At 48.8% G+C, this 66,020-nt stretch overlaps 4 protein-coding genes across 9 annotated transcripts; 1 reads left to right on the top strand and 3 right to left on the bottom strand.

Moving 5' to 3' along the window:
• Positions 1 to 17,093: 17,093 nt before the first annotated feature.
• On the bottom strand, positions 17,094 to 22,340 carry LOC122375354 (meiosis-specific nuclear structural protein 1-like). The gene is made up of 6 exons (XM_043354695.1): positions 22,058 to 22,340; positions 20,121 to 20,219; positions 19,586 to 19,692; positions 18,990 to 19,113; positions 18,406 to 18,516; positions 17,094 to 17,216 (listed from the first exon to the last, which is right to left on the bottom strand). Exons 1-6 carry the CDS (start codon positions 22,166 to 22,168, stop codon positions 17,094 to 17,096), a joined length of 675 nt encoding a protein of 224 aa, XP_043210630.1. The 5' UTR covers positions 22,169 to 22,340.
• A 767-nt stretch (positions 22,341 to 23,107) lies between these two features.
• On the top strand, positions 23,108 to 37,143 carry LOC122375355 (ADP-ribosylation factor-like protein 5B). 2 transcript variants are annotated; one of them, XM_043354697.1, is made up of 5 exons: positions 23,108 to 23,471; positions 24,066 to 24,274; positions 27,702 to 27,827; positions 34,469 to 34,578; positions 35,512 to 37,143. In XM_043354697.1, exons 1-5 carry the CDS (start codon positions 23,426 to 23,428, stop codon positions 35,558 to 35,560), a joined length of 540 nt encoding a protein of 179 aa, XP_043210632.1. In that variant the 5' UTR covers positions 23,108 to 23,425; the 3' UTR covers positions 35,561 to 37,143. The 2 variants fall into 2 exon arrangements, with proteins under 2 accessions (XP_043210632.1, XP_043210631.1); XM_043354696.1 differs by lacking the exon at positions 23,108 to 23,471 and adding an exon at positions 23,685 to 23,736.
• Positions 37,144 to 41,783: 4,640 nt separating this feature from the next.
• On the bottom strand, positions 41,784 to 49,171 carry LOC122375359 (omega-amidase NIT2-like). Of its 5 annotated transcripts, none has more exons than XM_043354710.1 (7): positions 49,010 to 49,171; positions 45,100 to 45,246; positions 44,365 to 44,549; positions 43,718 to 43,886; positions 43,266 to 43,360; positions 42,569 to 42,707; positions 41,784 to 42,229 (listed from the first exon to the last, which is right to left on the bottom strand). In XM_043354710.1, the coding sequence occupies exons 1-7, from the start codon at positions 49,023 to 49,025 to the stop codon at positions 42,141 to 42,143; spliced, it is 840 nt and encodes a 279-aa protein (XP_043210645.1). In that variant the 5' UTR covers positions 49,026 to 49,171; the 3' UTR covers positions 41,784 to 42,140. The 5 variants fall into 5 exon arrangements, with proteins under 5 accessions (XP_043210645.1, XP_043210646.1, XP_043210643.1 ...); XM_043354711.1 differs by lacking the exon at positions 49,010 to 49,171 and adding an exon at positions 45,782 to 46,006; XM_043354708.1 differs by lacking the exon at positions 49,010 to 49,171 and adding an exon at positions 45,903 to 45,945.
• Positions 49,172 to 53,777: 4,606 nt separating this feature from the next.
• On the bottom strand, positions 53,778 to 57,792 carry LOC122375356 (phosphate carrier protein, mitochondrial-like). The gene is made up of 6 exons (XM_043354699.1): positions 57,709 to 57,792; positions 56,268 to 56,408; positions 55,707 to 55,876; positions 55,271 to 55,507; positions 54,599 to 54,777; positions 53,778 to 54,393 (listed from the first exon to the last, which is right to left on the bottom strand). The coding sequence occupies exons 2-6, from the start codon at positions 56,401 to 56,403 to the stop codon at positions 54,042 to 54,044; spliced, it is 1,074 nt and encodes a 357-aa protein (XP_043210634.1). The 5' UTR covers positions 56,404 to 56,408; positions 57,709 to 57,792; the 3' UTR covers positions 53,778 to 54,041.
• Between the last annotated feature and the right edge of the window lie 8,228 nt (positions 57,793 to 66,020).

Genomic DNA, 66,020 nt, shown 5'->3' with positions numbered 1-66,020 from the left:
AGAAGCAAGGAGACTAAATTTCGTCATCGGGCAGGCGAAATCAGCCAAACATTGCGATTACGCAAATTTACTCTTTGGAATTCATATAAAAAATTTATGAGCACGCATTTGTTTCAAAAATGCACACTATCAGTTTTTTATTTTCCGTGACCGGTTGAAAAATATCATAACAAGTCGGTACTACAATCGATGAGTAATGGAAAAGTAACATGGGAAGCATGCAATTTCAATTTCATTCCCGGCTTGTCACGAACGATGACTGTCGATTTTATGCAACAGTAATGGGATAAAAAAAAAACGCCAAGAACTACCAGTGGGGCGGATTCGATTTTGGCGGGGGGGGGGGGGGCAAGATCCCAGTCGAGATGATGTCATAGGCGGATCCGAAAGGCTTTTCGACGCTGTAGGGGACATACCCCCCCCCAAAAAAAAAAACAGTGTCCAAAATCCAAAAACTCCTCGGATTTCGATTCCTTACGGACCTACTGAACAGTATAAAAAAATCATAAAAATGTTATATAGGAAAAAAGTACGGTTTTGTCTATTTCGGGCGATGCAGGGGCCGGGGGGGGGAGTAACTATTTGCTTTAAATGCCCGCTCCCTGGATCCGCCAGTGGACGATGTAACGCATTTCGTATTGCTGTATTAGAAAAAAAAGCTCCCAATGGGAAAAATTGTGCCATAACCCGATCGCATATCAGATGTTGAAGACGGTGCCAAACCTTTTGAAGTAGGCGAGCGACTCTTCAATGAGGTAACTCGTTACCATTTCTCTGTTCATTTTACGTTGGATTTCCGTTTAACTTCCTTTAAAAAGTATTTCTGAGACAGATATCAACTGAAACTAGCTCACAGCGGGAGGAGGCCGCTAAAACATTCAGAGACAGTCGGTCGCATCTAAACTATTGGGACAGCGATCCGCCAGAAACCCTCCCCAAGGCAGTAGTTCGCCAACTAAGCTCACCGAGACGGGCTGTCTCGATGGGTTTATACAGTAAGCCTACAGCAAGGCTTAACTAAGGCCCAAACGCTCGTCAATGAGCTGGGAACTGAGGGCTGAGGTGAGGGAGCGCGGCGGCGGGCTGGGTGAAGGAACGGTGGACTGGAACGAGAATCCAGAAGCTCTGGGTGGGGCGTTCTTTATTAGGGCTTTAGGGTGCGCTGACTGCGGTAAGGTCCAAATTATCACACCAAATTTGCCATGACATCTACCGGTTCAGGCACTCGAGAAGCAGCGGCCAGTGATATCCGCAAAGACGAAGCATTTCCAACCCAGCTTCAGCCTGGTGTCAGGGCGCCTCAGGTGGCTTTAATTACAGTTGCACATATCAAACGACCTCAGTGCAGCAAGTCTGTGGCCGAAACCATTCGGAACAGACTTCATCGAAAAGTGAGACAAGGTTAGTGCTATCGTTAAGTGCCATTATAGACTTGGGCCCCGTTGGCTTGACCCACTGGAAGGTGGTAGTTATCGGACGCTGCGGGGCATACTCATTTTTTTCCAAAATGCCTTAGATTTTGCTTTCGTGTTCATGGGCGGCGGAACGGGGAGGGCACCGGGGACCGTGCACCCTCCTTTTGATTTTGGCATTTTAACGTTAGCCCTATGGGCGTTGCATGGAAAGAATGGGACCAAAAGTCGGCAGTGCCCCCCCCCCCCTTAATTGAAGGTGTTCCGCCGCTACTGTTCGTGTTTGATGCTCTTTATACGTATTCTATAGCCAGCCTTACGACAGAGGGGGGCCCACTAATGATTAGTGCCCTAACCCTCAAAAGTTTCCAACATTAATTTTTACTTTTTTTAATGGTGAAAACTGAAATAAAGCGGATATTGAACTGTGAACATCCAGTTTTTACACCTGGCCCCACACAAGCCTCCGAATGCCCAAAGCAGATCTCTGATGACTGGCCTTTGGGTGTCATACCATACCGTGCATTGGTCAATTGGTCAATGTGTACGACCTCGGCGTTTGCCATTTTATGCGCTGGAAACTGTTGCGCTCGAAAAAAAATCAGGGGAGTGGCTTATTATGAGCGCTCATCAGTCCTAACTACCCGCAAGCGAATGGCTAGCCCTTCGTCTCCGCTCGCTTGCGATTTGGCATTTATGTAGGTACAAAATAGCGGCAAACGACCACTGAAGGTATGAGTTGCGTCTCTCGCACACTTAAATATATATAAATCGAATCTGAAAGACAAAAAAATTATATAAAGCGGAAATGGTTAGCATTTACGCATATTCAAAAGGCACCGTTGGACAAACTGTAGGAGCGCAAAGCTGCAATATGGTTATGAAAATTACCACATGCAATAGAAAATATGCAATAGGTTATGAAAGTTTTCCTCATGTTTAGGGCACAAGTTATGGAGGGGCAAGAATATACGTTTGCCCCTCCAAAGTTCTTAGGGGACGGTGCCTCCTCTGCCACCCCGTATCCGTCGCCCCTGTAAGCGGTCACTGAAGGCCTGGGCTGCCGCTGCGTCACGTTGACGCTTATAATGCCTCCAAAACTAGGTTGAAGAGAGGAAAACTTCAGTTGAACGCGAACGTTTGCCATATGACATCTGGTTGGCAACGTATGATAAAGTATATGGGCATCTGGTTACATCTTCAGATGATCGAACAGAATAATCAGCTATGTGGTTTCTTGTCTAAACTTTGTCACAAATTATGGGGGGGCAAAAAGATACTTTTGCCCCCCCACGAGCTTGCCAGGGGAGGGGGCAGCTGCCCCCCCCTGCCCCCCCCCCGAATCCGCCGCCCCTGAGAACTACAGAATCTCCTTACACCCAGTGTACATATAAAATACCTAGCTTTAGGGGGAAAACTCAGGATATCATCGATAAAACAAATGACCCGTTGCGAAAGAAAAGGGTCTGGGACGGATCACCACCTGTTTTAACTGACCACTAATAAGCGAACGGAATTAATACGAGGTCCTAGTTCATAAGAATGGGATCAAATGTAACCATAGAGAATAATTCTGCCTTCAGATACCAAATAAGCAGGGTTGTGCTCGACTAAAAAAAAAAAATGCCGACTCGACTCATCATTCACTTCAGAAAGCCTGATTCAACTCTGACTCAAACAAGGGGCTGATTTTTTCCCTGACTCGACTCATGACTCAGCGGCTCAATTAAAATATGAGTCGACTCAAACTTGACTCAAATTTTTTTGTTGAGTCAAGTGAGTTGACTCAAAATTGACTCAGATAAAAAAGTTGTTGAGCGGAGGCGGGGGTGAAAAAAAATCCCGCAGCAGAGCCAGGGCGAAGTTGTTAAGCGGGAGGGGGGGGATGAAAGCTTGTTTCTAGAAAGTTGAGTAGCTGACTCATGTTCCTAAATGTTTGACTCAAACTCAATGTCAAAAGTATTTTACTGACTCAACTCTGACTCAAATCAACGCCTAATATTTTTGTCCGACTCAACTGACTCACTCAACAGCTCAACATTGTATCCGACCCGACTCAAATCTGACTCATTTGAGTCAAAGTTGAGTCAAATTTCTGACTCGACTCATGAGTCAAGCACAACCTGCAAATAAGTGGATACACTTATTGACCGAAGAATTCCGCGGACATGGCCACCTACTTATGCAAACGATTGAAGCAAACTTTTTAATACATAACAGTCATAAGTATTGGCGATATCGTGCAATGAATTGACATCAGGATGTTATCTGAGCATGCGATCACTATTAAAAATCGATAACATACTTGTAATATCATGTTCACTCGGAAATACACTTCACCACGAGGCATGGTTCACGTTCTCTTAACGCACCTCACCAATAGCTGAAGTTGAATGGAATATACAAAGCTCGTTAAATAGTCAATAAACAACCGGGAATTGGCTGTGAAGGACCAGTGACAATGGAGACAGTTTTATTCGCCAATGGCGGCGTCATCTGGCTTGCGTGTCAGCTTGTGGCCGGTCTACCATGAGCCAATGACGTCACAAGTCCGTAACCTCGAACGAGGACAGCGCACGGCATCTTTTGAATGCCGTCACCAAATTTATGTCCAATAGCAAATCGATTTCGTGGATTTTCCGACTCAGGCCACGGTAGAATGGATGATTTACTGCTGTTGCTATGCCGCCCAAAGTCAATGCAAGAACAGAACGAAACTTCAATGGGCCCGGAATACCAGCCCGGGTGCAAACAAAACATTGCGTGGGGCAACACAGACTCGCACAGACCTTGTCAACGCTCGGTTACCAGTGATAATTTAAATCAAAAGTAAAACGTATCGCAGATTGATGGCGAAACGGTCCAGATCAATTTTCAATTCGTACTTTGCTCGATACGCCAATCACAATCACAAACTGTGAATGAAAACCCCCAAAATAAGCACCTGCGTCTACTCTCCATTCCGGCCACAATGAAATACAGAGCGAAAACTATGACCTATGCATTATGCACGGGGTTCACAGCGAATGAATATCGACGGCTCACGGATGTTTTGAACCGAACCGACAATGACGTCACAAACGTGTTTGAGGCCACTTTCCATGTCGGCTCGAGGCGGCTTGGATTCAAAACAAATCTGAGCTGTTAGCGGACGAGAAAAGTCGTGTTGGTAGCATTGTCGGTCATGCGAGGCGTGGCGGTCCCCGCAGAGTGATGATACCGGTCCAGGCGCCACACGAGGTGTAGCTTACTGTTCTAATACCAGGTCCAAGGTGAAGTGAGCACAGGAATAGAAAGCGGACACGTCGCACAGACATTTAAAAAGCTTCAGTGATAAGCTGGCGGCTAGTATTTAGTATTTACAGGAAACGACGTTAAAATAGGTGAGCCTCTATGACAAAACAACAATGCCTAATTTCATTTGGAAATTTTATTATATTTAGTAATCACAACTTTTTAACATTACTATATTGTATTCTAGTAATGCGACACGCAAACCCTTACCAACAACACACCGACTCATTGTTTATGTCATGCACCTGTAGCCGCCGCCTGGGGGCGGGGTTACGTAATGGTGACCCGGACATAGCCATAGACGGCATCGCACGAGGAGCCTGTGCAGTGAGCGGAGGCAGCCGCCGGACGACAGACCAACTGCGCCGAATCGGACAGAAACACTCGCCGGCCGATAGTGGGGTCCGCAATGCCGGAACTGACCGTGACATTACGATCTGGCCGCCCAGGCCACTGAGAATATGGAACAAGGTTGTGGAGGTGTCGGGTTGGTGACATGGGCTTAGAGACCTATCGGGGAGGGAGGGGGGAGGGTGTTAAAACTGGGATCGTGATAGCGAGGCACGCTGTTGTGAGACAACACAGTCCTCATTAATTGCTAAAGCGGATAAGTTTCTCCGTGCTCTAGCAATAGATTAATTGTTCCATCAGGTGATGAAAAGAAAATATATGGAATTCCTACAGATATGATAATAGTAATACAACAATAGAGATGATCAGCATCAGATTCTGTCACATTTAGCAAATTTATTGTCTGATAAGCTCAATGCGAGCAACGTTAAAAGTTTGACCAGCTTTAAGGAAGCTTTTCTAAATAAAGAACTGGAGACAAAAAAAAACTAGAAACCCATGGTCTATGTTCCAACAAATTTTTAGAATCAGCACGACTTAGCAGATAAATGCAAGAAAAGTTATCAAGCCGTTTCTCACAGCGCAAATCAACACCTAACCGAGCGATCGCATCTGATCTCTGGTACGTCTATGTATGTAGATCGGCTGACACCATGTAGCGAGAGCCCAACGACCTGAAACAGTCACCTACCACTTGTGACCAGTCAGCGCGCCACTCGAGGCACACACTATGAATGGTGTATGCTAAATAGCCGAGCTGAGCCATGCATTTCATCTCGGTCATTCCCCGAAGAGGAGGCTCCTTTTGAGGAAACGACATGCTCCTCTTGCCATTCCATTTCACAAACATGCATAAGCTCCGTGAACTCATCCGGGTGAGGGAACTAACAGGTGTGTTTAATCCGACCTTGCGGGTGGAGAAAGGTCACGCACGCCGGCTCCGGCACCCCATCCCTCGACTGGCCACCGCAGGCCCACCACAGGCCGACCGCCTGCCGTTCCTGGTGGCCACAGTCGGGCCCTGTTGACGATTGGCCTGCTCCGTTTCGCGCGCCACATGCCACACAAACGGGGCATTTTTCGCCGCGAATCCGGCTGCCCAGTGGTGTCTGCAGGTCCGAACGGCGATGGTGGCCGCGTCACGTGGGAGCAAGTCCGGGAAAACGCAGCACTTCACCGACCGGTGAGCACGTGAAGACAGGAACAGCGGGTCGAGCCGCTTCTGCGCCCGTCGGCAGCCCGGATGTAAATAGTTTCGTCGACCGAGCAGCTCATTACCGGCGTTCAGCGCCCTTCAAGGCTGGCAATGGACACGTGGTGCAGCTAAAAACTAGAGTTTATCCGTCTCGATTAGTGGCTGCAGACATGTTCCCAGGGATAATTGCACTGAACGTGTGAATCGGTTACAATTTTGAAGAGTTACAATGCCACTAGAGGTCATCCCGGGGTTCCAGGACGGTGGACAATCGTTGCGTGTTGCGAGATTTTTGCAAATAGCACCAATATGCACCTAATTTACACAATGCTTTATCAACACCATGCAAATGACATCACCTGCCAAAAATGCAAAATCGTAAAAAGCAGTAACAGTTACAAATGATGAGACGACCTATTAAATGAACCGAATAGCGCAGGAAAATGGGAATGCAAAAGTGGCTCGGTTCAATAATGATTCTGGTGAGTGCCTTTCACATACGAATGAAGAAAAGCAAGGAAAGTGATAAGTCACAGGCATTCATGAATAGATACGTTGCTATTTTCCTTCTGTTCAAAAGTTCATCGAACTCATGATAAGACACCTAGCAATATTTCATAAATCTAAGTTTATTGCAATTTATGATTAGCTTGAGTCCATGAACTATGCCAAAAAGGGTGCATACAAGGTCTTTCTAAACGTTTTTATAAATGTGACATCAGCTCGCTAGCGGCAGAACGGAAACATGAGACTAACATACATCTTCTAAACCAGACAACATAGAAACTACTTAAATACCTAATAACAGTAGCCGCTAAAACAAGATCACGCATCAACCAGAAAGCCAGGATCAAGACCAACAAGCCAAGTAGTTCAAAGACGGCCAAAAGCCAAAAGGCAGGAGTGGAATTGCCCGCATTAAGCCAAACCTTCTACACTAGCTAAAAGCTAATCGTCTTTTCCTTCTTTGAGACAGGTCACTGCACGCGCGTCTAAAGCTTTAACGAGCATCATGCATAAGCCTCATGCATACCTAAGGCTCCGCATTTTGAACACCGCGTCGTCCAAGCAATCTAGTTAGTCACGAGATTGCTCGTATTTTCGTGTCCGGTCCATCATTTTGCATTCGGATCCAAATCGCTACCGGAACTCCGATGACATTGGCACCAGTCCTGTAGCGTAACCGATGACATCACGGGTCAAAGACTGCCGCGTCGTCGCCTACCTTGTTGATCTCACCATCGCAGTCCGACTCAAGTCTCCGTCTCGGTCAGATCGGAGCTCGTTAGTCACAAAACCAAACCCGGTCCGACGCTAGTGGTACACGCGCAAAACGGTTATCCCGCATCACCGATGAATAATGCAAAACGGAATGACCGAGGAACTGATCATGGCAACCCAAACCCAAACGGCTTCCGCCTCACATCTGTGGGGATTTTCTATCTGTAAAAACCAACACAACAAACCATGTGTGACTGCTCGAGGAAAACTGTCGGTTCATAAACAACCACAGCATCCAAAGCCACCAAAGTTGATGTCATTTTCATGTCCCCTCTGCATCATCCACTGACCGAAGCCAGCTGCCCCGCTTTAAAGATCCGCCGGTCGTCGCGACAGCCGCCACCAAAATAGCCATTCTGGGGCCGTCCGGCAGGTTTCGGCGGTGCGCCGCGTCTCGTCTCGCCGCACTGGGCCACCGGTCGTCGGTCGGCTGAGATCAGCCGGTAGCGCTGATCCCAGTGCCGGATGCAGTGCTGATGCCATCAGCGGCGACCGCAGCGGTCCGCCAGAGCCGACCGCAGCGTGTCGCCTCAGCTGGCATCAGGAGACAGCACGCACCGCCAGGCCGCCGCCCAAGGCCGCGCACGCGCCGCCGTGGGTGCAGTGATATCAGCAATTTATCGGATAAAACGAGGATACTCACACAAGTCCGTGATATTGCGTGGTTTATACAAGCCAATATTGAGCTGATGCTTTCATCACGGACAAAAGAGCCGTATAGTAGCTAATTGGGAGTTCTTTCTGGAGTCGAGTAAATCAGCAGCGCAAAGTGGCTCCGATTAGCACGTCCAGCCATATTAATGTTCGCGAAGACCAATCCGGATGTGGTTTTCGGCAAGGCCGACGACAAATTGCGCCGTTAACAGCGGTTACCAATGTCAACGCTTTGGCTGTCCTCTGGCTACTCACATAAACAAATGAAGCTCCTTAAAGGGCAGGTAAAAACCACAACAGGGACAAACTACTCCATTGTTTTCTATATGTAATGAATCTTGCCGAAGAATCGTCGCATGAATGCATAAAGAACCGTATTTCGCTACCGGATCTATTTACACAAACGGTATAATGACTACCCGTTAGCAACTTTTTAGAATGACCGAAAGAAAGTAATTCCAACAGAAACCTTGCATGTGATGAGCCGCACCGAATGTCAGGCGCAAAATACAGGATGCATGCGATCAAGTAGAACATTCATAAAAATGACAATCGTGAAAATACGTTCACTAGCCTTCGCGCTTGGGTGTGGAGCTTTGCCATTGCGGTCAAACCGCAACATACCGATACAACCCCAAACGCGGATGGAGCCTGCGTGTGTCCACTGGTGGATGCGGACCTACAAACCACACTACTTCCTATACATCGCCGCCTCCAAACGGTCCCTTCCCGGGGGTTAGCGGGCCGGAGCGGTCCTGTCAGGTTGCGTGCCCTTTAGGCAAGGTTGATAACACAGACGGTAGCTACTTATGTGATCGGATCCATACAAAGCAAAACACCAAGGTAAAAGGAAAATCTATCGCCGTCGCATCCTTATCTGTGCCTGGTTGCCTTGGTCACTACCGAGCAAATGACATACGGTAGACTGCAGACAGCAGATACTGATGAGCTCCCAATTAGAAATCCTTCATCAAATGAAACGATAGCGCATTGCCTCGTACTTGAGCAGGAAACTCAGCAAACCATAGCGAGATACGAATGTCAGGCTTATTAGAACCGAAGTCATTCAGATCCTATCTTTCTACAAATGTATCCATCACCTTTTCCCATGCTGGATAATGGATAATCCATTTGATCATCAAAGTAGATGTGCCAGACAAAAATACCCATAGAGTACAAGGAGCATGACAATGTGCATTTAGCTATACAAATCTCATCAATACTGCATACATCCAGGCCATTCCAGATGGGATCTTAGCTTACTATAACACAAATCCGATTAATGGAATGAAATAAAGTAATTCAAAACCTATAGAGCTTTAAATATACAGTATAATTTATGCACACCTGGCACCGTAGTCACAATCTCCGTCTAACACCCGTCTAAATCGTCCACGACTCCACACCTCAGCAACTTTAAAAATCAGCGCACCATGTTCGGTTGGTTGAGCATGCTTAACCAGCCGCAAAATTTGTTGAGCGTGTAACAAATAAAGCCCGTGTCATGCCAAGCGCCAACGTCACGGTGTAAGTCCCACATCCTGATCGGCAATCGAGATGCATTCCAATTTCTATAACGGAATAACTACTCAGACTTGTTTCAATCACACCACGACGATGAAAATCATACCACTCAACGACCACTAGCCCACCAACATAACTGTGCAATTTTTGAATTCCTCCAGCCTGTCCATTTTTCCATTAATCACCGCAAACATCGCTCAGCAATCCAGCAAACACGTGTTACTCGCCCGCAACGGGCCGAACCGGGCGCGCCTCCTAAACATAGCCCTGCCACTGGCAGCGACTCGGGTAACGGACTATTCGTTATGCCCGGCGCCGGGTTATGTCTGACTGATGCTTCGCTGACTTTAGTCATCGTCAGCTGCACATTGGCGCTGAACACTGACGGCACGAGACTCGCGCGCCGCGACACTCAGCCGCCTCACGGAACTCGTCCTTTTTGTGGCCGGGTGTCGGGATTGGGCCGGCCGAGAGGGTGTCCGGTATACCCGGGCAGGATTACACACTCGCCGGGCAGTGGGACGCCGATTACAGCTCGGACGTCCGAGGCCAGCCAGAGCCAGCACTGTTAGGAGCTCAGCGGGAGGAGCTCAGCTGGAGGAGCTCGGCTGGAGGGGCTGGGCTGGAGGAGCTCCGCTGGACCGAGCCGTCTCTCTCAATCCGCCGAGCGGCGAGCGGTACCGCCGGCCGGCCGACCACGAAAGCTCCCGCCCGCCCGCCGCCGCCGCCGCCGCCGCCGAAAGTCGTCCGTCGCCAGTCACCCGCGCCGATGACGTCACCGGTCTACGGTGACGTCACCGGCTCAGCCGCACACTCGGGCTGTCGGCGCGGCGCTGGGCGCTTCATTCACGCTGCTTCGGCCGGGGCGCGCGCAGCTCGACCGGGGCACTCCTGGCCAGTGCGCGCTCTTTGCCGAACGGTCCTTCGACAACCAGTGGGTGCCGGTGATCTGCCATCACCACGAATAACCAAACGTGGTGTGAAAACTACGATACTCAAATAGCAGGAGACTCATCAGGAATCGTCTGTGACGACTGTACCTACTGCTCCTTCGAGAGCTTATCTAAGCCTGCCAGCCGTGAGGAGAAACTTTGTGCTCACTGCCGCTGTTGACGGCTGTCGTAGCCGTCCACCGATGACCTCAGCTCGGCCTCGAGGGGCCCGCGTGGCCCTCACGCTGGCTCTGTGGATGTGTGCGGTGTCGCTGGCCCTCTCCGCGCCCTACGGCCAGACCACTGGCGGAGTTTTCGACCAGCCGAGCGCCGGCGCGACGGCAGCAGATTCGCTGAGCGAGCAGATCTCCGCCTGCCGGCGCCGCGGTAACCTGTTCGCCTACTACCAGCCGCTGAGCCGGTGTATGGCACTGCTGGACGAAGAAGCGTCGCCGTGCCCGGAGCCCGGTGCCGTGCTGGTGCTAAACGCCACCACACACGAGGCCAGCTGCCTGCGACTGCCGTGTGCCGAGAGTCAGGTGCTGCTCGCCGACGGTCGGTGTCATGAGAAATGGACCGTGTGCTCCGGCCGAGAGAACATGGAGCTCGTGCTGCTGGAGACGGGGCTGGGCGCGTGCGACTGCCGCGACGGCCACGTGTTCTGGCCCACCGACGGCCGCTGCCACGCCGTGTACTCGCGCGGCCCGTGCGCGCTCGGCGAGCACCTGGTCTGGGTGGACGGCACCGCGCGCTGTGAGGCCACCCCGTGTGGTGAGGGACACGTGCCGTGGCACGGCCAGTGCGTGCCAAACACCGGTCACGGCTGTCTGGACTCGAAGCACGGTCACCTGAGGCTGAACGCGGCCACGCTCAAGTACCAGTGCACGCTGCGCTGTCCGGACGCCATGGTTGAGGTGGGACTCGACTGCTACAAGTTGTACTCTCGCGGTCCGTGTGCAGTTGGGGAGTATGTGGAGCCGGTGCGTGGCACGCGCTACGGCCGCTGCGCGCCCAACCCGTGTGATAAGGACGGTCTGCTGCCCTGGGCCGGTAAGTGCTGGCAGCGGGGTCAGGCGTGTGGCGTAGAGGACGACGATGATTGGGAGGAGACGCCCACGATGGCCTCGCGCACCACGCGCGCGCCGCCCTCGCTCGCCATGGCCTACAGTGACATCTACACAGGTGCCGCTGCCGACAGTGCGGCACCGAAACGTGCTCCAGGCACGACGGCCGGAGCGGTGGCGTCTCAGTCCGTGGAGCGGGTGTCCATCTCCGCCACGGTCACCGTGTCAGGCAGCACACCGCCCCCGGCGTCTACAACGTCCTCGTCATCGTCGACGGTGACGACGACGACGGTGCTGCCGACGCCGGAGAGCACGACGCGCTCGTCACTGCCGCTCCACCTGCAGTATCTGCTCGGCAACGCGCCGGACCTGGACCAGTTGCCGTTCATGCGCCACCGCCGTCCGCCGCCGCCGCCGGTCCACCTGCCTCCTCCGCCAGTGACGCGGCCGCGCGCTCCGTCCGCCTCGGTTAGCGAGGCGCTGCTGGCGCGCCGCTCGCTGGTGCCGCCACCGCCCCCGTCCGCCTCCAGCGGCCTGCTGGAGCTGCTCAGCCTGCCGGCGTTCCACGGCCAGGCCTCGGAGCCGAGTGTGTCCAGCCTGCCGGCGCCCATGCTGCCGGAGGTTCAGTACACCTACGACGGCAAGATGATCCGCAACCCGCTCTACCGCGACCGGAGGAGGCGGAGGGCCGTCTCGGCGGCCGCTCCGACCCCCGAGCCGGCGCCGTCGGCCGCGCCCACCGCCGCGCTCGGCGCCGGCGCGCGGATCATGGTCCACCCCGACACACGCCAGGTGACCTGCACGGCGAACGTGCTGCTGGCGCCGCCGCATAGCTACGCCCACTTCAAGTGCCGGCCCGGCTCACGGCGTGACGCGCTCGGCGAGTGTCACCACGGCGGCAGTACGTACGGAGAGCTGCACCCACGCCGCTGTCCGCACGGCATGCGCCACAACCGGCTCACGGGCCAGTGTCGGCCGGCGGCGTGAGGGGCCGCACCGGGAGGACTGATCAACCAGCGTCCGTGAGCGGACCACAAGCGGGTGGGATCCGGTCAGTGAACCGTATTTAACTGCGCGCGTCCTATTTAATAGCTATGTCTGTTGTTGTGCGTGTGTATTTCGTGTATCTACCTGAATCTCGCGTGTCTCATGCGAGTTTAGTATGCGTGTATCATGCGAATGTCTCTCCGCGCACGTGGAGCGTCCGGTGTGCGTCCTCTAACGAGGGCCGCCGGCGCACAGCGCGATTACCATAGTCACTCAGACCACAGCTGGTGTATAGCTACGCTGCCGTGCTCGGTGCTGGCGGCACCCGTGTATGTCGTGATGTGCGCGACAGAGCGTGAGTTACGCGCTGGTGCGTGACTGACTTCTGAGGCCTGGCAGTTAGCCGGCCGCTATTCAGGGAGACTGCGTCGACACTCACGCGATGACCCATTCGGGCCGCGTAGAGTCCGGCGCTCTCATAGTGTCATGTTTCACAAATACAATGATATTCGACGTTACGCGGCGTTTTCTGCCATCAATTCGGGATGAGATCGGTACAGACGAGACACTAGATGGACCCTCTGCCAATTACGGAACACGTGTGTCACGTGACGCGCCGATCGGCCACGGCTCTCGCCACAAATCCATCACGTGACACTGACCGGCGCCATCAATACGGCTTCACGTCCGCCGTGAGGAGACATTCTGCACGTGCTCTGGAGCCAGCCAAGGCCGGCCGACCGGCCCGGGGGCAGAGACGCCCGCTCCTTCGGCGGGGACAGGGCGGACACACCCATCTCATAGACAGCCCCGCACCGAATCACAGAACCACTCCGAGCATTTCCAGCAAGTCCCTCCTACCTCTGGTGCCGGCCAGGGCATCTCAGTGTCAGGCGGCGCCAGTCCAGGGGCCCGTCAGGCCGATACATACCCACCGGCCCGGCGTTTTCAGAGTTTGTTTGTTATTTGAATTTTACGACGGCCCGAATGGCCGCGTCCTGGGCCATCAGGGGCGGCCGCGCCGGCCCAGAGATAGAGTGGCCGAGGCGCCGCGCCTTATACAGGAAGACAGTAGCGAAATCGGGGAGCGATCGCTGCATTTTGAGAGCTGCACGAATGAATATCAGTCGTGTGACGCTCCAAGAACCGACGATGTCCAGTGATGACTGGAGAATGACTCATGGGACGGTGTCCTCCGATGGAGACATGTGAATTATGAAATGTTATTAGGTATGGCCGACTAGGGGCGCGGGGTCTAAGGAGCCTGATAGGCGCCAAACAACGTAATAGTGGACCAGGAAAACTTCCTTAACAGGATTCATATGACGAACTTAGGTCGTAATATTGTAATTTTAAACAGCCTGCGAAATGTCGCCTTTGACGGCTTGGAAGATGATACCTGCGTCATTAGAGCTGTATAACATTTGCCTGCAATACAGGCTCGTGATATGCGACTTGATGTTGTTACACGTTGCCTTATTTTCCAAAAAGCTCGGGCTGTTCAGGCAACGAATCACTTTATAACATCTTCACACGGCACTGTCACTGCGTTGGATGGCGCGTATAAGCCGCATCACATCAGTCAGTCAATCCGCCCGAGAGGTGTCATCTCCACCCAAACCCACCACCCAAGCCGACACGACGTGTCCCTATAACGGGGGAGCGTCTGTCGCACTGTCTGGCCGTGTGGGTAGCGCCGTCTGCCCACAGCAGATGGCAACACACGATAACCATGGGCTGCTAATCCCCGAGACCGCTTTGTTCGCGGTATAAAAAGCCGGGCGACAAAGGAATTTCCTGACCGATGGCATCCTCCTTCCATTCTCGAAAGGATTGATCCGCTCGTGTAGGTGTGATCCTAAACGCAGCAGCTTTGTTCTGCCCACTTCAGAGGTACGATTTCGGTCTTGTGTGGTATCAGCTATATCTCATGCTAATTAGATGTTCATTATCGAACGGGCACAGCTGTTCCCATTACATATGCATTCAGATAGATATTTAACTTTTCCATGCCACAATTGCTGTGAATGTGAGCGTCTGATGGCTCGTTCGATATTGAATGTAAAACAATATCACTGATCTCCGCCAAATCGGTCTGAAGCATGCGACCAGGCATAGACGCGACACCTGCACCCGAATGTACAGCGCCACCTGCACAGAATTTCCAGCACCAACAGCCATAGGTCTCGTTGACGCTCATTACTATATTTCGCCTGTCTCGGGAGTTCAGGCATGTGATTAATGATTCATAAACTTAACTATAGAGGAATTAGAAGGTTGAAAACATGTGCAAAAAGGTAAAGAAAAGTTATTTTCGAATGGAATCAAACTCTCGATGGGATTTTAACACCTCGAGTAATTACGAGTCAAACACGTACCTTTTCATTTTATTAACTGCGTTTGTATCTGCTTTTGTGCCAGGTTCGGAAGATGCTGGACTGGGCTTTCCTTCCTGCTTCGTTACTATTACATGAAATATATTTCAGATTCCGAGTCCAACAGTTCCGTGAAATCACACAGCAATTTTCCGGAACGATCACCACACGACCAAACCCAGTCACTCCCTGCCACGGATCTATCCTCTCGACAGAGCTGCCATTTCTCCCCATCCCCGGAGTGATCTCAACTTCCAGAAACGGCCCCAAGCCGCTCCACAGCGCTCAGAGCTGCTAAGCGCGTTGTCGACGTGACACCCATCTGACAGTTTTGCCCGCACGGCGGAGCAGTTTTCATGTCGCCCGCGGCTTACAGAGCTCCGACAAACCGTTCCCGAGACCACCCCAGCGGCGGGCACTGCTGCTTCAGCTGGGGAGTATCGGGGTACGACGTTCTACGGTCGACTCCGCCGGGCTGCCGCGTGACGGAGGACTGAGACGGAGGAATGCGGACCTCCTAAACCATCAGTGTACCGCAGACTGGCCGCGCGTGGCCGCTCAGGACCTCACATCAGCGGGGCTATCACCCGTGGGTCGGTGGGTCGGTCATTTAGGCGGTTGGTTGCTAGGACGCTTGGGCAGAGATCCATGCGCAGATGTTCGTAGTGATTTAGGTGCCGGTTGATCTTGTCTGACTATATAGAGAGCTGTTCTTTTGTCCGATGCAAGATGATTTCGAAGAAGGTTAGATATTTAAAACTGTCCAAGCAGGGAACAGACAATGCTAGCCTGCGTCTGATTGACATGTGTTATAGAAATCATTCTATTGGGTAAAATAATATAAGGTAGGAGCACACGGCCGAAGTATGCCAAACTAGGTCTCCAACTGAAAAGGATAGTACAATGCGGATAGGAATGTCCCGGAGACGTCAAATCAAAGTAAATTATCCAGCTTAACTGTTAGTCTGGGATTTCTTCCAAGATGCTATCAAAGAAGTCGGGACGAGAGGATATTAGACAATGACGCAACATACAACAGGCATGGATGGCATGGCAACGGAGGTCGTCTGTATCATCTTAGAGCAGAGTTAGCTGCACTTGCGGACAGTTATAGGGTAAAGAATAGCACATGAATATGACTAAAAAGCATAAAAGTAGGTATTCCAGTTCTGCGTTAAGAAGATATCTTATGGAAAGCAGCATACGAATAATAAAGAGAGTACATGTGATTCACAACGAAACAAACTTGGTTAGCTGGAAAACGGGAAGTGCGAATTAGACATCAGCGACATAAAAAGTGCGCTTTCATTCGAGTTTCCTCACGGTTACTGAAGTCCGGGAAGGAGAAAACTGGGCACCAGGAACTCATCAATCGAATGGAAAACTTTACGCCCACTCTATAATTATCGAAACAGAGACCACGGCCAATTCGATGGATATCCCAGACTTTTGACAAAAGCACGGGGTCACACAGACTGAGTCATATCAAAATGTTCAGAAAAAGAATACTAATTAATGAGCTACATCGAATCGCCCAATGATACATTAAACCGCTTCCTCAGATGTCTCACCATGGTCATTGCTCATGTCTCTTTATAATGTGAACGCCAGATGTCGCAACATCCGGTCTGATGTTAAAAACCGATGTCGCAACGTCTCATGTGGCAACAGAGAGGCGATCCATCGGCTGCAACGATTCATGATTCATGGATATCAATCATTCAGGAAATATGAGTATTGTTGTTACAATAAAATATACCACCTCTGAAAATGAAGTCGAGGTTGATGCCCACTCATCGTCACAAAATTCGTCTTCGTGTTTACTACCCAATCCCACTCCATCACAAACGCTCTGCGCAGTCCAGAGTTCTGACATGCCCATTATCCTGTTGAGATCAGCAATGTTAACACGTTCCAACAGCATTCGTATCATTGTTTGCTTGTTTGTTTGTTTGTTTGTTTGTTTGTTTGTTGGGGGTTAGGGGCGCGCCGACTGGAAGGTCATTTATCAGTTGCAGCGGTACTTACCGCTTGTCCTCCTCTTCAATCTGCCGCACGACCTCATCAATGACAGCCTTCTCCTTGAGGAACTTTTGGAACTCGCTCTCCTTCTGAAGGTCCTTCTCCACAAATTGCTGCCGCAGTCCCTGAAAATGATCCGCGAGGCTCAGAACAGTACGGTAGCACTTGAGGTAGCAGTTGATTGGTGAATGGGCTACCAGCAGGCAAATGCAATAACGACACTGGAAAATCAAATATAAAAATAAAATGGGAATGACGATTCAAATAAAGCAATAAGCAAACTTCAAGTAGTGGATCAGCTGCGGAGGCTCAAAACACATCGACAGTACCATGAGCATTGAGCAAGGATGTTGTCAGACGACTTCGTTATCACACCAACATAAAACTGATACAAAATACACCTGCCATGAATGCGCCAGACCAAATCTTGGTTGTAGTGCGTCGAATCGAGAACTGAACGACTGACAATGCCGGAAAATCAAGTCATCTTGTCTTTCTTCCCCGACGCGTTCACGCTCATGACATGTTGTAGGTTTATGTCATGAACCTCTGCAGGACATCATAAATGAACCGGACGGGCGCTTGGCCGGTCTTACACTGCTAACGAGTAGTTGAGCTTGTTCCACTGTTAGAGGCAATGTAGAGCCCAACAAGGCAAATATTACCCAATCTGACCACCAGATGACGCCATGAGCTCAGGGCTACAACCAAAGACAGAAACAAACGACCTTCAACACCTGTATCAACTGTAGAGCACAATGGTCCCTAACGGCCTCTGAATTGGGCCCTCGTCCAGCGCGTGTTTACCTACGGAATTCCCGATTTACGACTATAGGAGCCGCGACCGATTCGATCAATCAATGACATCTTCCTCCTTCGGGCCACCAGGGTTTACCCCTCACGTTTTGGTTTCGTACTGAGTGATCTAGAAACAAAACACCACAAAGCGCTGCAGGAAAGCAGGACGGCAGTAGGGAAGGACGCGACGAGGAAGTACAGCGAAGACCACGGAAAAAAATGCTGAACTGAAGCTCAGACGTCCACATAGATAATGTTGAGCTTGTTTGCAATGACAAGATACAGAAAAGACGTGTCAACAAAGTATCTTAATCAAAGAATTATGTACTAACATCGCAACACACTCCAAATGACTAAAGACAAAGTAAGGTTCTACAATCTGCTTCCATCACATCGTTAAACGCTTGAATATTTTATAGTGACACAAGAAACTAAACCGCTGCTGCACCCCGCCCGCCCAGCTCTATCGCGCGTGACGGCCGTCATGCTCGTTCAATCCGACCGTCCCGTACCCACCTCCAGGTAGCGGGCGCTGTCGACGAGCCGCTGTCGCTCTCGCTCCTGTTTCTCGATGTCGTACTGTTTGGTGTACTCGTCCAGTGCGGCCTTGTCCCGCTGCTGCTCCATCTGGCACCGTCAGAGATGGGAAGAGAGTCAGTTGTCTGGACCACACGAGAGATTCCATAAGTCAAGGGTGATTTCATCCTGATGAAGCTTATTATGAGCCAGATTGATGATACGCCGATTTATGAGACCTGAATACATCTGCCTAGTTGTTTGAAAGTAAAACAAAACAAGAGGCTTAAGACGTTAAAAGCATAAACAAAATACATTCCAGGACAGATGCATTTCATTTCATTTCATGTTTATGTGGGTGTTCAATGCATTAATGTAACTGTACAATGCATTGAACACTCACATAAGCATGAAAAAGTGCCAGTCCTCCACGTAAAAAGAGCTATTCGACTTCCCATCCCAATCTCTATATTGGTGTGGCCATTGGCCAATGATGAAACCGATTGGTCATTTTACTCTCCCATCAATCGACGGCTGGCTATTCGCCGACCTTTCCAGCGTCACCACTGCTCAAGCCCACTCACCTGCTGTCGGTGTTTCTCCAGCCGCTTCTGCTGCAGCTGAAGGTGGCGCTCCTTGTTGACATAGGCCTGGTACAACTGACGCTCCAGCAGCTTGAGCTCCTCACTCTCTTGACGTATCCGCAGCCTGCGGGGATTACAGGGGGTCAGTGGAGAGCCTGCAGAAAGTACAGGAAGTCAGTGTGCAGCCTGCGGCAAATAGAGGCTAGCGGACAACCTGCGGCAATCGCAGGTCAACAGGGTGCCTGCCGGAATTACATGAAGTCAGGGTGAGCGCCGGCAATGATCGGGATTCGGGGTGAAGACTACTTTATAAACTCTAATACGGTATCTACGGGATCGTGACAAAACTACATGCTCCTCAACCAAACGCATTCCGTACATGGCACTGGAGAATTGTGGTCCAAGCAAATAGAAAATACAATAAGATCATGGCATAAGATCGCAATAAGAAAGAGTACGGTAATAATCGTTTTTGTTAACATTGTATATGCTCATCAATCATCAGTGCCCCGTTACTACGGAGATTGGTGAACACCGCAGGTGATATCTAAACTTGACCTAACACGCATCTGGTTTACCACCGGAGCGCTCCGCACCTTTCCTTTTCGTCCCTGATCTTGTCATCTCGCAGTTTGGCGAGCTGTTCGGCCAGCAGCGCCTCCTGGGCCGCGCGGTGTGCCGCCTGCTCCCGCTCGTTCAGCTTCTGTGGCGTCGAAAACCCGCAGTTGTAAGGAGGACCAGTACACTGACAGTGGGGTTCGAACTCAAAGCTTAACAAATATATGGAATATGAATGGGAACGTAGGAAGAACACATAAAATGCGCAGATTAAATGTGAGCACTGAAAAGGTCCAAAGAAAGATAGGAACAAAATTTGGTTGTGTCCAAGATTCCTTCATATAGCTGTGCCATCTATTGGCTGGTTAGAAAAGGTCAAAAGCCTTTACCACCGTCATCCAAAGGAGCAGTCACATATCTTGATCCATTAGTTAAACTACATACACAGCAACAAAAAAACAAACTAAACATGGCATTGTAAAAACAGCACAGATTAGATAATCATATCTCATTTCAAAACCATGGTAAAGCAGATCGAGTCATCCTAGAGCGTGTCTGTGACATTGTTCTGACCTCCAGTAGCCTCTGTTCCTCCTGCAGTTCGCCCTGCTGCGTGTATAGCTGATGGTTTAGCCGTCTCCTATCCGCCTTCTCAACAGCTCCTGTGCTGGCCTGTAAAGTGAAAACCAAAACACATAAATGCAGTGCAGAATTCAACAAGATCAGTTCTGCCGAATCGAATTATATGCAATATGACCTACTTTGACGAGCGTCGTGACCTGGGTGGCTGTGAGCTGACCAAACGAACGGCAAGAGGAGGTTCACCCCCTCCCTCCCCCATACGCTAGCAACTAGTAGCACACCAATACGGGCGAGGCATTAGACGACTGCGACAGGCGTTACGCGTTATGGGCCTGGGTCGGGCCAGGTCGGAGCAGGTTGGAATGGTCATACCGATAATTTCCAATTGAATCACAGACAAAAAGCATGGAGCACCCGAGTTTGTACTACACTTGCGGTGTTCTTATCGAATAGGCGGAAACTAGCAGAAGACTGTTGGGCCGCAGGTAAAAGATGGAGCAGGACAAAATGCTCGCCAATGCGAGTGTTTGATCAAGCAGCTCCACCCTTTTAGTGGGTTGTTGCCGTTGTTGTTGTTAATCCTCCTGGGTCCTTACAGAGGACCATACCCTATGGCGAAGGTAGCCGGCCTCCAAGGCGGCCACCAGGTCGGCGTCCCGCAGCCGCGGTGGGTCGATGTGGATGCTGCCCGTTATCCGTAGGCCGGCGCCCGCGAGGGCCGGGCAGCGGAGCAGCATGTGCTCCCGCACGTCAGCTTCATTCCGGCACACGGTGCATAGCGCCGCGGGGCTCCGCTTGTCAGGTACTGCGGGCACGCTGCGGAGGGGAGACGGCCGATTCGGTGCAGGTACTGGAGTGAGCGGTCCCAGTGACCCGCCCTCATCTGGTGCAACGAAACGGCGGCTTCTCGATCCTCTCCGGGGATGGAAAGCGGCTGAGTACTCCCGAAGATCGTCTTGAAGAAGGATTCGGGCCAGTTGTTGCGCCACTAAAGCGAGGCCGCACGATAAATCGCCCGGGTCAGCGAGCGGGCGCCCGAGGGCACAACATCCTGGGGCAGGGCGGCCACTTGTTTGGACTTAGTGGGTAGAGCTGCTGCCTGCCCACTATCTAAGAAAGCCACAGCTTCTGCTGGTGGCAAGATCCGATCAGTGGTCATGTGGTCCAACCGGGGTGTCGGCAAAATGGCCAGTCAGAGGCATCTTTAGGCACAGAAGCCCACTTCATTCAACTGTGGACAGCATAAACCTTGGCATGTCAGTTGGTTTGAATCTTTGTGCCTCATCATGCCTCAGTGTGGTCATAGTGCTTGCTCTACTGCAGAAGCTATTTGTTCCAGCATGTTACAGCTCACAAATTGACAGCTCATCAGGCAGTGCCCACCCTCATCGCCCTAGGGCTGTTCACGGACCCTGTGTGCGGTCGGACCGCACACAGCCTCCAAGCTCCGCCCACTGCGTCCCTACGTCAGCCTTCCGTCACCGCACACAGCGATCGCTGTGGCCGGTCGGGACTGGCCACAGCGGACCGTCCACCGCACGCAGCCGTGACGTCAGAGCCGCCTACCCATCCCCTACCCCCACGCCTGCTGGACGTACCGCACACACCGCACGCAGCAGTGTGCGGCGCCCATGAACACCCCTCCTGCCAATTTTTGTGGCCCAAGATTCCAGAACTTCTGGCCAGAATACTCTGGCTGATGTAGCCTTGATCGGTAGGTTTTTACTTACAAAATTGTCTTCACTTTGGCACAACTAAGCATGCAACATACAGAGCAAATCAGAGAAATTGAAATTGCAGAGCTTAATTGCTTGCTCTGAATTTTTAAGCACGAGGCTCTTGCAGGCATCAAGTGTAGTAGGTACATGAATGTTTTCTAGTATGGTTAATAATGTAAGTGGCCAGGTAGGTATTCAATCAGTGCTCACCTTTGCAAATACATCTTTCCATGTGTTCACTTGTATATCCTTCTCGATGTCATTCTGCTTTTCCCTGTCCTCAACATATTTTTTAATTCTTTTTGCCTCTAATGTTGTCATGTTTGTGCTTTAGCACTTCAACTTTCTTCCGCCTTCCACAACAATACTAAGTGCGGTGGACGTGCGACAATAATCAATACCAACACAAAAACATGTAAACGTAAATAAATATAAGAAGCGCGCGGGCTCTAAAAATGCGAAAATTGCAAATTAGTAGCCGCACTTCTCATCTGTTCAAAACACTCCATTCAAGACTGCGAGCAGAAACCGCGAGCTTGAAGAAATTAATTAACCAATCAGCATTCGGCAATGCACGACGCTGATTGGCCCGATGCTCGTGACGAGTAGAGGGGAATCACAGGGGAAGGCAGTCATTCTCTGCCTATGGAATTTGATAGATGGCGAGATTTTTTCGGTTTTTGTTACAGTTTTTGCTGTGTTCGGATGATATCTTCCTACTATAATCCATTACGGTATTATCATGCCGTGCGGGTGCCACCATGGCGCTGGCCGCCATCTATCTTACCTACTTAAATGTATTTTTGGTTGATTTGACATACATATCCCGTGCATAACTTTTCACCTGCTTCTGCATTTCTGGCTCTATTTTCATCCTTCATGCGTGATCTACCCCAGTCCCCAATCCCATTCATATCCGCCGGCATGACATAACACCACTACCAGTAGGCGCCTAAGCAATAGCCGATATTGATAAATACGGAAATATCTGCATGACCACAAATGATAATGCGGTGTGGTTGAATGACCTACGCTACGGCCATGAGTAGTACGTGTCAACCCAAGTCCAAATAACGCTCAAAACATCATGAAGGTGAAGAAAGTCCCCATCAAGACCCTAAAGGCCTGAAAAGACTCATGGTACAAAATAATTCTAACCCCTCTCCTACGTCACGAGCACCGAACCAATCAGAGGGGTTCATTGCCGAACGCTGACAAGTCCATTTCCACTGGCGGTCATGTGCCGCTCGCGGACACAATACTTGAACAGAGATTGTCGATAATCATCCACGAATGTCTATCTTGGTCTATCTCACTCTTAGCACAACTTTAGCATTTAGAAATGCAGCAGAGTAATAAAGATTGAGATATCGGTTATCCACAGTGATGCGCTGAATGATAAGGAATAAGTGCTGGAATATATTCCATGTAGCATTTTCATAATGAGGATATTACATGTGTAGTCAAATGCCTATTTTCATGCAGGTGCATTGTTTGAGTTGGAGTTCTTTTTCTGACTGCCTTTGAAGCTGATAGTCAACTGCCTGTAACTGCTGTCCTGTCTCCAATAAGAAGATAATGGGACTCCTTTTTGCAAAGTTCTGGAGTTTTTTCAACACAGATGGTGAGTCAGATTGAGATGTGAAATTGGTGTTATCCTAGAATGCATGAATTTTCAATTCAAATGAAATTGTTCGTGAGACAGGCACATCAAATGGGCGTTATTTCACCAACGCTGCCAGCGCACTGTCAGCTCACTTGGCAATTTGGGTTTCCATGGAAACATTAACAAGCCCATAGCTCCAGCACTACTACAAGTATGACGTCAGTTCGTGAAATGCGCTGGCAGTGGCAGGCAGCGTGGTTGTGGGACGTGGAACACTGCCAAGGTCAATCAGACATCAAAGAGAACATGGGCATGACAGTAATAAGTTGTAGTAACTCGGTGGCCAAACTTGAACTGTCAGCCAGAGCCAGAAATAGGCATAACGAGCTCAGAATTGGGCAGATGTAGAGTGAGAGTGATAGCCATGAATGTAAATGCAATGGGTTGTTTAATTCAATTGGTGGAATGGGTGCAGTCAGGATTAGGTTTGTTAAAAGGGTTATGTTTTACCATTGTTTGTAGGTTTTGTCTCTTCAACTGGCCAATTCCCATGTTCAATGGTGCCCATGAATTCCCTTAAAGGTGCGTCAGATGATTATCCTCTCTTTTCAGAGCACAAAATCTTGATCATTGGCCTGGACAATGCTGGCAAGACAACAATAATGTACCAGTACCTTCTTGGAGATACTGTACATACATCCCCAACCATTGGCTCAAATGTGGAGGAAATAAAATACAAGAATACCCAATTTGTGATGTGGGATCTTGGTGGCCAAGAAAGCTTGCGAGCATCATGGAACACCTACTATGCCAACACTCAGGTAAGGAAGTTTACCAAACAAGGAGGGTATTGAAAGGGCATACAGCTATTTGTCTGTGTGTCTAAGCATTGACAAGAGAATGGTAAGAACTAAGAATGGATGCCTATTTTTCGAACTTGGTGGCTTCAGCTCAAAATGTGCCAAAAGATGAGTGTTGAGTAAGTCCTGCTTTTTTCTTTTCTCTTTTTATCTTATTTTCAAGGGTTTGTATCATAAGACGCCTGTTTGTGATCCTGTTTGATATTATAATTAACAATCAGGTACATGAATGAAAAACTTCACATATCAATTAGCAATCAATTGATGTACCTAGATCATTTCCCATCTGATATATTGATTGGTGAATGTGACATGTGTTTCTTGTATCACTTGCTCCATCTCACGGCTAGACAGTCTAGCATCGTTTTATCGGTGAAAAGTGCGAGCTCGCGTCGTTCCGGCGCCCGATGCACAAGTTCATGACAATGCACTTGGACTTCAAATTATTTATGTGACTGGTGGGAGAACCCATAGCCAAATGACATCAGTGGGCAATGGGCATGACTCTTCATGGGCGCTCTCAATTTACGATTGTAAACCCTTCCATCAATTTACCGACTGCTCGAACTCATCTCTAGGAGCAGCGAAAATCATCACCTGAGAAGCAAGCTTCTAAAGCGCAGGCTGGGCTCTGCCAATTGAAATGATAATCATAGCATTTGGATGAACTTCGAAATGCTTTAAAATTACGTTTTGGTAGACATCGACCACGTATACCCTTGCCATGCATGGCTTTAGCCGGTATTGTATAGATACACGCCAGCTGGGAAGACGTTCAGGTGTGCCGAGCATTTTCTGTCTCGACACGCCTGAAATACCGATAAATTACCCGGACGAGGGGATCACCAGCTGCTCTGCCGTGGCTAGCAGTCACGGCAGAACGGCCTATATACGGCCTTGGCTGGCAGCGTATCTCTCGCGCTGCAGATAACCCCACCCCGGCTGACAGTGTGCCGTTGCGTGTGCCGAGCGAGACCGGCTGTTTCGTCACTGGTTTGCGATGCGGATGAACCGATGTTGTTTTGGACTAGAGCTGCGCACCGGGCCTGATTTATCCTCGGATCGTCCAGCTCCCTGTAGGGGTGTTGCGTAAGATGGGCCGAGTGCTGGCTCTCACAGTCGCGAAGGATGTCGGATTTACAGGACCATATGTTCTTTTAGATGTTTGGTGTTTGCCTTATAGGTAATGCTTCCAAATAGTTGAATGACTTTCAACGGAAATTTCTAATGCATCTTATACTGCCGCCGTATCGGTTTATGTAGCTGGATATGACAGGGTAGGTACGTTATATGGGTGAACGTTAATTTAGTTATGTTTGACCGTTTGTGAAACATTTGATTTTGTTTCACATCACTAGCAGGGTTCTGACGTTGTTATCCATTCATGTGTCTTGATTACGTGGCGGTATTTTTAATTTCGTTCCGACATTTGCGATCCGATGGTCGGCCAGCTGGGCTGGTCAGCCTCGCCCGTGGCGTCGGTGTGGGTCGAGCTGGTGGCCCACCCGGCTTACGGCGGACACGGTTCGTGCACGTGACGCCGCGCCCAAACTCGTTCTGTTGGCACCGGACGTGGGCTTATGTAGGCCAGCCTGTGCAGGTTTTACTCCAAGTTACCATTGTTCCGCATGGCTTACTGCTTTTGATCCTTCGGAAACCTGTTACGTTGAATTAACGTATGATATTGAATCGGTGCGAATAAGCACCGGTATCTATTGGTTTCTATGAACTTAAAATGCCGACCATTACTAAGGGATATACGGCTACAAAGCTGTCTGCTTCCATCACGTTCGGTTATGCCAGACACTGGGCCGTTTAGTCGTGAACACCAGCGTCCGGCTGTCAATGTTTCAACTGCCTGAAACTTCCTGCACATGCCTTCCTCCTCTCGGGCGGCTGTCGACTACAACCGGTCGCGCCCATACGGGCCCGGCACGTCGCTAGCCGTGCACGGTCGCCGTTCCGTCACGCAGCCGCGGCCCCGCCGTGCGACCGCGGGCGGGCGTGCCTTTCCTCACCGCCGCGTACGCGCTCGGAACCGGACCGAGCCTGGCTGGCCGAGCCGAGTGTTGTGGCGGAACAAACCGAGACGGGTTTGGCCGAGTCTGGGCGAGGCGAGCCGAAGGAACAGCTGTGGCAGGGTGAATCGCATAGAGTTACGATGTTATGGTTGTGTACTACGCTGTATATAAGTGAAACGATTCAGATGCAGGTGCACTGTAACGCGCTTATTGTTAGTGTTTTGCTCTATGACGTTTCTTTTGTTAGCAAAAAGTTCGATCTCCCAACCAAATCAGCTGGGCTACCTGCACTGAGGCGCTCTCCGTTGGCCCATTCGCTCGTGACCGGGCGCGCCCGCGGTCCTCTCACCAGCAGACACCTGCCCATATAACTGACTGGGCAAGGTCGCTGGCGCCGCCGGCCACCCCGGCGCGGTGAGAAAGAAAGTCAAGGGCACGGCCGGCCAGCTCCAGATAACGACAGTTCGGCGGCTGCAGGGGGCGCGGCTTCGGGGAACGCAGTGCGTTGCCCTGCAACGGCTTCTATCAATGGAAGTGCGATTCGTCTGGCTAGATGAACACAGGCGTGCTCGCCTCTCTTTTTGCGCCGTAGGTGATTGGGCCGGATTAGTCGCTGTTGCTGAGCGGAGACAAAGCCTGCGAATTTAGGCCATGACTGATGGTTGAGTAGGTGTACTGGAGGTGTGCTTGTGCATACCACATTCCTTTTTATTTTTTTTTTCATCTGTAGGTAGTTGATGCATAATTGCGGCCGTGATCCGGTTTGCCAGACTTGAGATAATGTTCATGGTCGCGTCAGTCCGCCGGCTTTTCCGAAAAAAACGGGCTGTGATGGATTTTTTTTATTATGAGTACCAGTTACATGGTAAAAGAAAGTATGTAAACTACTGCACGATCAAGCCTTGTATCATACCCCGACACGAGACCAAACGCTGAAAATGGCAAGAAAATCTAACGAGCCGTTTTCGCGGGGATCAAAATGACCCAAATCGCGGCCGAAACGCTAAACACCCCCTAGAGAGGTAGCTCAGGTTGGGATTTTCAATAGAAAATCACAATTCTAAAGAATAGTGATTGTCTAATTGAAAAGTCCCAACCTTCGGATACATAGACACTACACTGTAGACAGCCGATAACACCAAGTTACGTTGTCGCGGATGAAAATCTGCAATAAGGCTGCAGGTTTTCACCGCACTTCGCGTGCAGCCATGTCGTTTGCGCGGGGTTACTGAATTCCCTGAGCCACTTTTATAACACCACGTTGAACTGCAAGACTACTTTACCACTTGGGTTCCGGCTTTTTACCTGCCAATGAACCAGTAATTAAATCACTGAAGAGACATCTGACGTTTTCCTTTTCTCGCCAGTTCATAATCCTGGTGGTGGACTCGACGGACCAGGATCGACTGCCCGTGGTCAAGGAGGAGCTCTGCAAGATCCTGGCGCACGACGAGCTCGCCAAGGCCTCTCTGCTGGTGCTCGCAAACAAACAAGTGAGTATTCTTTCATGTCATGCCATGCTATCCATGTCATGCCATGTCATACGAGTATATCATTGGATCCCATCCCTTCCATTGATCTTGGATATGCAGCGCCATGGTTTCGCTGAAGCTATGGCTTCGAATGGGTGCAGCAGCCAGCCGGAGCTTGCGTGACAGAGCGTTAATGCATCGTTAGAAGTGATGTTGAGGGTGATTTATTGCAGCTCTAGTGGCGTCGTCCTACTAAATTCCAGAGGTGGAGATCTCGGGGGGGGGGGGGGGGTCGGGGGGTCAGGACCCCCCCCCCCCGAAAACGAATTATGTAAGTCAATGGTACTGCATCCAGCCTGCCTCCATCTGCCCGGCGTGGACCCCCCCCCCCCCCCCCCCCTGAAATTTTGACAGATCTCCACCCCTGCTAAATTCACATGGAACGTCCGCTGATATGTCCTCTGTTAGGTACAGTCACCAGCACTTGCTACCCATCAACCCCGGACGGCGGGGGAGCAAGCTACCACCGCCCTTGCGAGACTAGCGCCGCCATGCGCCAAGAAGTAGAAACACCACGTGACTGAGGCCACGTGAGGGCAGGGTCACGTGATGGAGGGGCGGAGCATAGTAGCTTTTGCGCCCGACACTTACTGAAATGCGGCGCTGTGATTGGGCGCTTTAGCATGAATGAAGCCCCGGCGCCAGAATCAGCCGTTCGCCTTATATGGAAGGTAGGCCTGTGCGTTTCACTGTTCTGTGTTGGTTTGAGAGCCACGGCACCATACGAATTGTGAGCCCCTTTGAACGGGTCACCGCCCGAGGCACTGAGGCGACGGCTGTGCCGGGCAAAGCCTATCCTGGTGGGAGAGGTGGGCCAGGGAAAGTGCGATCGAGCAGCCACACTGAGACGTGGATTGGTATTATCTAACCACGACAAACGATGTCAGCAGCCTCTTTTCGTTGACACGAAAAGTTTGACAGACAACGTGGGCAGTGCCCAATCAAAAGCTACTAAACGATTCAGTTAAGAAGTTGGCGAGATAACCAGACCCAATAAAAAGTTTTTAATTCGATTTTGATTGACAAATGACATACAAGCCCGCTGTGATGGACCAAAAAAGGAGCTAATCAGTTCATTGAACTTCTAAAAAGCTCAACGGTAAAAATTTAAAAGTCAAATGTTAAAATTCAGCCTACATGTTTAAACTCGGGTCCGGCGCTGGCAGGAAGCTTATATTGCCAAGCTTGCAATTCCACTACGTTGTGATATAACCAAGAGTTTTGTGAGAGCAACAACTGAAAGCCTCGAGCCCCGTTGGGGGGAGGGGGCGCGAAACAGCCCCCTCTCCTTTTCAGTCGATATCTCCTAAAGTATAGCGTAGGTCGCCACCAAACTTTCAAGACCCCTCCGGGCATCATTTTACACCTTGTGACCAAATTTTTCCAGAGCTCTTATCAAAGGTTAGTCACAAATGACGTCACAGTGACGTCATGTTCTGCCATTTTCGACCCAATAACAGGTTTAGCGGGAAGAGCTGTCACGCTTACAGTTTTGAAGATAACAAAAAATAGGTATTCAAGATAAAAAGATGCAAAATAAACAGCGCTACAAAACTGTCAACTCTGATTTCTAAACAAAAATTGATTTCGACCATCAAAACTATAGAAGTAGATATAACACCCTGAAAATACCAACAACATTCAAAATTAAAGCTGGAATTTATGTTATAGAACTATCTGCTCTAGATATGCCAAACGTAAGCTCGACAGCTCCATTTTTAGCAAAGTTATGGCAAAAAAACACTACTCAAAATGTATTACGTAAAATTTTCAAACTCAATTTTTAGCCGTCACAGAACACACAGAGCAAGCCAAAGACCACCATTGGATTTCCCGTGATGAGCTGCATCGATTAGATACCCCTTTTCTGCAAAATATCAACTCTGAAATTTAACCATTTTTGACCTGACCTTGACCTGACCTCCACCAGAACGTAATCTAAACCGGCCCCAATGGCCGTCTAGCCCACACCATTGAATTTTAAATGTAAAATTGGCCATAAACATGTATCACGCGACCCTAGCAATTAGCATAGTTGGGTTCATATTGTGACCCTTAGTGACCTGACCTCTTTGACCTGACCTGGCATCAGGGACCTCTTTAGGCAACATATGTATTGGGCAACCACGCTCCATCGATGTTTTTCGATAACATGCCTTTTATTTGATGTGTTAACTGACTGTAACGCATTCCTTAGACTAAATCGGTGAAAAAATGCAACCTTTGACCTGACTTGTGACGTCATGGGTTGCACCTAGGTCAACGAAACCTGGTAACAAGGTTCGATAGCCCCTTTTGGGGCTATCGAACGTTCTTCGAATTTTCAAAATCGGTCGGTAACTTTCCGAGATCTCAGGTGGAGGACGAAACGGCTGCACCACCCCATCAGGTGGTAGGGTCCGCCAATAGCCCAACGGGGCGCGAATTATTTACTCATTCATACAGTGTCATCTATTTTGAGAACAACTTTCTCACGCCATGACATGGTCCTCTCGTAATAGATCGAGATGAGGAGAGTGTTTTCACGCCTCCTTATGCACGGCTCTAGTGTCATTGAGCTATCAACTGTCAGCGGTTTTCGGACAATGAAGGAAGGCTTTTGGTCGTTTTTAGGTAAGATCTTGGGTCAGATCATTTCAGTGGCGGATCCAGAGGGAGGACATGGGGGCCATTCTCCCCCCCCCCCTTGGGCCTCCCGGGGGCCCATCACGGAGTTTTTTTATTTCATCACGGAGGTCACCGACGGGAGCTTTAACCCAGAGGTCTCCTAAGGGGGCACCATCCAGAAGGTCTATCGGAATAGAGTACCGTTTTCGGGGTCTCCCGGAGGCCCATTTCTGTCCCTCGCCTCGTTTTTTTAGTTTAGTTGAGTTTCTTTAGTTTTTAGTTTAATATTGTCCATCTATTTCCATCCCGAGGTTCGCGGGGGCACCATCTCGAGTTCTCAGGGGGCACTATCCGGAGTTCTCCGCAGGCACCATCCCAAGGTCGGAGAGGGCTTCATCTCGAGGGTCCGGGGAACCATCCTGATCCCAAGGTCTCCGGCGGCACCATCGCGAGGTCTGGGGGCACCATCCCGAGGTCTCCGGGGGCACCATTCCAAGTTTCCAGGGTCACTTTTCCGAAATCCGAGGTGTGAAGGAGCACTCTCCCCGGGTCTGAGGGGACACCATCTCGAAGTCTCAGGGGCACCATCCCAAGGTCTCAGGGGCACCATCCCGAGGTCTCAGGGGCCGTTTGATCCGCGCCGTCCTGGGGGGGGGGGGGCGTTTTACGCCCCCCTAGGTTTTTCGCGAATATCTAAAAAAATGGCGACGCGTAGCACCGCTGTTTTAGATACACCCGTTCCGACATCTTTTTCGCACATGCTATGAAAATTTCAGATCCCGGTCATTCAAGGTCAGGTCACCATGTAACGTCAAGTGACCTTACCTCAGAAAAAGTTAGAAAGCTCGCTCTAGCTACACCGACTGAGCGATCACTTTGAAACTTTCAGTACTTGCTTAGGGTAACAGTATGTATAAAATGGATATCTCGGATTTTTTTATATCTGTGAGTTGTGACCTAAGGTCAGGTCAATTTTGCGACTGCTCCATATATAAGTTAATGGGAGAAAATTGAAATGAGCCTCTTTGGGCCGAATGTCGTTCTACACCCTCTCAAACATCGGTTCATATGTAAACATGACACTCTGAATCGAAAATTGCACCTGTGCCCCCTTTGTGTGCCCCTGAGGTCATCTCAGGTCATGAAAGGTCTTCAGCAGTTTTTTTTACTATAACTTTTGATTTGACAGAGACGTGCTAGAGCGGTGAAAACACAGGGGCTAAACCGTTGATCTGAGGTCAAATTTGAGGTCAATCAGAGCGGTGCCCTCTGGGGCTAAACCGTTGATCTGAGGTCAAATTTGAGGACAGGTTGGCGAAAGAGCGTTAAAAGAGCTATCGAATGCGCTTTTCCACGGCGCTGTAGCTCTATTGGTTCCAGAGCTAGCCGTCGGATGTTTAAAATCGTTGAAATCGACGAAATTTGACCTTTGATGAGCTCTGGTGACCTGACCTTTGCCCTGACCTTAAAATGACCGAGTGTTTTCCTTCTTATTTTTGACGCTCTTTCGATTGCCGCTTACTGCGTGTCGCTACGTGGCCCATGGGAGCCGAGTTAGACGGAGGGGCGTGAAACGCCCTCCCCCCTCAGCACTCGACGGAAAGTTCATGCCACCAACACGGCGCGGGTGAATTGTTATGTTAGCTAGCTCCTGTTGTAAGCTGTGGAGTCGTGGACCTGATCTTGAAGAACTGGGCCTAACATTTTCATTGCAAACGTAAAAAAATGTTTCATAGGTGATGCAAAAAATATCATCTCTTTTATGAAATATTTGCAAAACCCTCAACATCATCCCCATTAGTGCCGAGCTCCCAACGACGACCATAAAAACGTCCCCATCCCGTCAGCGTGGGTTTATCATAAGGGTGCTAAGTTTTAATTTCCAATCCGAAGCTGAAATGATGGAAAACAAATTTACATTTTACATACGAAACAAGCTGACACAACTAAATATTTTCTCTCTCGCTCCCTCTCACTGATTCACCCATTACCCTCTCTCTCATTTTACCCTTCCTGGTTTTCCTTTTCCGTCTCTCTTTTCTCTCCTCCCGTCCTTATCCCTTCCCTCCAGTCTGTCTTCTCTCTCTCTCTCTCTCTCTCTCTCTCTCTCTCTCTCTCTCTCTCTCTCTCTCTCTCTCTCTCTCTCTCTCTCTCTCTCTCTCTCTCTCTCTCTCTCTCTCTCTCTCTCTCTCTCTCTCTCTCTCTCTCTCTCTCTCTCTCTCTCTCTCTCTCTCTCTCTCTCTCTCTCTCCTCTCTCTCCCTCTCTCCCATCTCTCTCCCTTTCCCTCCATCTCCCTCTCTTTCTCTCTATCTCCCTCTTTCTCTTCCACTCTCTCTCTCCTCTCTCTCCTCTCTCCCCTCTCTCTCCCTCTCTCTTTCTCTTCCACTCTCTCTCTCTCCATCTCCCTCTCTTTCCCTCTCCCTCTCTCCCTCTATCTCCCTCTTTCTCTTCCACTCTCTCTCTCTCTCTCTCTCTCTCTCTCTCTCTCTCTCTCTCTCTCTCTCTCTCTCACTCTCTCTCTTTCCTCACAATATTCTCGACTGCCACAGCGTTGTAGAACTTGTTTCCAGACAGGTCCAGGCGCTCCCCACTCCGCAAGCCCCAGCCCACACGGCTCAACCGCCCAAACACCCTCCGGCGGATGACCTCCGACTTCGGCGACCTGACCCCAGCCGACCGGACCGATCGCGTCCCTCTCCACGCCTCCGCCCCGCTTCCCCCACTACAACTGCGTAGTAATTGTAGCGTGTGCAAAGGTCACGTGACATTATTTACTTCTGCGGTTTCTTCGGCTGACAAGAGATGGCACTAGTGGTCTGTGGATCAGAGGCGGGGCTAGGTTCTACGACTTCTTGGGGCAACTTTAGGGCAGAAAAGACGTTTTTTGGCTCCTCATCCCAAAATGTTTCGAACATACAAAAAGAAGTTAGATATTCGAAAATCGGAGGACCAAACCGATCGTTTGACGTATCTTGCTCGACTGAGAATTGATCAGTCTTCAAACTACTGAGCAAAAACGAGGTGATTAGTAGCAAGTGCTGGTGACTGTACTTGTCACGAGGATGACTAGTTTGATACTTGCTACTCAAGTTTGTTACAATCGTCATTCCACGATTTGGAGGTCATTTCCACGTCATATATCATAGTCAAGTACTACTGGAGCCGAACCTTCAACTGCACTCGCCCTAATTGCCAACTGACATTTACACCACCCCGGCGTCGTGAACGAGAGAATTCTACAGCATTGGCACCTTCATTTCATTGGGTGATTGATTGATTGTCGGATGCTTGGTCCCGTATACCTATTTGTAGCTGATTAACTGTATTTCCCGTTTGTAAGTTAGCTGCATTGTTCAATTCATTATGTACATATGACTTAAAATATTTAGTCATCACGCATAATTACAGCACATGTTAATGTGGTTATCTATAAATGAAATCTTCGTTTTTCATTCTATTAAGGGCAGAAGGGCCAATATTTTGTTCTCTTCCTTTTCATCACCCACTTCGTTTTAAATTACAATTTGTAATATTGTACCGGAGTTATAGTACATTGTGGGTGCACAAATTTGAAATTACAGTCCCATTCGTCAGACTGAATCAGCCGCATTAACCATACTCCCAGTTCCTTAGCTCTTATCAGCTAAAATGCGACGACTCGTCTCGCCGTTATCGCAGTCATCGTGTCATCCTCCGAAAATATGCGGAAATGTAAGTTTCAGCACATCAAGAAACTCGCAGACACTTCTCCGCTGTCCCATAAAGTGTATAGCATTTACGCATGGCAAAGCAGGGTAGTATAAGATAAAGTGGCGTTACCAGTCCATCCACCACATACCAAACAGATGTGTTCGTTTCTTCCGTACCCGCTGATATCATTGTCCCCGTCCAACCCGCACGCACTGCTATCGTGCCCTGCGAGCTCAGCACTGACTCTGCCACTGACGCTGCTACTGATGCCGACTCCCCGTTTGATGCCGACTCCCCGTTTCAGGACGTGAAGTCGGCCTTGTCGTCCGCGGACATCAGCCGCGAGCTGAACCTCACCTCACTGAAGCGCCACCACTGGCGGATACAGGCGTGCTGCGCGCTCACCGGCGAGGGGTGAGTACCCAGTGGTGCGCCGTTTGGCGCAGAGTCCTGTGTGCTGACCCGTCTTCTGTATACCTACCGGTACTTATGCCTTTGCCGACCCGGTGCCTGTCGCCCTGAAACCCAGCCTTTTCTCCAACCCAGCCTATTGTACCGAAACCGTTATGTTGTTAATCGGGAGCGGAAATATTCACTGTAAATTCGCACCAAGCTGTTAAGCCAAAGCACAGTTGAAGCAACCAGAAACCCCAGGAAAGTCGTGTAAAACAATGATTTCGATTATTATTTCCACTTGCGCAGATGTTTTTTTTTCCGCTGTCTGTTCGGCCGTAGAGTTCATGAGTCGAAAGGTCATGGTTCATCTATATTATGCTCATATCAGTGACGCGAGCGATAGCTATGCTCATATCACTGGTAAATACACTCGTGATAGCGAAGAGATTATTGTGCACACAAAACATGAAAGATTGACAGAGAAGCGTTGGCTTCTGTTTTTGTTCGCATACATGCCTTTGAAGAACATACGATAGTAAGGAATTTTAGTTACTTTAATCGCTTTTTCCACCTAAGTCCTTTCTTCACTTTTGGTATCAATTGCATCCCCTTATCCGTTGATTTCCGCCTCGTCTCCATGTCTCGTACTTTATTACATTATCAAGAAATCAAGTCGTTACATTACTGAAAATATAATTGCATTTATAGTGGGTAGGTGTTGAATCCGAGCTTCATTCGCATCTCTCGTATGCCAATACCACTCTTGCCCAGTACGATTGAGTAGGCAGATACTTATAAAAGTATACTTCAGTCATAACAGACGTGAAACAGATGTGTTCGTTTCTTCTGTACGCTCCAATGTCATTGTTTATGGGGACGGTGTAATTTAAAGATGATCTTTTAGGCAGTCATTTCCACCTAGTGCACATGGATCTATTTCGTATGTTGCAGATTAAACCAGGGAATGGAATGGATATGCGACCGAGTGCGAAACAAATGACTGTCATCTTCTCGACATCGTTTAGAAGTTGGCGAATCGCTTTGGGCGGTTTATTTCTGCCTGATGATATCATCGGTTTCTTCTTTTATTGACGTCGCTGAAGTCGCCATGACGACCGGTGACGTATCCGTCTCTTCTCTGTGCTGCATGTGCTCCGCGATTCGCGGAACGAGGTGTGTTATGCGACTGAGGCACTCCTGAACCGCGGATGCCGTTTTGTGGCCATGACCGACGACAATCATGTGCCCTGAAAGGGCAGCGAACGATGGTTCAGCCGGGTCCGGCCCGTGGAGCTTCACTCACGCTCGATATTCTCCGCCGGCACGCGATGCGACGGTCCACGTGCTAATTGTGTCTTCCCTGCGCTATTTTCTGGAAATTTGGTCCGAGTTCGAGGAGGAAATCTGTTGCGAGGGAATGTCTGCGTCGCCGTGACGACTCATTCTGTGTTTGTGTTTCGTTAGCACTCGTGAATGTCACGCGTGGTGGGACAACGTGAAATGTAAATGTTCGTGAAGCTAGACCGATTGCATGTAGCCACAGCAACTATCCAAGAATGTTCGAATTCATGCAAGGTGTGGCAAGCAAACATACTTTTCTCTCACTCTCGGAAGTCTCAGAACATATGGGCAGTTTTGGGCCCTGTTTGTCACTGCATGAATTCCAACGCTTGCCATCATGTCAAGTGTGCTTTGTGAAATTGGCCAATTATCTTAAGTCGTCCTTCGCAGCCGCGGTCCTGATTTCCTTGTGTCCAGTTGCCTCGGCACGTATTTCCGACTCAGCTGCCCAGGTCAAGCTACCATTTCCTTCGCTCTCCCTGGCCGTTTCGGACAGTGTTGCACGCTGCTGAGATGTCTGGAGTTCGAGTTACCGATGAAGCGCAGGGTCTCGGACTCTGTTTACGTGGCCCATCCGTCCGAGCCGAACCGAGACGGGCGGCCCTGCGCGAGCTCCGCCCGGGTTCTGTCCAGCGCTCCTAGGGTTTCCTCACTCCCACTGTCCGCCACCAGCGCGGGTGGGTCTTCAGATGGGAACGACCCCGGTCAACCTCCGGATTCCGTCAAAGCCCGACGGGTTATCGCACCCCGCTCGGCTCCGTACTTTCCACAGTCCTATCCCGGAGCCGCGTCGGTTCGAATCGCCCCAGAGTCGCGGGGTTACCCCGACGGGCCCGGACCCTAGTCGACACGAACTGATCGCCGGCGACCGCCGGCGCACCGAATGTGATAGCTAGAGAGGACGCGCCATGTGATCGTGTATAACTGTGGTCTCGCTGTAAATATATCCATATTGCATCCATCGCGCCGGCCGCCCGCGTCAACTGATAGGGATTTAGCGTTGTAGGGCAGGCGCCGGTTCCCGGATTTTCCGATGTCAGGTCCGAACACAATAAAGTGCACTTGATTTTTATTCCGGGTCCACCCGGGTGTACTGTCACGGTTCGCTCCGCGCTAGGCGTCGTGACCTTGGTTTTAGTTCCGTCGAGGATTGCTCACACCTATCTTGGGCGGTCTTGTCCGTGAAAAATATTATTTTTCCATTATGTCGATGTTGAATGACAAATATAGGTCATACCAGTGTCTGTCTTTTTTAGCACCGGTCTTCAATGCGTCAAAAGGATAACACCGTCTATGTCATAACTGCTTATTGTTAAATATTTTTAGCAATAGTGGACTATCTGCATGGCATCACGCAACTACGTGGCATTTTTTGGCCATGACTGCTGTATGGGTCACACCTGCTTCCGAGTTCAACTTCCACTGCGACAAAGATGAAGTTAACTGAGTTGAGTCAGACTACTTTGAACTTTGAAGCGTTAGTTATCTGAACTTCAATGGGTCATTTAAACTTGACTTGCATTGGATAGCGCATAGTCCGATAAGGTTACATCTCAGCTTATTTAAACACAATGCGTTTCGATGCGACTTATTTTTCGACGTCGATCCTCACATGTCATCATCCATAGATAACATGATTCATGTTATATATGCATCACTAATTCACACGGTCATGAGTAAGCAACTTGTTATGAAACAACTGATTTTGGGTCTACCAAAGTGTCAAAATGACGTTCAAAATTGCGATACGCGGTTGGTATCATGCATAAATAGTTATATCTTTCACAAGACGTTGTAAATCTGGCTGCACAAGAAATATAGTAAGCAGCATGATCATTGATAATACCGGCCAACAGCAGCCAACTGATTTTGCCCAGTGTTATGGCACGACGGGCCAATGAACCTAACCGTCTTATCTCGCGGTGCGGCCGTCCGCCTACGACGGGGATCGCAGACCTACATAGACCTTATGACTATTATCAGAAATGTTTCCCCACTGGATTGCCATTTGCTGATTTTTCTTCTAGGAGTGAAAGGCTGAATGCACTCTACTAACCAATTATGTATGCATGTATGAATGACTTCTTTCTTAGATGTACAGGGTGTCTCAAAAGTTCGTTCACACATTTCCCATGCCAATAAAGCATATAAGAACCGGCCAAAAGTATAAGGTTTTGGTGTCTGTGTGTACACCAGACAAATATGCATGCTTTGACAACTGATTAAGAAGGTTGGAAACCAACCCCTTTGCTGTATCTCCAAAAATATTTGCCCATACCGATTTTTGTTGCTCCGTCAGCTGCCGGAGGCTGATAAAAGGTTACCAGCTTTCAAGCTCTTGCAGGGGAATCCCCTGCAGTTTCTGCGTCGGATTTAGTTTTGACTAGCTCCCCGGCAACGTCTGATTTTCCCTGAAAGCCGACAGCTTGCATCGACACCATTCTTGAGTATTTTGTAGGCATTCTCTGGCGCTAACTCCTTCATGAATGACTGGCGCCGACATCCCAAGCGCCATTTTCCTTTTCAAAACGACCCCAGTCCTGAACAAACGGGAAGTACCAGGAGTAAATTTTTCACATCATATGGTAGCAGAATGTGTCGGACGTCTGTTTCTCAGACACATTGTGCAAATTTTGCAAATTCCAAGCGCTCGTCATTCCCCATGCCAAGACCTTTGCTCGGTTGCGGAGTGTTTTCCTCGGGAGATGTTCTGCTTTGTAAACGGCCCAAACCTGTCCATCGTGTGGTTTTATCGGGATTTTGTGTTTAAAAGAAAATTATTCGCTGCAGATCTGCCTCTTGAAACTTCGTTAGATAAAATTTTACGATAACTGACACTTTTGGAGGGTCAGGTGTCCTTGGCATTGACGATTTTTGTGTTACTGTCCCCAAAAATTAGCGTTATAGATATTATAAACAATTTTAAATTATAATTTGTCTTTATTTTACGATGACCTGCACTTTTTGAAAATGGGTAACCTCTGTCTGTGACCTTCTTGCCAGTTTTCAATAGTTATGACCGCATTTTCAGCTGCTTTCCGGAACACGAGTCTGCTGTCGTGCGAGGGTCGTTCAAAACGCCGTTAGTCTCGCATGGTTTCGTCCTTCAAAAATTTTAGCCACCGTTTTTATGAGATGATCATCATGTTGCACTCATCCTCGCCGACACTTAGCCATGTGTCATTTCCGACTTAACCATTCCCATTACTCCTGAAACAGAGAGTTTCACAACATACCCGACTTTGCAACCTACATTTTCGTGCCTGACCCATGGTCAGAGGTGAACCCTTTTTGTGAGCTCATGAAGGGTCGAATGCACTTGAAAACAATGAGACTGCTTGAGGAAGGTTGTCACCAATGTCCATGCAAAATTTCGACCGTTAATTTCTTGTTGATTCAGAATTATTGATAAAAAAGCATGGCTGGTACCTGTGAACGAACTTTTGAGACACCCTGTAGTAGAACAGTCATCCGCTGCTTTCAGCAATGACTACTTTGGCTCTCTTTATTTATTAACCGGTTCCCGCACTTCTTTTGCTTACTTTTTTTTCAATTTTCCTAGCTGGGAGTGCCGCGACTTATCCTTTTTTATTTTTGTCTGGTGTTAACCCGCGCCCCGTAGGGGGGGCCGAAACGGCCCCCCCCTGTCCTTTTCGGTCGATATCTCCTAAACGGCTGGAGATATCGCCACCAAACTTTCAGGACCCCTCCGGGCATCAATTTTACACATTGTGACCAAAAATTTTTCCAGAGGCTATGATAGGTTGGCCACAAATGACGTCAGAGTGACGTCATGTTCTGTCATTTTCGACCGAAAAAAGACCTTCGCGAGAAGACCTGTCAGGACTACAGCTTTGAAGATACAGAAAACTGATCAAGACATAAAAGGTGTAGAATTGACAGGGCTACAAAACTGCTATCTCGAATTTTTGAAACTTTTGAGTTTTGACCCCCAAAAATCAAAAAAGCATTTTTTTTGGATATATTCGCCAAAAAATCCAAAACGTTTTTTGAGTTTCGAAAAAAACGGAATATATGTGATAGTGCCTACCGTCTTCTATCTACATACCAAATTTCAGATCGATACCTCGTTTTGTGGCCAAGTTATAGCGAAAAAACTGTTCAAAAATGATGACGTCAAATTTGCAAACTCAATTTTTGGCAATTCTAGAACTCGTAGAGCAAAACGAAGACCACCATTAGACTCCCCGTGACGAGTTGCATCGAATCGATACCCATTTTATGCAAAATATCAACTTTGAAATTTGACTTAATTTGACCTGACCTTGACCTGACCTTCACAAAAACGTGACCCAGGCTGGCCCCAAAGGCTGCCTAACCCACATAATCGCATTTGTCATGTAAAATGGACCATAAAACATGTATCACACGACACATTCATATTGTGACCCCCGGTGACCTGACCTCACTGTGACCTGACCTGGTATCAGTGACCTCAGATAGTAAAGTATGTGTTTGACGAACAATGTACCATCGATGGTTTTCAATAAATTACCAATTTACTCGCTTTCACAGCACATTTCTTGAATTGCCTGTGAACGGTGAAAATCTGACATTTGACCTGACCTGTGACGTCATCGGTTTGACCTAGGTCAATGAAATTTGGTCACAAGGTAGTTCCCGGGTGGGGCTATCGAACGCCGTTTGAATTTTGAAAATCGGCCGGTAACTTTCCGAGATCTTAGGGGGGGGGGGGCCGAAACGGCCCCCCCCCCTACGGGTGGTAGGGTCCGCCGGTAGCCCTACGGGGCGCGGGTTAAAGGGACAGTATCACCATTTTGATGAAATTTGACATTGCATAGGCCCCACCTTTCTGGTCCGGGAACTGAAGACCGATCCTCGAAGCTCCACACCGTTATCCCGCTATCGCCGCTCAAAGTACGAAAGGTGTACCACACTTTGAATCGTGCTTCACTATCTTCACTGTTTAAATGTTTGCGCCGTTTTGAATTGACCGCCAGTAATAAAACTTTTACCCTGGTCATTTCATCAAATTTTATAAAGCCAAAACGTTTTTCGCACTTATTCATCACCGTTAAATTCATTAAATAGTCGTAGGCAATTTCCGCTGTTTCCTTCGGATTCTAGCGGCTCAACAAAGGAATTCCTCCAGCTTGAATCACAATCTCCCTCCAATGTATGACGTTTATCACGTGATTGTCACGTGATATTTTCTCCCATTGTCAATTGTCACGTCCAATTGTCACTCCCTCCAATTGTCACGTTATATTTTTATAGGCAATACCTAAGGCTACCCCTCCCTAAGGACAACTCAATCAGAAGAACGACCGCGTAAGCGTAGCGTCAATAATGTATTATCTGCGCCAGTTCTGTAGTAATTTTGCATGCTTCCAAACTGGCGGACATGCTTGTATAGTGGTGGTTCGCTCATGAAAATGAATCATGAAAATGAAATGTGGTTGCAATATTTTTCACCAAGTTCGGTCCTCAAACTATGTTTTTCTGATTCAGAAAAATAAGAAATGCTAGTAAAAAAAAACATCAGCTCCATACATGGATTTTCTTTTCGATGATACTGTCCCTTTAACGTAAGGTGCTGTGAGTCGCTGGGCTGAGGGTGGGGGCACTCCTGGTCACCTAATAATGGGTGGCGGAGTAGTTCGAAAAAAAAGAAATAGCAGACATTGCGATCTGACCCAGTTTGTTAACAATTTTTGATTCAATGGGTCCATTTGCAGCGCCATTCTCAGCCATCGATGCATTTTTAGCCTGAAGTCAAGGAACAAACTGACTCTTTTCGTTTCCTCCATCCTACCGTGCGTGAAAATACATCGAACAAGAGTGCGGAGAACGGGACTTGCGAAGATCTTTCGAAGGTCCCAAAAAAAAAAGAGGCTAACTTCAATATATCATGTATTGTAATGTTAATCTCATGTACGATCTACCCATCGCAACGCCACACAGCTTTCACTATCACAGTGTTAAGTTTATTCCATGTACCCCAAAGTACGAACGATATAACAAAGCGGTGATAACTGGCCGCATTCTAACTGTTATCGCTTCCGAACACCCTCGCTTTCCTGATCACAAACCCTGAACAGAACCTGCATGTGTCAGACATATTCATGTCCCACTCTGACAGAGTCTTCACACAACTATAATGCAGCCTGTTATAACCAGGCATGCGGCACTTACTCGGTGGTCAGGCAGAGTTCAGTTTTATTTCACTCACTGGTTGCTCGGGTTCCCTCAGGCAGCTAGACCTTCTGCACTGTGTCATACAGGTCGAGTCGGCGCTGCTTTCCTAGAGGGATGTTCTCTCTGATTCGCTTCAGTTCCTCCAGATCTGTCGGGGAATCGGATAAAAATGCGTCATTAGGTGGTAGCATTTATACATGTATGGCGGAACGAGGATGACGGGGGTAGTGTGTCTCATCTGAGAATAGGAACCCGAACATCAACGTCAGTCTGCTAGGCTCTGTATCAAGGGTCGTGATGTGGGCGAGAATTGCACCTAGGAAGCGTATTTAAAATGCATGGAATCGTCATTCGTCACCAATCTCCAATTTGCAATGCAATAAACACTGAAGCCGCACTCGTTTGCTCAAGTTCCCAGCTGCTATGCATCTTATTATGAAATTTCATTTTTTTCCATAGTTTCCCTTGCGGTGGAAGGACAACATACCTATATCGGCGTAGATGACGGTTTCGTCCGCCTCGGTGGAGGCCACCACGTCTCCCCAGGGCGAGGCCACGAGCGAGTGACCCCAGGCCACATACGAGGCGGTCGTGTCCCTCGCTGGCGACACCAGCGCGGTGTACACCTGCGACAGAGCACGCAGACACGGCTGAGAGACTGCGCGGCTGCAAGGTCCGACGTGGCAGGAAACAATGCAAAATCCACTGATAACGCTATCAAATGGACATAGTGAAAGTGGACAAGACTGCACAATGCACACGGTTGAATGTTGCATACCGTGTGGCTGGCTACGTCATAGGCTGGACAATTGATGTAATGTGGCGCGTTGAATTCGTGGGGTGCCCTTACGGAGTACTTAGCAGTACTTAGCATTGGAATTTGGAATGCTGGAGGAAAACTAATCGGAGTTTTCAGGGGTTGTCTGTCACGCCAGTGGCGCCATCTGAAAGGCGACGCCACCTGCCGACGGTTTCCGAACATTGAAAGAGTTTGCAAGTCGGTCGGCAATTCTTTTACTACTTTGAACCACGATTGAGAGTCTGGGACTATTGTACCTTGCAGTATGGTAGTGGCTGCTGTCAGGATCGCCAGCATATGGTCACATTTACATTGTGCAAGCATTGCAATAGTTAGCGAGCGTTCCATGACAGAACTGCAAAAGAAATTGTTGCACCGAACTCACCTGGTTATCGACGGAGCGGGCTCTGGCCAGCAGTTCCCAGTGCGCCGGTCCCGTGGTCATATTGAACGCTCCAGGGTACAACAGCAGGTCACATCCTGCAAAAAAAAACGAATTCAAGCATATCGTGAGGTTTGTCGGTGTTACTTCCATGCCTTAAGGATATCGAAAGGATGAAAGTAATGAAGTTAATGCATCCAAACCTTGGTAAATGCAACATGAAACAATGATTGTTTTACACGGCAGGGGAACTACGTTGTTGCTTTCTTATACAGAGTGAGGCGAACTGTTGGGCACTATCCATACGCAATATGAGCTCGTCATCTAAGTTCAGCTTGCCTTTCCATCGCATAAACATTGCTTGCTTTTATTTACGGTTGATAACAATCACGTACTAAATATTGTTTTCTGCATATCCCACATATTACGATAGCGCTGCCAGTTTTGATACCGACCCTGCCTGGCGTAGAGTGTGGCCATGTCACTGAAGCGCAGGTCGTAGCAGATGCCCAGGCCGACCCGGCACCAGGGCGTGCTGAAGGTGGTCAGGGACGCGCCCGCCGTCAGCGTCTCAGACTCCTGGAACCGGATCTTGCCCGGGATGTCGATATCGAACAGATGCACCTGGTGAAAGAGGCGGCGATCGGAAATGTGGGTGTGCAACCTAAATAGTAACAGAAAAGGTTTGTGCTGCTGTAATGCGTGCCTGCGAGGACATCACAACAATCTGAACGGCAAAGTTCAGTGTTCACTGAAAAGTAATTGATACACGGAAATCGATAAAGCGGACTAATCAGTACAAATAACTGGAAGAGTATTACATTTTCGTGTCCTTTTTTAGTTACCCTTGGACTCGACAACCGGAAAATGAAACTAAAAACGCGACCAAAATGGCGCATGGAAAAGACTTGAACCGCAGTGAGCGGCTCCCGCCAGTGTCGATGTGAATTGTGACCGACAGGTCTACAAAGCAGACCTCGATTACTAATGCTCTGCGGGACTTTTACCACTAATTTTATCAATCAGTTGACAGATAAAAGTCGACGTTTCCACGACATGGTCGCTGAGGCACAACGCCCGTCGCCCGACGCAATCCGCTCACCTTGCGGTGTTTGGCGACCAGGCTGCCATCTGGCGCCCAGACCGTGGCGGTGTTGTACAGAGTCTCTCCCGCTCGCTCCGGTATGGATCCACCCACCAGGTGCACGCTGTTGTCACGTGCCATCTCGGACAGAGCTTTGCACGATGGTCCATCAGGCACGCTCTCGGCATATTCTCCGAAATATTCTGGAAATGTCCATAGATATGTAAGTAACTAACATATAGCAATCAGAACCCCATAACATAAATGGGACTTTAACATCTTCCTTTTCATCTATTTGTCCAGCTTTGGAGACAACATGCCCTTTCAGCTCTCTGAGCTCTAAGCTAAAGGAAGCTTACATATGACATGACATAAATGTAGATTAGAACAAGTACCTAATGAATTCATGATGTTGGCAAAGTGCTTATTGGTTAGGTGTTCTTATGAGGGGCTGGGTTCACCATGACTCATGCATGCAGTGGCAGTTATCATCTAGCACTGAGGTGCTCATGACTGGCAGCATTTTTCAGAAATAGTTATGCACTTTTTACAAAGACAAGAACACTAAATTGAAATAACCACTAATTATCATATTTACCCATTGTATAACTCAATCACATCCTAATCAACAAAGTCACAATGACCCTTTGTGACCTCACTAATGATCTTAACTGGATATTTGACAGAAAGCAGAGCTAACAGTAAGGCCACCTCAAAGCAACCATATATGGTAAAAGTGAGCACAAAACTTACGAGTTCCATATGGTGAGTTGAAGCACTCTGGCAGTGCAACCATCTGAGCACCTCCAGCAGTGGCTTCTTTGACCATGCGAGCAGCCCGCGAGAGATTTTCCTGTTTGTTTGCACAAACTGATAACTGGACTAGTGCCAGCCTGAAACCTGCAATCATAGGTAGGTACATCAACATGTGTCAACATAACTAGGTATTAAATAATCAATTATTTTAACATCTGAGACTTGAGAGGATATACAACTTCAAATGAAGGCATTCTGATACAAATGACTAGTAGGTACTAGGTAAACACCCTAGACAAGACATGAATGAAGCAATGACACCGAAGATGAAGGTGGCTTTTGTAGGTAACAACTAACAAGTATTAAAAATATCAAATTTAAATGGACAGTGCTGTGGCTTTGGACTTAAGAGTCCTTCCAGGAATAGGCATCTTTACATCATTTTAGACTACCTATAGTGCAAGGCTGTATATCTATAAATGTATGTCAACAGATCAAGATGACTCATTACATGCAATGTCATTGTGCTCATACCAGATTGAGATATGTAAGATTAAAGTGACTATCCTACCCTGAAAAGGTTAACATATTGGCCTAAAATTGAAGTTGATGCAGGTAGTTTGATTTCAATTAAAAAAAACACACACACACAGATGACATAGGTTTTAACGGTCCTTACTTGTACTCCTTCATTAAACATTTCAATTTGTTTAAAGGGACCCTCCCACCTTCAAAAAAGTTAATGAATTGGCACGAAAGTGATGTCGCTCGGTTCAGAAAGAGCGAAAACGAATATCTACCAAATTTCATCGAAAAATATTCACCGGTTTTCAAGATATTAGACTTTTACTTTTGTTTACTTTTTGGGATCTCCGCTGTTCCTAGCGACTTTATTTGAAAGTGCGGCATTTGTTGCGCGCAAAGCAGCATATACCACCGCGTGCTACCAAACGTTTTAGTAAAAGATTTAAAAACCGTTAGATCTCCGCTGACGTCACAAATTCTAAGGGGGCATACCAATGCACTAGCCCCTTAGAATCCGAAAACTGCAAGTTTGAAATTCCATATCTCCGAATTAAAGCATTTGTCGATGTTGTGAGTGCCCAAACCGGTATTTGCAGGCCATGGCCACCAATTTGGGATTCCAGGACAAATCTTCGTATGGCATTTCTTCGTCGCGCAATTCTTCGTCCGCATTTCTTCGTCCGCAAATCTTCGTCGGCGCATTTATTCGTGTCGCATAACTTCGTCTCGCATTTCTTCGTAAGCGCAAATATTCGTAGCGCATTTTTTCGTATCCGCATTTCTTCGTACGCGCATTTCTTCGTCAAGCATTTTTTCGTCCACGCATTTCTTCGTCTACGCAAATCTTCGTCCGCATTTCTTCGTCCACGCAAATCTTCGTCTGCGCATATCTTCGTCCGCAAATCTTCGTCCCCGCAAATCTTCGTCCGCAAATCTTCGTCCGCATTTTTTCGTCCACGCATTTCTTCGTCTACGCAAATCTTCGTCCGCATTTCTTCGTCCACGCAAATCTTCGTCCCGGCAAATCTTCGTCCGCAAATCTTCGTCCGCAAAACTTCGTCCGCAAATCTTCGTCCGCAAATCTTCGTCCGCATTTTTCGTCCACGCATTTCTTCGTCCACGCAAATCTTCATCCGCAATTCTTTGTCTGCGCATATTTTCGTCCGCAAACCTTTGTCTCCGCTATCTTCGTCTCCGCAAACATTCGTCCACAAATGTGGTTCAATAAAACCATGAAGAAATATCAGACCATCAAGTGATTGACGAATTTAATGCACGGAATGGATGATCGAAACTTTTGAAGTCAGGTAGATGAGGTCTGTCAGGTGAAGCTATTGTATTTGGGAGCCGAGAATTGAAACATTCCATATCATTTGTGTCCCGGACATTCTTTTTTCGCGGTCGATGAATGACAATATAATCTCTTGTACCCTCGCCGGCATAGGCGGCGGAACGGGGAGGGCACCGGGGCATCGTTCCCCTCTTTAATTTTGGCCTTTCAACAGTAGCCCTATGGGCGTTGCATGGAAAGAATGGGACTAAAAGTCGGCAGTGTCGTGCCCCCCCCCCCCCCTAATTGAAGGTGTTCCGCCCGCCGCTACTGCTCGCCGGACCTATTTGTTTTCTACATACACGCCGGCCGAGGGGGGCGGGTACGACCCCCCCCCCCCCCCATCGCCGTCTCGCCACTGGTGGAGCTAGCGCGTCGCGGAAAAAAACGAGCGTGTGCGCCGTTACGAGACGCAGAGGTTTTAAGGCCCGATTTTAAGGCCTTCTAGGTCAGGGGTCGGCTTACAGCCCGCGGGCCGGATCCGGCCAGGAGGGTGACGGTTGGATCCGGCCCGCGACCATCTGACGTCCGGCCCGCGGCTGGTATCATCGACTTACGTCGTGTTCCGGCCCGCGGTTCCTTCAGAAATCGACTCCGATATAAAAGTGACTTAAATGTGTTTTGGCACAATATTGTGCCAATGTGTTTTGGCACAATATTGTGCCAAAACACATTTAAGTCACTTTTATATCGGAGTCGATTTCTGAAGGAACCGCGGGCCGGAACACGACGTAAGTCGATGATACCAGCCGCGGGCCGGACGTCAGATGGTCGCGGGCCGGATCCAACCGTCACCCTCCTGGCCGGATCCGGCCCACGGGCCGTAAGCCAACCCCTGACCTAGAAGGCCTTAAAATCGGGTATTAATCTCTGCGTCTCGTAACGGCGCACACGCTCGTTTTTTTTTCGCGACGCGCTAGCTCCACCAGTGGCGAAACGGCGATGGGGGGGGTCGTACCCCCCCCCCCCTTGGCCGGCGTGTATGTAGAAAACAAATAGGTCCGGCGAGCAGTAGCGGCGGGCGGAACACCTTCAATTAGGGGGGGGGGCACGACACTGCCGACTTTTAGTCCCATTCTTTCCATGCAACGCCCATAGGGCTACTGTTGAAAGGCCAAAATTAAAGAGGGGAACGATGCCCCGGTGCCCTCCCCGTTCCGCCGCCTATGCCGGCGAGGGTACAAGAGATTATATTGTCATTCATCGACCGCGAAAAAAGAATGTCCGGGACACAAATGATATGGAATGTTTCAATTCTCGGCTCCCAAATACAATAGCTCCACCTGACAGACCTCATCTACCTGACATCAAAAGTTTCGATCATCCATTCCATGCATTAAATTCGTCAATCACTTGATGGTCTGATATTTCTTCATGGTTTTATTGAACCACATTTGTGGACGAATGTTTGCGGAGACGAAGATAGCGGAGACAAAGGTTTGCGGACGAAAATATGCGCAGACAAAGATTTGCGGACGAAGCTTTGCGTGGACGAAGAAATGCGTGGACGAAAAATGCGGACGAAGATTTGCGGACGAAGATTTGCGGACGAAGATTTGCGGACGAAGTTTTGCGGACGAAGATTTGCCGGGACGAAGATTTGCGTGGACGAAGAAATGCGGACGAAGATTTGCGTAGACGAAGAAATGCGTGGACGAAAAAATGCGGACGAAGATTTGCGGACGAAGATTTGCGGGGACGAAGATTTGCGGACGAAGATATGCGCAGACGAAGATTTGCGTGGACGAAGAAATGCGGACGAAGATTTGCGTAGACGAAGAAATGCGTGGACGAAAAAATGCTTGACGAAGAAATGCGCGTACGAAGAAATGCGGATACGAAAAAATGCGCTACGAATATTTGCACTTACGAAGAAATGCGAGACGAAGTTATGCGACACGAATAAATGCGCCGACGAAGATTTGCGGACGAAGAAATGCGGACGAGGAATTGCGCGACGAAGAATTGCCATACGAAGATTTGTCCGGTTACGCCAATTTGGCTATCTCAACTCAAAACTAATGTTAAGGTGGGAGTGTCCCTTTAACTCACGTGATGCTGCGGCCATGTCAAATAAGCTATGTGTTGCTTGTTGTCGATTAAAAACACCCACCGACCAAGCTAATCAAGAGCGTAATTCAAAATAATCAAAAAAGAGGGAGGGGGCCTGCGCCAATGCCACCAATTCTCTCGGCTTCGGCGGTGTAAACAGTTAAGGTTGGTATATTTTAAGTGTATTGACACAGATGGAAGCACTGTCGAATTAAATGACGTCATTGGACTATGAAAAGTCTGGAACGTGTCAAGCGGGACAAAGTGGGACTTAGCCGACTACAGCGGAACAAAGTGAGACTCAACCGACTACAGCGGGACATAGTGGGTCTCAGCCGCCTCCAGCGGGACAAAGTGGAACTCAGCCGACTAAAGGGGGGGGGGCATAATGGGACTCAGCCGACTACAGCGGGACATAGTGAGACTCAGCCGACTACAGCGGGACATAGTGAGACTCAGCCGACTACAGCGGGACATAGTGGGACTCAGCCGGTTCCAGTGGGACATAGTACGAGACTCAGCCGACTATAGCGGGACAAAGTGAGACTCAGCCGACTACAGCGGGACATAGTGGGTCTCAGCCGGCTACAGCGGGACAGGACTCAGCCGGACCCAGCGGGACACAATTTGGGACTCGGCCGGTCCCAGCGGGACAAAGTGAGGCTCAGCCGACAACAGCGGGGCATAGTGGGACTCAGCCGACTACAGCGGGACATAGTGGGACTCAGCCGTTTCCAGCGGGACAAGTCGCACTTCGAGTCCCGCTTTGTCCCGCTTTGAGTCCCACTTTGTCCCGGTGGACCGACTGAGTCCCATTCTGTCCCGCTGGGACCGGATGAGTCTGACTTTGTCCCGCTGGAGCCGGTTTAGTCCCACTATGTCCTGCTGTAGTCGGCTGAGTCCCATTTTGTCCCGCTGGAACCGGCTGAGGCCCACTATGTCCAGCTGTAGTCGGCTGAGTCCGACTATGTCCCGCTGTAGTCGGCTGAATCCCACTATGTCCCGCTGTAGTCGGCTGAATCTCATTTTGTCCCGCTGGGACCGGTCAATTTTTATGCAAGTTTTTGACTTTTCGAAGAAAAAAAACGGAATATATGTGATAGAACGCATGCTTATGACTTACTCTAGCAAGTGTTAGCTAAATATCTTTAAAAATGGCCAAGTTATACGCATAATTGCAAAAAAAAAACAATATTTTTCAAATCAATTTTTCAGTACGTATTTGACATCGTACACCAACATAAATAGCACAATCGTGTTCCTGAGCTCAAATTGCATCCAATAGACACCTTTTTTGACCTGAAAGTGACCTGACCTAAGACTTAAACTTCGACTTAAAATGACCTCGAATGACACAGACGACATCAAATTCGAAATCTATGCCCTAAATGGACCATAAAACATATATGTCACGTGACCGACGCATGATATAATATTTCCGTGACCTGTGATGACCTGACCCTGACCTGAAAATCAAAGTACGAGTGGTACTCTCAGGGTATCTAAAGCATCTGTTCACGAGTGTGTAAACCCAAAATGAGCCTGATCTGACTTGTAAGACGGCGGCCAGAGCCCAAAATGTGAACAAGCCAAAATGCTAATAATTTTTACTTTGACCTGACCTGTGACGTCATCGGTGACCTCGAGTTCAATGAAATTAGGTTTCGCTCGACAGTTGTTGCGGGACTATCACACGCCGTTTGAATTTTGACGATCGGCCCAGTAATTTCGTAGTTAGGAGGGGGGGCTATGAAGAGCCCCCCCCCCCCCCCAGTAGGGCGCGTTATACGCAGATCCCAGGGGGGAGGGGCTCGAACGGACCCCTCGGTTTTTCGCGAATAACTCAGGTGAAGAGCGGCTGACCGCAAAGAAACTTTCACTACACTTGAGTTCACCAATTTTACACCATATCTGAAAATTTAATGACCGTGACCGAAATGACCGTCGACCTGTGACCTGATTCTCTAGACCATGTTAGGCCTGATTCGTGATCCGGCGTAAACCAGCCAGCAATTTGGTTTGGATCAAGTCCGTTTTGCCCGGGCAACTCCGACATTCCCGAGACTTGGGCCTGAGTAAACGAAACGCCGTCCGAGCCGGGGTTCGGGTCGATATGGCTCTATTCCGGTTAGCCAGCCTTTGCCGTAGCGCTCCCGAGTTGGTACGGTTTCGGACCGCCAAGTCGGGCTTAAGTCCGGATTCCTACTGTCAGGTCCGGCTGCCTCGTAGCTGCTCTGGCTTACTGTGGCTGAAGCATGGTTGAGGGACGGCACGGCTGATCGGCCGGCTGTGGTGCGGGCGAACTCTGGGATCGTGTGCTAGCTTCAGTAGAGCCCCAGACCTTGCCCGTACTCTGGCCGGAGCAAATGCCGGAGCTAGCCAGAGATGTAACCAGCTACGGCCCAGACCAAATTTGCTGGCTTGGATGGTGGGTGTCAAGGTTACGTGAAGGTCAAATCAAGGTCATTGACCGTAGATGACCTTGGCTCACTTTTTCAAGTTAAACACATTTCTAGCAGTTTTTTGGAGCCTCAAGCCTAGGCGAGAGGCGTCTGCAGCGTCCGAAATATCTACAATATGGAGGTGTTTTATTTTCTACCCGCTGGAGTCTGCACCGCTCACGAGTCACGACAGCCAAAGCGTCATCCGGTGGACCCATTTGATCCGCGTCGTTCTCCGTCTTTCTACGACCATCCAATCGGAAGCTGACAGAGGATAGAATCTGCCCTCCCTCAGCGGGATAATCTTCGCCGGCATGTGGGCTGATGCACCACCATCCTCAAGATTTCACTTCGAAGATCTCAAGAACGCGTGTACCGATCGGAATTAAATTTGGCTAAGCTTTGCGTTCATCCGTCATCACAAAAAAACGTAACTTAAAAACAGTTTCCTAATAGGTTGGTGCGCTGTCATTTCCATGCTCGGTCAGGTCAGATTCGACGGTACGTTTTTGCGATTTGTTACGGAGCGAGCGAAGCGAGCGGAGTCTTTCCCATGGAAAAAAGTCTCAGTATGAGCGGCCTGGCCCGGCCCGGTCTGTAACGCTTTTGCGATGCTTTTATCTCAGCAACCACTTGACCGATTTACATGCGGTAATTTTTGTAGGGTAGCTTCCTTCCTTCTACCATGTATTGGACTACTCCCGATGCACGCGGGTGACGCCTTATGCACGTGCCAAGTGCAAAACGAAGAGTTGTCAGTTTTGTAACAATTGCAATATCTCGAACCTCGGTAACTACTGGACCGATTGCTCTGAAAGTTGGCATGTACGTAGGCACCCACTGGGCAATGCATATCCATGTGCCACAGTCGGAGTGCTGCTGCACGTGCGCACGTGCAGGGGTCGGTTCCAGATCTCAAGAACGGCTGAACCGATTGCGCTCAAATTTGGCACATTGCTAGAGACCAGTTAGAAGGGTGCCGTGCTCCAGTCAGTTGGAGGTACCCCTCACAATTTCGCACTTGCAAGGCTCACCCTCTCGCTCGCTCCGTTTGTCGCCCTATAAGGCATTTTACTGGTGATACTATGTGTATGTATTCCAACCGTGATAATGGGTGTTAATTAATATTCCAGGAGCCATGAAAGGCTCTTAACCCTCGCCCTGGTAGGGATGTCGATACGACCCCCCCCCCCCTCCTCTAAGGTTTTTCGAAGATAGCGTAAAAACGGCGGCGCTGCAACGGCGCGCCGCCAAATTTGGCACAGTCCATGGGGCAACCTTTTTACATATGACCTGAAAATTTCAGGCCTGGGTGACCTTGAGTCAGGTCAGCAGGTTAGAAAAACCGGTACAAGGTCATGGTCAAATTTCAATTTTCTTTACGCACCTGTCCAACTCACAGTTTTGGACTGATTTCATTCAAGCTTTCAGGATGTGCTAAGTTCACCGAGTTGTGTAACATATAGTTCGGTTTTTTATGTCACTGATCTCAGGTCAGTTACAGGTCATTACGTCGTGATGTTAAGCCTATGGGAAAATATTCAATTCGGAAAATACTGGAGATATTCACTTCGTTCTATCACTTTTGTACTTTGAAACCACTGTAGGTACTTGATTATGCCACTTGGTGCTTCTTTTTTTGGTGTACTTATCCATGGGTCAGGTCAAATGAGGTCAACTGACGTCAAAAGACGTTATTGTGCCAATAACTTGTCATATAATTAAGATAAAGCTTTCCAAATGGTATAATTCTGTTCCTCTTGAACAGCCGAGTCAAATGATATGCAACATTGAGCATTTCGACCATTCTTTAGACATAGATGTACTTAAGATGTGCTTAACTTTTTAAGTACACTTAAGCAGGCAAAAAAAGTATATCATTTGACGCGCCTCGACGTGCTGAGTTCACTGGTGCTTTTGTTTTTGCTCTATCTTAATTAGATCAAAAGTTTAAAGCGAAAAACTTTTGACCCGTTTTAGCAAAGAAAATATACACTCAGGTACCCCAACCCCAAAAAACCTAAATATTGACCTAGAGCAACCAAATTTGCACAGGGGCGAGAACTCCAGGGGGCCCACCTACCTACCAAGTTTGGTGTTTCTAGGTGCCATAGGAGCCAATCGCGAGGGGGATCGCATCGACCTCCCCCCCCCCCCTCCCCCTGACATTGTTATGAAAAAATGCCCTGCCAGGGCGAGTGTTAAATGACAGTGCCTTGGCTTGTCTTGCCTCGCCTTGTGCAGGCCGTCCGATATCTGCGAAAAGCTACTCAAAGACACACGTTCATCATGTTGGTATAGGGCGCGACGTCTTCTAACACAGGGCAGTCGTTTCATCCTATGTATTTCCTTCATATGACTGACATATGTATTGTATTTCCTCTTCAAAATACTGCTCAGAATGACGCCATTTGATAATGCCCAAGAACAGAATGAGCATTTATGATTTGTGCCATTACCGATTCAACTGCTCAACAGCTGAACGCGTTTCCACGACACGCAGCAAGATCACGACATCTTCTGAGTATTCGACTAGAGTGCGGGGAGCGGCACGTGGACCTCTCCATCCCTACTGGCGCTTGGCCTCCGACCTACTGCTGCTTGGCCTCCAGCTTGAGCCGGAGCGACTCGGGCATGGAGGGCGGCGGCGGCCGCGGCACGCGCAGCGCCACCTTCACGCCGTCGTAGATGAACCACTGCAGCGCTGTCAGTGTGCCGATCATGATGATACGCGCCGTCAGGCCCTTCCACATGCCCATGAAGCCGAGGCTCTTGGCGACGTCGATGGCCGACGAGCCCTTGGCCATGTTGAGCTTGCTGACGACGGTGTCAGCCGGGTGGGAGACGATGGCGCAGAACACGCCGGCGATGTAGCCGGCGGCGAATGTCACCACCAGCTGCTCGCCCTTGGAGCACTCGGCGCGCGGCTTGGGCACCACATACCTGCGGACGGAGTAGGGTCGGGAGGTCAGCGGAGACTCACCAGGCACGAAGAACTACACAGGACAGAACGACACGGGACAAGACGTTCCTATGAGCAGGATGGCACAAGCAAAACACCTTCGTAATGAAGGCAGTGGTAGCTACATTTCATTGAGAGCATCATCGTCTCTGAGTTTCAAGGAACCGTGTCGCCATATCAACTCACTGGTAGAGCGCTTCAACGGTACGCTCGAAGCAGGCAAACTTCATCATGGTGTAGGGGATCTGGCGGGCCCAGAGCGGCGCCACGCCCTTGTAGAAGCCCCACCAGCCCTCCTGCTTCATGATGATGGGGAAGCCCTCGCGCAGGGTCGACGCGAAGCCCGGCATGGTCTGGATGCGCACCTGTCGGTGGGAGGTCGAGAAAGTGTCACCACCGGCTTGTCTGCGTCTACAAGTGATGTGTCCGATCTGATCACACTGCGGCAGCGATTGGAGCGGGTCGGTCTAGGGTTACGAGATGTCTGGAAAGCTGGGGTGCTTTGATGTGATGCCAGACAACGACTGTCTGCAAACATTCAAGCGATGACATTATTGTCCCATCGGCAGTTAAAGCGATAAGGGTGGAAGCCAAGTAGCATCAAACAAGTATTCTGATAGAAGTCAAGACCAAGAGACACACTTTTGTTTACTCTCACGAAGATAACTGGTGCTATCCACACTCAGCAGTGGGCGCCGTCCACTGAAATCAACGGTTTCGATGGTGTGCCACCCTAGTTACAACCAAGTATAGGTCGCGTAGCTTCTTTAGATACCGGGAAGCCCAAGCCTACAGGGTGGGCCTCCGGCCTTATAGGCCCGTGCCCGCCTTGACCGCTTTCAATGGACCCATACCCACCTTGGCAGCCTCCATGGGCGCCAGCGCGATGTCGGCGAAGAACTCGGCCGACGCCGAGGCGGCCAGGTAGAGCGAGGTGCGCCACAGGTAGGCGTTCTCCTCGCCCAGGATGTTGGAGTACAGGTGCTTGAACACCTCGTAGAAGCCGAACTTGCAGAGGCCCTGCATCGAGTAGCCGATGGCGGTGGGCGCCCAGCCGCGCGCCAGGCCTCGCACTCCCTCCTCCTGGATGGAGACCTGTGAAAGGGATGATGTGGGAACGTTAGTGTAGGAGTGTCATGTAGCGGAGACAAGGGAACTTGGCCTTTTGCTTTCCAAAAAAAGTGTTCTTTGAATCAGTACCGTTAGATGTTGCATTGATACAGGGATAAAGCAACTTTGATTCCTTATTGTTCTGAGGTCCCTGTAATGACAACAGATCGACAATGTTACCTACCCGGAATCCGTTGACGATGCCCTTGTACTTTTCGGGATCGGTCTGCAGGCGGCACTTGACCAGGTCGAGCGGCACGATGGCCGTGTGCGTGATACCGCACGACAGCACTCCGCCCAGGCCGGCGATGGCGAAAAACTTGGGCGAGCCATACTCGCAGCTGTACTCGGGCTCTGAAACATGCAGTGTAGGGGTGGGAAGAGGGTTTACAAGTGACGTGACACGTCCACTGCGGCTTTCACCACGTGGTTAGTTGCATAATGCCCCTTTGGTTTTATTTATTTGAAGCACTGGCCGCTACCCGATCTGTGATAGAATCAATCAACTGTTGTCCCCATATTACGCTGTAAAAAATACTATCTTTGTGGCTTTCAACATTCTCCAAAAGATGACATTCAGAGGCCTTTGGACTTTGGAGTTCCCCAACTGTCAGCCAGTTTGACTACCTTTTTTGAGGTTCCGCTCGCACTCATTTTCAGATATGCAAATTGCATACACGCTTGTTTCTCCAATGTTTCCTGTTGATTTCACAAATGCCCACGACACCCCGTCGACTTCACTGACCTGCGGTGCTGAAGGCGGCGATGTTGCGTCCGTGCACGAGCGAGGGCTGGGCGGGCGCTGCGGCCGGCTCGCAGTGGGCCACCGGTACCGACGGGAACGGACTGCTCTGGGCAGTCTCCAACAGAGAGCGGATCATCGCGACTGACGAGCGAGCGGGGCAGGTCACAACCTGGTCAAAAGCTCTCGCAGTGAAAGGTCACATATACACAAGCGGTTTGCACGGAAAGATGCTGGAGTCTTTGAGCTACCGAATGATGTCTACCCGATTGCAATGGTTCCTAATGGATTTTGGAATATTAAAAAAAAACGTTTGTGCAAGTGTCTTTTGGCTTCACTCATAAATGACCCAAGGTCATCACCTGACCTTCAGAGCTAAAATTAATTGTGGGAAGTAGTTTCAGGTCATGGAGAGTCCTTTGGTGCCGTTTCCAACGCTCTAGACCACTAGGTGGCTCACAATATGCGGTGCAAAGTTGAGGTCTTGACCTCTGTTGACCTCTAAGGGTTAAGCGGCTAGGTGTGACGCTGATTTGCTTGGGCTACGTGTCGCCTTTTCAGAGGACTCTGTTGTGTGTGAGTTTGAGTGCATCCGAGCCTGAGACGTCTCCAACTGGGCTGAATCCGGGCTGGGGCCAGTGCGTCGGTTCTTAGCTCTTTATGCAGCTTAGGTCAAACGAGGTCATTATATTTACTAGAGTTTTGCAGTTAGTAAGTTCTATGGCTAATGAATCGTGTGCTTTGCATTTCAATTTTCAACTGCTTCTAGTCGTATGTTTCCGGAAAAGCCATGCCATATTTTCTGGACGACCTGTAAATGACCTTAGGTCATCGCATGACTTTGAGGAACAACATTGACAATGGGAAAACTATCTTCAGCCCAGGTCATGCAAGTCGTTTGGTGCCGTTTTTTGTGCTCTAGCTCCGACTGGGTGGACCATAGGTAATATAGGTACTGTGTAAGTTTGGGGACCGTGACCTTTGTTGACCTCAGGTCAAACGGCTAGGAATGACGCCGAATGGTTTGGGCCAAGTTTGGGACATGTGTTCCCTTTACAAGGGGCTCCAGTTTCGAGTGGATCCGAGGCGTTCCGAATAAGACTGAAGCTGAGCTGAATATGGGCTGTCTTGACGGACATTTTCACCTCATTGCAGCATGTGGACGTGTGTAACTTGTGTATCTGCTCTGTCTACTCGTAGGTATTCCGCCTATCGCGTGTTGAAAGCTCAAGTACTTAACTACCAACTATATGCCTACGTATGAATACATAACGAATGGACTCAATTTTTAGTTTGATTAAATTCGTTTATTATGAAGTGGTCCAATATCTTGAATAGGAATCAAATGGATATAATTTATGCATTGTTAAAGTTGTCGGGAAGGCAATCACATATTGCAGATACACATTCTTCACGCAATATTGCATTTTTCGTCGTATCTTACCAGTTTGGTTGGGATCGGTCCGCTCCGTGCCTCTCCGCCTGGGGTCCAGCGAAAAAGGACAGCTGCCGGCAGAGGGCTCCGAATCTAGTCGGATACGGGCTATTTCGGTGCGTCTAGTAGGAAATTCCTAGGTTGAGATTTTCTCGTCTAATTATTAGTTCATTATATTATAACATTAACTGAGTTTTTCCTTAAAACTATGATTGGGTAGTTGCACATACAGACCTTTGAATGATTCTAAATTATATCACATTTTATTTGGTTGCTTTCTTAGTAGCATGAATTTATACCAGAGTTGCCAGAAAAGACTATCCAACATCGTCAGATATTTTTACTTAAAATCAGTTCGCTGCTCAAGATTCATAGACGGGTCATGATAAGCACGCAGCAGATTCTAACATATAAAAAACATTACCCATTTTGCACACATCAGTACAGTAATGGCTGCTCCTTTTTCGCGGTGGGGGCGCGCCGGTCGAGACGGGGGTTATTTTTGGAACGGCCGTCGGCCGGGCGCGCTATAACTGCTGACGTCAGACGGTGCGTCGCGGGAGCCCCTGCCGGGTGAGACGACCAAGGACCCAGCTGTTGGGCGGACATATTCTGTGTGAAAGGGACGCACCTCTGCGATCGTCCGTTCCCCAAGGTCACAATTATTGTAGCGATATTTGTAATGCTCGGCAGAAGGCATACGGTAACGAAAACTCGAAGTTTGAATAGATAATTTACTGGGATATGTGCGGCGTTCTGTACTTAATACCTCCGTATAAGTCGATATGAAGCGAATAACAGTCCAGGTAGGTGCCTGTAACACTGACAGGGTGCCTTTCATGTTCGGTTGGCAACAGGGCCTCGTCTAAGGAATTCTCACTGGGGGGGCAGAGACTGAAGGAGCCAAACCTAGGGTACCCCCAAATCCTGTTTTCTCACCGGATTTAGGCCACTTGTTTTTCGTCACAGCCCTGAGAACATGATTTTTTTTTTAAACAAAAGAAACAAAAACCAAAATAGGCGATCTGCGCCATACCGTAACCCTCGCCCGTATGCATAGCAGAAGGGTGCGGAGGGGGGGGAGGGTCGAACGGACTCCTCTCGGTTTTTCGCAATTAAGTCGCGCAAAAAGCGACCGATCGCGACACAACTTTCAGTACCCTCGCGTTTATCAATTTCACACCAACTCTGAAACTTTCATGACCCTGACCCAAATGACCTTTGACCTGTGAGTTACTTTTCGAGACCAGGTTTATCCGGAATCGCAATTCGGCCTACGTCGGCTCGCATTAGCCGAGCGTTTGCAGTCTTTTCGTGATTTCAAGCGTTTAAACATGGAATATTATGTTGCTCCCATGCATAAGGGTGGGTGTCAAGGTCTCCGAAAGGTCAGGTCAGTTTATTGACCTTTGATGACCTCGGTTCACTTTTTCGAGTTTAACACGCTTTTAGACTAGTTTTGGAGCTGATTTTGAATTTAGCAGCCATTTGAACAATTACGAAGAAGTTTTGGTGCCTTCGCAACATGTTACGAAGCTGTCAGAGGTGTTTGCCACCTACTACGAATACCCGGCAAAATCCTTACTGGTTGATCTGACCTGATTTGACCCGACCTGGCCTTAATGCATGGAGACATTATCTATTATCATAACTAACAAGTAACATGGTATTCGTAATCAGCACCCCGAAAAAACCATAACAGCCACCCTTTACGACGTTCTAACAGGTCCCGATTTCCCCGACTTTTGGGTCATTGACCTGACCTGGAAGGTCAACTGATGACTAAGGATCTTGAAATTGGGTATCATCGTTTTCCTCTCGTCACGGGCAACACGGTCGTTTGTTCCGCGAAGTTCTAGCTCGATCAGGGGCGAAACGGCAAGGGGTTCCAAGGGACCCCCCCCCCCTCCTTATACGTTCGCGACTGGAAAAACGCCAATACCGGCGAGGGTTAACATTAGTGTGCTACCCCTTCACATTGACCCACCAGACAGTGATAAACATAGGTACTATCCGTGTTGGGCGTTTCATTGAGTTTGTATGTTTGTGGGGGGGGGGGAGGCAAAAACGAGCTGGGTTGCTGGCCAGCTGCCATCTTATGATTTGCTACTCGGCGCTCTCTGGGCCCTGTTTCACGGCACGCCCCTTCACTTCGCTTCAGCGCGCTTCACTGAAGCGGTGAGGTAGACGGAACCTCCGATGCTAAGGTATGACCTCATCACAAAACAACAGCGTGTTGTATTATATTGCTTGCAGTATTGCTTCGCATTGAGATATGTCGCGGAATACAAACATGAAATGTAACGCCATATTTCTGATTTCAATGCGAAACAATGCCTACTGCAAGCAATATAATACAGCGTGCTGGCGTTTAGTGATGACGTCTTACCTTAGCATCGGAGGTTCCGTTTAACTCGCCGCTTCAGTGAAGCGCGCTGAAGCGGAGTGAAGCGGCGTGCCGTGAAACAGGGCACAGCTCTGAAAATCACAAAACCCTATCTTTTCCCGTAGCCATGAACACTGAACAGTTATTGAACAAATCATTTAATGTTTCTCGTTAAATCCATGTAAGATTCCTAACAAAAACGTCTTGCGGAGAAGGTAATTTTGTGAGAATTTAACGTTTTGACTGGGGGGGCAAATGTTGGCCACTGGGGGGGGGGGGGGGGCAATCCGCTCCACTGGGGAGGCAATTGCCCCCCCAGTTAACATGTTAGACGAGGCCCTGGTTGGCAACGCAATAGCAAGACGAATTTCATTTAGAAGCTTATCACCAATGCCCTAAATACTTCTAACCAGACGAATATTGTTGATTCCTCATTCCGTGAGACGAATCACTGGATGAGTGACGACCGATCTCGCTGTGATACAGCCGGCTGTAAAGAGAGCAGTTCCATGACAGTGTTTCCAATAGAGACTGTCGACAGATAGCTCTCTTGACAGTCACGGCGTGTACTCTCCCCGGCTTTGTCGGAGCTGCATGTCGTCGGCAGGGCGGCGCTATGTGACGTGATGTCTTGTCTGGTTGCTGGAGTTCGAAGACCCTTTTCGTGTTTGTTTCTGTACGCCAGCAGTCACATTAGGACCATGGAGGTTAGATAAAACATTAGGCAGTAGTTAAAGTGGCCAACGGTACTCAGATATTCATCGAAGCGCTCATTGTGTTGGTTTGTAGAACGGCGTTCTCATTACTGCTTGTCGAGAGCTGTTGGCTGAAATTCGCCATAATCCGTACCAGTCTCATATTACGGCGCCCACTATATACCTACTACCTAGACTGTACCGCAATACACCGTCGGCAAGCACGCAGCGCCTGCACGCATAGGCTGTACGGGGATGCACCAGTGTAATGATGTATGTACGGCATCTGTCGATGGTAGTTACTGTAGTTGATGATTCGACTTCCTAAGTGGACTTTGTATTTATAAGCGTACGGTTTTGTTGATAGTTGAAATCGCTCATCGCTGGAAATATTTTAAAGCTATCTCATTAATATTTTGTTCTTTTGGCAGATCTATTGAGTGATTCATTCCATTCTATTTGATAATCCATTGTTAATTTTCTACCACACTCGATAGGTACTTTTAAGTTGCAGCTTATAGCGGAAGCAATTAGGTACGCATGTAAGTACCTGGGAATGTCATTTTCAGTTGAGCGAAGAGCTGAGGGTTTTCATGCGCCATGAACGGTAATGTCGCCATGGACGCCAAAGTTAAACGTTAACGTTAATGTGAATGTAACAGCCAACAAGCAAAATGTAAATCATGTTGTAGGTATGACCGTTAAGTGCTGAGAGTGAAAGCTATTTTAGGTGACCATTTGAGTGCGCTTGAGGGCAGTAATTTAGTGCTACATGAGTCATGACCCCAATCCATCATCATTCCAGCGTTGACCATTCCTATATTTTGAGCATGCTTAGACCAAGGTTCCTTACAAATCTGCCCCAGAGGGTTCCAAGGGGGAGCATTTGGGACTTTGAAATTTCTCGCAGCACCCAGAAATTGTTTTATGTTAGCATATTTTTCCTCGTATAAAACAAAAGCTTAGCAATTTTGGGGGAGGAAATGTGAGCTTTGATTGGCGCCATCACGCAAAAACAAGCAAAATCCGAAGCCTGGGCCCGACCATTTCTGTCTGATATTTGTTAGGTCTCTGTAACGACTGCGTTTCCAAATATTCGATCATTGGCCGACCTCCTCCGATAGCGAATACACCGTTTCACATTGCCCCATCCTCCAGTGACTACTTACGTTGGGAAGGCAGCTTTAGCACGACAGCATTCCATAACGATATGCCACTCCATGACCACTAGCAAGCACCAGACTTGTGATTCAACAACCCCAATGGACCTCGGAACTAACCGCACAAGTCAGCTGATTTTCGAACCTCCATCCGGCTACTGAGCCGCTCCACGACACTGCGCGCCGCTTTTGGCGCGGGCGCTGGCGCGCGCGCCGTTTATGTCTTAGCACGAGCGGTCGCGGTTCAATGGCCGTTTGTCTTCACACCTGAACAGGGGAGTCGTATTCGGGCCGAGGCCCCTGGAGCACGGCCGGCATACGGAGCAGCCGGCGGACGCGGCACAGGAATCGAGAGCGGCACGGGACGGTGCTGCCAGACCTCCCCCTGTCGCAGGAGCGGTGGGTCACTGTATACAGTTAGTACGTATACGGTCACCTGACGCCTGAGTCGGTCATGCATTGTTCATACATACATACCTGCAGTGGGGACACAGTAGCGTCCGGTGCCACTGACGGTAGGCTTTGGCGATGCCAGGAATCTGTAGTGTAATATTCGAAGCAGTAGCATCGGTAATAAATACAAATGAGTCTCAGTCGCACACCTAGCTAACATTCATAAGAGGATGACTGTCACAGCTCACGAAGCAGGTAAAATACCTAATTGAAATGAAAGAAGCGATTTTTTATGCTTTACATAATCGTATTCGGCCTTGCACGGCACGACAAGTGCTGGTACAAAACCGAGATGTGTGCATTATTTCGCGTGAACATAATGCTTTTTTAGAATCATGGTTTTTATTTTTAGCACACAACACGGCAGATAACACTACCAAGAAAGCAAAGAGGTCATCTGCGGCCCGCCTATGGTCGAGCCGGGACGGCGCACACTGGTCGGAAACGCCCTCACGAGAGGCCACGGGCGATTCCGGAGTTTCGGATTATTTTTTATATAGATCGATTTGAAATTGATCAAATTATTATACTTAGGCCAAAAAAACTAATCCGGGTGACCAAAAATAGCTGTAATCAGCCCCCGAAGATGGGGTATCCCAGAACTCGGAAACTGACGCGGAGCAAGAGGTTTCTTGAGCCGGATATTCAGAGTCTTATTGCTGATAGACACCAAATTGAAATCCCACATATTATGCATCAACATGTTCGTTATGAAGTTGCCAACTGGTCAGTGCAAAATTTTTGGTATACTTTTTCCCTAACTAAGATGTACTATAGCTTTTTTATGAAGGCTCTCCTACAGTGATTTTGGAATATAACTGCAAAGTTTAGGTAAGGAAACAACAGGTAGTCCCATCTAGTTCCACTCTGATTTTTTGTGAGATGAAGTAGGATTTAAATTTACACCAGGGCAACATAAAAGCTAACTGCGCATATTTGCGCAAAATTTGCAGGAGCCGCTCTTCCTACCCAACTACCGCCCGCCCCGCCCCAGTTTCGGCTCGGCCGCCGCGCCCGGCTTACGCTGACCTGTGTGGCCTGCACGCATCCATGCGTAGTTGACTGGTCATTAAAAACAGATGCGCTTGAGTTTATGAATTTTGTAAAAAGCGCGTTTTATGTATGCATTTATGTATGTATTGACATCAAAAGCCTTCCACATATTGCGTGGCGATTACGGCTTGCATTTAGAGAGCCTTGCTATTGACAACCATCACTCGGCTGAAGAAAGTGGAAATTGAAACCTTCGTGAATATAAGACGCTGCAAATATAGGACACCTGTCACTGACGTCGGGTTACCTTGGGCCGTCTTTTTACATTAGATCACAATTCCGGTATTTAACCCTGGTCGGACCGATTGGTTTTCTACATTGACCGGGGAGGGTTGGTACAACTCCCTCGCCGATTCGCCTCTAATCGAGCTAGAGCCTCGCGGAAAAAAAAACAGGCTTGTGTGCCGTTATAAGACGCAAAAATTAGGTACTACCCGATTTTAAGGTCTTAGGTCAGCCAGTGAACTGTTAGGTCAGGTAAGGCACGGGCTCGGTTTTAGGTTAATTACTTTGCCAAAAATGGTCGCACTGCCGCGATTTTGGCATAATCGTGTTTGTCTAGCTCAGGCGCGTTGAATGCTATACTTGGTGTTCGGGTGAAGTCAACTTAACCCTCGCCGGCACAGGCCATTTTGCGTCCTTCGACGGCACAAGGGGGGGGGGGGTATGACCCCCCTCGCGTTTGGCCCCTGATCGAGCTAGAGCCTTGCGGAAAAAAACGAGCGTATTGCCCGTCACGAGAGGAAGCCAATGATACCCAATTTTAAGGTCCTAGGTCATCGGGTGACCTTCCAGGTCAGGTTAATGACCCGAAAACCGGGAAAATCGGGACCTGTTAGAAAGTCGTAAATTGTGGCTGCTATGTGGTTTTCCGGGGTGCTGATCACGAATATCGTATTAGTTTTGATCAGAGATGATGTCTTTAAGCATTTAGACCAGGTCGGGTCAGGTCAGGTCAGGTCAACCGGTAGGGGTTGTGACGGGTATTCGTAATACGTGTCAACCGCCTCTGACAGCTTCGTAACATGTTACGAAGACGCCAAAACTACTTCGTAAATGTTCAAATGGTTGCTAAATTCGAATTCAGCTCCAAAAACTAGCCTAGAAACATGTAAAACTCGAAAAAGTGAACCGAGGTCACCCGAGGTCACCAAAGGTCAATGACCTGACCTGACCTTCAGGTGAGCTTGACACCCATCCTAATGTATGGGAGCAACATCAAATCACATGTTTGAACGTTTGAAACCACGAAAAGCTTGCAAACGCGCGGCTAATGCGAGCCGACATACGCCGAATCGCGATTTCGGCCAAACATGGTCACGGAAAAGAGGTCACAGGTCAAAGGTCATTTGGGTCAGGGTCATGAAATTTTCAGGGTAGGTGTAAAATTGATCATTGCGAGGGCACTGAAAGTTTCGTCGCGATCGGCCGCTTTTTACGCGAGTTATTCGCGAAAAACCTTAGGGGGGTTGCATCAACCCCCCTGTGCCGGCGAGGGTTAAAGGTAGACTGCCACCTTTTTTTCACAAAACGGTTTTCACTAGAGCTGAGCCACCTATGTCCCAGACTGAAGTCGGTTTTCCGAAATTCGAACCCGTTTGCGAGAAATCGGAGACCAAAGTTCAGTTTGATGCCATTTTTTTAGTCCAAGAAAACCGACATCTCCTAGCTGTTTATCGATAACTTTGAAACATGAATTTTCTTATCTTTTGGTAAATATATGTCAAAACTTTGATTGTTTCGAGATCAGAGAAGAATTTTGGAGTGTCAAAATAAAAGTTAAACTTATATATTCAGTAGTTCATTTTTTCCAAAAAAGTGTGGGAAATGGGGTTTAACATGGGCCAGACCCATTCCAAATGAGCCATGATTTTTTAAATGTTTTACGAACTTAAATGCAAAATAAATTAAACATGGCCAATTTCTTATGAAATCATATATTAGTAAATCATAAAATACCTTACTTTTTCAAATAAAATGTAATAATCTTATGACCTTGAAGTCTAGTGATGTGTAAACATTGTCGCTAGACATTAACCGATTGATAATTGTATGATAATCGACAATTTTTTTTTTCGCGATTCACGTGATGATACTTTGTCAGGTGAATTCTAAAATTTTGTTTTGTCCAGGGAATAAATCATAGGCCGATCTGAGAAAACTTTTTGAAGGTGGCAGTCTTCCTTTAAGGTGTTAACCTCGGGTCAAGGTCAGGTCGGAGCCCCTCAGGTCACGAAAATGGTTGAAGGAGGTCATATCGCATATCATTCGATTCGGCAGGTCTTCCTGAGTCCAATGGTGGCTTTCCCGACTCTCTAGCTCCATCTGATCAGGAGTTATGGACGAAAAACTTACATGGCCTTAGTGACGTCATAAATGACGTCACGCAAAGTCAACAATGCTAAAGTCAAGCACTGGACCTTGCAAGGAGTGCATGAAACCATTCACGGTGCCCGAATAGCAGCTCCCAATTTCCCTTGTTGACTTAAAGTGGTGCTAGATCCTGTATTATACTTAATTATGACGTCATAACTTAACAGATTCACGTCATATGCTTAGTGCTTGACATCCAAA

This window comes from Amphibalanus amphitrite, unplaced genomic scaffold, assembly GCF_019059575.1.
Source record: "Amphibalanus amphitrite isolate SeventyFive unplaced genomic scaffold, NRLGWU_Aamphi_draft 001823F_arrow, whole genome shotgun sequence".
Classification (NCBI taxonomy): Eukaryota; Metazoa; Arthropoda; class Thecostraca; order Balanomorpha; family Balanidae; genus Amphibalanus; species Amphibalanus amphitrite.
The sequence above is the reverse complement of the archived record's forward strand: the minus strand, read 5'-3'. Positions and strand labels throughout refer to the sequence as shown.

What these genes read in the sequence shown, in the direction of transcription:
- LOC122375355 (XM_043354696.1), top strand. Translation starts at nt 23,685, where the DNA reads ATGCGCTGGCAGTGGCAGGCAGCGTGGTTGTGGGACGTGGAACACTGC. An exon ending in GGACGTGGAACACTGCCAAG is followed by an intron (nt 23,737 to 24,065) that starts GTCAATCAGACA and finishes CTCTCTTTTCAG; the next exon opens with AGCACAAAATCTTGATCATT. An exon ending in TGCGCGCTCACCGGCGAGGG is followed by an intron (nt 34,579 to 35,511) that starts GTGAGTACCCAG and finishes CGTATGTTGCAG; the next exon opens with ATTAAACCAGGGAATGGAAT.
- LOC122375354 (XM_043354695.1), bottom strand. Translation starts at nt 22,168, where the DNA reads ATGACAACATTAGAGGCAAAAAGAATTAAAAAATATGTTGAGGACAGG. An exon ending in ATCAGGGACGAAAAGGAAAG is followed by an intron (nt 19,114 to 19,585) that starts GTGCGGAGCGCT and finishes TAATCCCCGCAG; the next exon opens with GCTGCGGATACGTCAAGAGA. An exon ending in ACAGCGCCCGCTACCTGGAG is followed by an intron (nt 17,217 to 18,405) that starts GTGGGTACGGGA and finishes GATCATTTTCAG; the next exon opens with GGACTGCGGCAGCAATTTGT.
- LOC122375359 (XM_043354707.1), bottom strand. Translation starts at nt 45,274, where the DNA reads ATGTTGATGTACCTACCTATGATTGCAGGTTTCAGGCTGGCACTAGTC. An exon ending in TGGTCGCCAAACACCGCAAG is followed by an intron (nt 43,887 to 44,364) that starts GTGAGCGGATTG and finishes CTCTTTCACCAG; the next exon opens with GTGCATCTGTTCGATATCGA. An exon ending in CGTCATCTACGCCGATATAG is followed by an intron (nt 42,230 to 42,568) that starts GTATGTTGTCCT and finishes ATTCCCCGACAG; the next exon opens with ATCTGGAGGAACTGAAGCGA.
- LOC122375356 (XM_043354699.1), bottom strand. Translation starts at nt 56,403, where the DNA reads ATGATCCGCTCTCTGTTGGAGACTGCCCAGAGCAGTCCGTTCCCGTCG. An exon ending in CGCCGCCTTCAGCACCGCAG is followed by an intron (nt 55,877 to 56,267) that starts GTCAGTGAAGTC and finishes TGCATGTTTCAG; the next exon opens with AGCCCGAGTACAGCTGCGAG. An exon ending in ACCGTTGAAGCGCTCTACCA is followed by an intron (nt 54,394 to 54,598) that starts GTGAGTTGATAT and finishes CTCCGTCCGCAG; the next exon opens with GTATGTGGTGCCCAAGCCGC.